A 70220-nucleotide genomic window follows, 5' to 3' on the forward strand; every position below is an offset into this window, starting at 1 on the left:
CCCGCTCACTTTATCTGTGGAAAAATATATTTCGGGTAGATAAAAATGTCAGTGCAGTACTCATCAGTTAAGTTCATATATGGCTAATTCCTTGCAAATGTCAACCTCAAAATAAAATACAATATAAAGAATATTGTCAATATTTTGTGCATTAAATACCCATGTGAAGTCTCTCAAAGTTTTAAAGCATCTCTTTTTAAAGGCATAGTTTTCAGGTAAGTGAATTGTCAGATCCATAACAGAATTGTCACATCCATATCTCTCATAAGCGCATTCAATTCAAATTAAAGTAAAATAACTATTCCATAGTCTATGAAGAGCCACCCTTCTCCATTTGTTGGGTATTATTGCTTCCGTTTTTCACATTTTAACTCACAGAAATCCTACAAAGTATGTTGTCTCTCAAAAACATGCGTCCTTTTTTGTCACATCCATAACGCATGCATGTTTCTCTTTTTAAAAATAGAAAAGTCATGCTTCTTCCTTTTGCCTCAACTATATCATCGGGGGTTTGATAAAATAGAAATGATCCAGTATATCGGTAGTAAATACATTTATATTTCAAGTTTTGACTGAAAATGTCACATGCATAACACTGGAATTGACCAAATGTCTTCTGAAGCAAAACGATACATTTGTGAGTGAAAATGATGAATATTTTGCGCTTATTTGGTAAAACCGAAATGTAAACAAACAGATCTGAGCATTAAATAAGGCAGCGGGTTGAAAACATGCACGTGTCAACTACAGTTGTCAGTGGTAGAAAAATGTGAAACCCAAAGACATTTTAAGTTATGAATAAAGTTATTTTGCATTAACTTTATTAAAAACAATTTATTTTGTGTGTGAAATAATGCAAACGCATTCAAATATTTTACACTCGTAGTTTATGTATTTAGGGTTTATATTTATCCGTGATATATTGAAGATAAATCCTGATTTCTAGAGACGTTTTGATGTGTACACCTGCAGGTTCACAGTCAATTGCTCGCATTAAAGTTTAAGAGGAGTAATTGGCAAGCTGGGACACAGTTTTGTACCACTTCATTTCAACCTCTTTATTTACATCCGCCGTGCCGCTGACATAGTCAAAACACTTAAGCCTCTCTCGTCTGGCGATCGCTAATTATTCGACTTTCAGTTGCCATCAGGAGACAAGATCTCATTCATACGGGTTAATATGTGTCACCCAGATGTTTCCTTTCGTCAAGATCTCCTCCAAGATGGATTTATGAGATACAAAGACTCTAATTTCATGTTGCCGCCCACCGCTAACAGCAATGTCAAGCTTATGATGTGGAACATCAAGCAGCACAAATCCTCTTTGACATTTCGATGTGTATCTGACTCCGGGTCTCCGGCGGGTATTAGATGAGATTCTACGTCAATTGCTTATCCCTCTATAGAGAGACGCAGTGTTTTACCGGCCAGGCGACAGGCATCTTTCCTTTGATGAAGGGATCATAAAAATCACCTGTTAATAGTAATGTTTTGAATGGTAATGGTAAAGTTTACAGAGAGCTGGGAGTATGTGAGAGATACACAAGGGCTACAGATTTTCTCTATGGCTCACGTTAGGCCTCAAATCAAAAAGGCGAGGAAAAAGGAAAGCACCTGATGCACTTTCCTTGTGCAGTAATAATTCTCTTGAGAGGGCCGTTTTAAAGAGGATAGATTCCCTGGAGGGAGCTATTTATTCTCCCTTCAGTGCCGGCTAAAAGACAATTTCTTTGACCTTGAGAATGCGCCGTATTTCTTCCGAAGACATTCTACTGATGGTTTCGACATTAACCATCAATTTTCAGGTACTTTCTATTAACTTACATTTAACCAACGCAAATGCTTGCAATACACTTGGCTTAAGAGGGGGTTGGTTGATACCAAGATTCTATATTCGGTTTTATAATACAGATTTTGTATATTTGATAATACACCAACCATAATCTTTTTACAGAGTTATGAAATGCGTGAAAATACTCATATTCTACTTGAAATATAGGATCTATTGTTAACATAAAAATGGTGTAAAAGCTATTTGGTGTAAAAACAAAGCGACTTGATCATGATTTCAACATGTTCGATCTTGAGGTCTTCAGCAGAACCAAGAATATATGACTTTCTCTATTTTACATGTGTAAACACACATTAAATAATATTTGGGTCACGCTTCCGTATAGAGGGAAATTCTCGCTATTTACAAACCATTAATTACGACATTTTCCTCAATAAACTTTTCATCTGTTGCTTATTGATAGTTAGTAAGGTAGTTGTTAGGTTTACGTATTGGGTAGGACTAGGGATGTAGAGTGTGAGCCACTATGCCAATAATAGGCATGCTAATAACAACTAGTTAATAGTGGGAACTGCCCCCTATACTGAAGTTTTACCAATTTTTTGTTGTTGGTTCAACTCAAAATATTGTTGCCTAAAAATTGAGTTGAGTTGAGTTGACTTGAGTTGAATAGTATTTTTAAGTCGGAATAACTCAAAATTTTAAGGCAACCAGGTAACCTTTTTTTGTTGAACCAACAATCTTTTTAAAAGTGCACACATTAAAAACACACATTTGCTTAGTTTGCTTAGTGTTAAGTAACAAAAAATGGTATATTCCAAATTAAATAACAACATTAAATAAATATGAAATAATGTATATTTTTATTGCACAGCCTCAACCCCTTTTTGCTTTAACAAAATGTTTACCACATAATGTAAAAATGAAGCATTAAAATGTTAATGCATGATAAGTGTTTATTTTTGTTATCTCACCTAATATATTGTTGACGAACTGTACCGTATTCTTAAGTGTCCCTTGTAAAGCGTGTATGTATGCAAAAAAGTGTAAGGTTATTTAGGCCTACTTAATTATTTGTTGTCCAAATTGCCAAAAAATAGTACAGTTGTCCCTTTCACAACCTATCTTTTGCCTAGACATTGTTGAAATATTGTCCTGGCATTTTAACAGCCATTTTCTTGAGGTCTCACCCTGGGATGCTTTTTATTTAAAAGGAGTTTGCTGTATATTAGCCGCTTTGAGCATTATTAGTCCAACTCATTAACTTCAAAAACATTTGTAATCCTATTTAAAGTTTTGTTTTTGTAGAAACTGTTATGTTACATTCAGAATACAAAACTAACACAGTATGGAGATAATACTTGGGAAAAAGTGTTAGGACACCCCTTATAGGTTTGATAATAAATCTTAATGCTGTAGCATATAATAATAATCTAGAGAATTGTGTCCTATTGGTTTTATATTAACAGTTTGGACAGGATCCTTTTCTATTCCAACATGACAATGTCCCTGTGTACAAACAAGATCGAAAAATAAATTATTGAATCAGTCTATCGTGTGGATGTCATGATCCTGCCTCTCCTTGTCTTGGTTTTCGAGTCTTGTGGCAGGATCATGTCAGTCCCATGTGTTTTGTGTGGAGAAAGAGGATTGTTTTGGTTTGAGAAGCCATGCTCTCTCTCCGGTGTCACGTCCTTTAGTCCCACCCCCTTGTTTCCCCGGTTAGCGGTCCATTAGTGTTAGTCTTGTCTCCAGCCCTGGTCCATCTTTCCCTTAGTGTTTCAGTCCCCTCACCTGCCTCGTGCAATCCTCCTGTTAGCTTTCCCTTAGTGTTTCATCCATGTCACCTGTGGCCACTCTCCCTGTGTCATCAGTCCTTGTTAGTGTTTCCCTTTATCAAGCCCCAGTTTCCCTCTGTCCCTTGTCGGTTCATTTTGCACATTTACCCTTCGTCTGTCTGGATTACCCGTGTTCCTGTTCCCTGGACTCAAGTTTGTGGACTTAGTTTGTTATTCTTAAGACCTTGTTTGTTTTGTCCCCCTTGTGGGAAGTTTTAGTTTTCAGTCTTGTTTGTGTTCATGTTTTCCCCATCGAGGGTCTTTGTTTTGAAATAAAGTCTTGTTGTTCGACACATGTCTGCCTGCGCTTGGGTTCTGTCCACAACCATAACAGTGGAAGAACTTCAAGAACGTCATGTCAGAACAGAAAAAGACACTTCCAAAAATGTTTTAACAAAAATGGAGACAAAATACTTTAATATTGTACTTGAATGACTGGAATAGATAATCATGTTTTTAGAAGGGGACGTCACAAAATCCTTATTTAATGTTAAACACTTTCAAATAGATTGGTCTTCAGGATCTTGGAAGTACATTTTTGTCTCACCAGTGATTTAACACTGCCTGTTCAGGTCAACACATGCAGAAATAGACTGATGTGCGTCCATTCATACATGCTAAAATAAAAAGTCCTTCTATGGTTATCCCGTTGTTCTTTAAAGATATCTAAGATATCTAGCGGCAAGGTTGCAACCAACCGCTCACTCCACCCCTCTCTTTCGGAACACTACGATGGCTGACACAACATGCGAATTACATGCAAGGGGACCCGCAGTGTATGTAGATAGAAATAGCTCATTCTAAGATAATAAAACATAACGCTTCATTGTGTAAGCTCTTTATACACCTCTGAAGACATAGCTATGTATATTATATTGCATTTCTATCAATAGATCATCCCAAAAATTACACACTGGACCTTTAAACCACACTGTCATAAATGAGCTAAAATGCAAGTCGACTGTCATACATGAGCTATGATGCACACTCAATGCGTGAATAAAAATGGATAGGTTTCCTCAAGAGGGCCATTTGAGCTTTACCTCAATACCTGGCAAGCGATGGTCTTTTTGACCTTGAGAAGGTCTTGTTAAGCACTTCTGTTGATTATATTTTCAACATCGTTTCGATCCTGGATGGATTTCAAGAGCATGGTGCCAGGAATTGTCTGCATCCTGTCAGCTTAAGGTTCCACATACAGCGGTAAATGGATCAGACAGGTGTATGTGATTATTTATTTCCATTCACACACACTGAAAGAAGTCACAGAAAGTCATTCCATGCTCGGTCTCCCTTTGCTGTCGGAAAATGAAACTTAAATTAGCTAATTTAGCAGCAGCGCATGTCTTTTTAAAGAGAAGCGGGATACTCAGTATGAACACCTGGCAATTGGCGTTTCTTCATTTTACATTTTAATTGTTATGGTTCCATGATTTATGTTCTAAGACTCGAAGCATGAAATAACCCTACGTGACTGGTCTTGTAATGAATGAAACCTCAAATTGTGTTTTTTTGGGGGGTGGATGTGGGGCGTTTAAACCACGAATGATGAAATGAAATGGGAAAATACAAATCCTTTCATCTTTTACTCTTCCCCTCATGTCATTCCACGTACCTGTATGAGTTACTTTCTTCTGCAGAAGAACTATCCATTTAAATAGGTCATAAAGAAGTGAGTCAACCACCAGTTCCATTTTCTTTACTAATGTACTAATCTAGTATCCTTTACGTTCCTATTGTGTTAGGTCCGATAAAATGAAATGACTTGAGGTCACATTCATTCCATACCATTGTCCAATAAACTCTTCACCACGAGGCTAACAAATGTGCACCCTGCACAAATGACTGAACATATGAGCACGATTTAACACCAAGAAGATTAGACATGGTATTTGCATTGAAGAATAACTTTAAATGGCTTGCCACGTCTCATCCGACATCCCTCTTTTTCTAATCACACCCGGAGCCACGAGGGGGTCAGAGCATTTGTTTTATTAATGGTTGTCCCCAATGACAATAAGTTAATTCAATTCGTCCTTCGGTCGGTAATAACTCCGTTATGACCTCTATATTGCAATTAAACCGCTGTCTGCTGATACTCTACACACTGCTATGTAGTTGTCAGTAGAGATTATCAGCAATGAAAGACACGCAACAAGTTTTCTGGCAACCCGCGGTGAGAAGTTGCGTTCCAAGGTGGATAATTTTCCACGTATTAGAATAGCAAAGTAACGATGACGGGTCCATTAGAAAGCTATAGGTGCAGGGGTGGGGAAAACAAATTAATCAAACTCCTCTCCACCATTTCCATGTTTGTTAAATTGGAAAGAGGAAAGGACCTGCATTTCAAACAGCAACGAGAGCCGTGTTTCGCTTAAGGCTGTTGAAGAGCGAGTGACCTTGGTGCGTTTCATCAAACACTTCACCTTTGATGTTTTGACTGACATTTACTCCTGTCCCATTTTCAGCAGCTCATATTTTTAACTATTGGACCGACGCTGGACGTTGAAAACTTGGATGTATATTGATTTTGCCAAATGATATTGCTCTGGCACCAGCTGAATCAATCTTGTGCAAAAAATGAGCATGACGCCTAATATCACGCTTCGCAGAGCGTTTCCATATGATAATTGCAACTTTTTTCTCAGGATGTTGTAAAATGTTGACTTTAAGAAGGCAATGAGAAACACAGTGGCACGGATAGGCCTAATGGAAACTTAATCAGCTCGCATCCTTTAAACAAATGCATCGCATGTAATTCTATTGCTAAAGGGCTACCACAGTTGCAGTCTTTGTGACATGCAGTAGAGGTTGTTCTGGGAGCTGTATGGTCTCTATGCATTAAAACATGGTTAAAAATAGGCAGAATCATGTGACAGGAAATATCATCTGACAGCAAAGAGCATTTGGCTGGATGTCAAGAGTAGAGTGTGCATTATATATGGGGTCATAAAGCTTGTATAACTCTGGCATCTTTACTTTCACTATCCACTCTGAAGAGCACAATTCATCCTGTTTTGCAGTCTCTCTAGCTGTAGGATATACTTCAGTCAAACAAATACAACAAATTGATCATTCTGATAACAAAGGATGGCTTCACCTTGCTAGCTGCAGTTCTTATGAGGAAAATTCTACTTGAAAAGGGGAAGACCGATATCTTGTTACCCATCATTAAAGTGATCCTAATGCTTCTAGTTGGTTAATAAATATCTTTTAAAGTGAAAGGATATGTTTGTGAGGGGAAATGTTTGGGTGGAAGGGAACCGATCAGAAAGTTAAATTCCAATATGGCAGCGGGTCAATAACAAAACTCAGATTTGATTATTTTCATTCCAAAGCTCAAAATAATGATTATGTTCTCTCACAAACCCAACATTTTATTTCAGATCACATTTATAACCCCAATGCATTTACGTATATACAGTACATTTTGCAGGCAATTTTATCCAAGCGACCTACATTGCGTTATACTATATATTTGTTTCCAAGTATGTGCAATCCCTGGGGGTCGAACCCATGAACTTGGCGTTGATGCTCTGTTCACTGAGCTCAATAATATATGATTTTATTAATATATATTTATCCTACAATACAAAATAGCATGTGGCCGTTTATGTTTTTTCAATCATTCGTTCGTATCTAAACCATTACTGTCGCAAAAGCATGAATGAGACGGTATGAATTCATACCAATAAGTGAAATACCTTTAGGAATGCATGAGCGTGAGTATTAATGAAAGAGTTTTCATTTGGCTAAACTAAATGTTCTCAAAGGTTAAAATATATATTTTTTGCATATTAGATGACTGTACCAAAGATTAGACGATTAATACCTTTTTGTAGGGGAGGTTTCCCGGGAAAGGGATATTCTTAAAACAGGACCAGGACAAAATTTGGATATTCAAGTAGTTTTTACTGTTGGCCATCTTGAGACAAAACAATCACACTGAAATATTTTCAGATATGTCAGTGCAAGTTGTTTTCAATGAAGATGCATCTAACATTTAAGTTACCCTATAAATAACAAAACAATATTGCGCCGTTGACTTTAGACCAGGGTTCAGTCGGTCAATGGCGCAGTCTACTTCAGTTGCCTCAAAATAGCAATGAGCCAACAATGTGCCTGAACACACCTTATTTACAGACCAACACGACCATGGGAGCTCGAATGACCGCAAGTGCATTTGCTATTCAAACAACGTGGCGCAGGACGTGATTGGACAACAAGAACTCCCAAACTTCTCACTATTGCAGCTACAATGAGTATTTAGTTGGAACACATCATTTTTATAGGCTGTCAATGAATAAGATGTATTAGGAAGCAAATGATGTAGTTATGCCATCTACAAGCATAAACTAACACAAATCGCATTGGATTAAAGTGTCTTCCAAATGCTTTAAATAGCATATATAGAGTATCATGGAGTTTTCCCTTCCAAGTACCATAAACAAAAAGGCATCTGTAGATTCTGGAAGGATAAAAAGTACCGACTTTAAAGCTGTGTTGTTTTTGAAACAAGGGCAGAAGTGTCACCCGGGTCAACGCTGCCTCTCTGCCCGCTGGAGTTTTGAACTGTGGAATGATAAAGCCTTTGATCCTTAGCTAGTATGTAACACCTCATGCAGAACGCTTAAGCCATTGGGCTGAAACATGAACATCAAATTTTGCCTTATCCAAAACCAAGGGTGTGTTCAGAATAAAATAATCCGCACACGGTTTATTGCATACCAGTATGCACAGTGTAGACGCATACTGCCTACAATGTTCATCTGCACGGAATAAATCTTTAAATTGACATTTATTTTGACAAATTCTGCATCATTTAAACCCACGGTTTGTTAAAATATGGACAAACACAGGGTTAATTTAAACGCTTGGGTTCACCCAACCCAGCATTTTGAGAGAGGAGAATTTCAATATCCATGTATTATTTTTGATTTCTTACATGGACACTGAAAGATTACATAAGGGAATAAGGGGACCAGGGAAAGTCACAAAAAATGACCACCCACACGTGCACATCAGCCCAACACGAGACAGGACTGTTAGCCATAGCTCTGGCTGAGATTAAATAGGTTTTGTTAAAGTATTTGCCTTATTAAGTCAGAGTTGATACCAGAATATATAATGCCTCCAAACCCGCAGTGAGGGCAGGAAAGCAGCCGTCTCAGCTGAGGCTTGTTAAAACACCGCAAGTGAGCTGCCACCCTTCTCGGCGTGTTGCGTCTGCTAGAAAACCATAACACAAGATCTGCTTCTCAATCCACCTCAAAATAACTCCCTGCCCACGCACTTCACCTGCCTGCGCTTTTGTTTCGGAACCCTTGAAATGGAACTTTGTGTGTGCGGGTTGCAGGTTTCTTACGGTCTGTGTACTGTGGACTATTTTAATTATCTGTACATACGTATAGCAGTGTCTTCTGCTTTTAATTATTTTTAACACAAACCGGACATAGCAGGGAATACTGAATTTTATGCATTTATATATTTTAAGGCAGTTTATACTAAATGTAAGTATAGTAAATGGAGGTTTCGGTTTCGGAAAGTGTGTTTTTCAAAATTCAAGAAAAATTTGACAGTGCCAATGATGACAGTTCCAGGCTGTGGGTTATTTTTCAAAACCAATACATGTCCCATACTTTCATAATGCAACCCAAGTCAATTTATTTAAGACGACACTGCCCTCTACTGTCATATTTATCACAGGGTAAAGAAAAAAATCAGTCATCATCTGCTCACCCTTATGCCGGTCAAACCTGTATATGTGAAACACAAAAGATGATATTTTGAGAAACGTCTCTGTGGTTTTGTGTTCACACAATGGAATCAATGGGAGCATTGAAGTATAACAACACAATAAGCAACGAGAATCCTTCCCGAGACGTGATCACACGTCATTGTTTATTTCAGCACAATGGGGAAAATGAAATCAGCTGTTTACTCTGCGGCGTAGATGGCTGCGATCACTTACAGATATTGTCTCGCAACACAGGGCACAAAGTGAATGTTTGAAAAGCAACAACCGTACAATCTTTTTTACCGTGACAGCTGAACGAGAATTGAAATTGAGCATCTGGCAAAATGGAAAAAGAAAAAATATGATATCCACATACAAGTTATAATAAAGATATAGTTATAATGAATCAAAAGTCACCGCTGCTTATGCATTTGTACATCCAGTTCTGAAAAAATGTGACACACAGACGAATGAACATCAACTGTTGATCAATGCTCATATTTTTCATGGGCAGCATGACTTTGTCTTGGAGACACTGATCTCTGAGCTTCCAAAATAACACAAGGGAAAGAGAAATCACCACATCATGTGACAGATCAGGCCAAATTTACATCATTTACATTTACGCATTTGGCAGATGCTGTCCAAAGCTACTTACAATGCATTTCATCAATGTAATAAAATGTGTTCCCTGCTAATCAAACCTATAACCTTATTAATGCGATACACGAGACAATCTGCTCACCGAATACTGAAGGAGAAATCTGATGTTGTGTTGCAGAAGTCTAAGAGCAGACGCAGCATCTTGATCCGTGGTTTCAACTGACAGTAGCGTCTTCAAAAGCTCCTGAGCAATGAACTCTTTACATCTGCACATCTGAAAGCAAAAAGGTGCTATTTACATGTGTGGCACCTTAAACAACGTCAAACTCAAAACTCACCTCTTCTCTTTGAATACGACTATTCGGTATGTATACCATGTTAAGGTCCTATAAATGAATCATAAAACTGATGTTACATTCTCAGACTTTAATTGACTCACTGATTCAGAAGCTTCGCTGCAAATAATAATAAAATGCAGCAGTATGCATGATGCAGAAAACATCTAACTTACGAATGTGAGGAGATGGGCGTAACTTGCGAGGTCTCGGAGGTGATAAAGTGCCTCCTGTATGGTGTCATCCCCTCTAACCGTGTGCTGCAACGCTAAGCAGAAAAACAAGACAGCTTTGTGTGGCTTAAACATTTTCTTGTACATTCAAATAAACTACAGGATTCATGTTAAACGAAACAAAAAAATGGGAAGATCTTAATGAATAACGATAGCATTTTAACTCAGCTGGCAGACTCTGGGGAAATGCGCCACTTAGTGGTCAGACTTGATATATCAACTAAACTAAATGGACAACTTGTGGGCTGGTCAAATAATAAACAAACGCATATGATAACTGTTTGCATTTTTTCTTAAATAACATATTTGCAGAAAGGTGCATTAACAGAATTGTGTGGTTTTAAATTATTAACGCCCTTAAATATTTTGTGCTTGAAACGTGATTCGTATACTTACAGACCAGAAACAGCATGAGGTCAAGTCGTGCAGTTATAAGCGATCGTGGGTGAATATTTATCAGCTTTCTTCCACCCGGATCTCTAAACCTGCTGATGAGTGAATATATTTGATCTCTCGCGGGACCAAAGTTTCGATGTTGTTACTGGAGAATGCATTGACACTGATCGCAGCATCGGTCCGTCACGTTAGGTCTTGGAGTCGAGTTAGTCATGATACGATACGCTGCTCTCGTAAGATGCCGAACATGTCAACTCATGAGACACAATTCATTAACGCCTCGGTCGCTTCAGTGGCACCGGCAACTGTAGGCTACTTACCGAGCATAGATATAAATGACCACATGCCGCATTCAAGCGTAGGTGCGTCCGCCATCTTGGAACGGTCCACTGACGTCACTAGTCGGTTGCTAGAATGGCTCAACACTGCGCTCGCAGCCACGGCTGTGAAAACAACGGGGATTTAAATTCCTGAAAATGGAATAACCTTTCGTTGTTGTCACGTGATGGTGTCGCAGCAATGAACATGTTTTCAAAATCATACACAGTCAGTTTGTTCTTCAGCGATAACGGACCGGCTCGCACCGTTCCAATATGGTGGACGACCCGCGGCCCGCAGCAACAGTGGCATCTAGCTTTTAAATCTAAGTGATCGGGAACCCGGAAGTATTTTGGTAAATATATCATTTGGGATGCATTTTATTACGTTAAATGAAAGCAAAGAATTACAATTTTACAACAAATAACAGAAACTACTATTGATTGATTGACATTGTGCTTAACGTTTCTCGAAAATAATACCTTTAGTAATGCAAGGTGTACTGCAGACGTGCGATTTATTTCAGACGTATTGCGGGACATAAATACAATATTTAATCAGTTTATTTTAAACAGTTTAATAAAAACATGCTATCTCAAACGCCATTATTACCACACTGGCTATTATGAGGTTACTACAAATTTGGCGTTCTGTTATATCGAAGTGCATTGCGGGACATGTAGTTGCTAGTTACGTTCTTTGAATACGGAAGTCCGTCGTCACTGCGCCGACGCGGGAAACAGACACGAGTGCAAGGGCCGTCAAAACAAACTTCCCACACGGACATTACTGCACTGTGTATCCTGTGTGAGTTTATCTTAGCTACTTTATATTTGTGACAGAAACCGTGCTGCTTGCTGGCCGGTTGTCTTCTGAATCATGTTAGCCTTTGACCTGCTGTACACTTTCTGTCGTCCATACATAATATCAGCGTGTTTAAAATGATGACACTACTGTGCCACATTCATATACTTTTATGTCATTTCATATCTTAAGGTCATGCGTCAAAGCACTGATCCACAATGTCTAAGATTGAAAAGATGAGTATTCTTGGTGTGAGGAGTTTTGGAGTGGAAGATAAAGACAAACAAGTGATATCGTTCTTCAGTCCTCTGACAGTCCTGGTGGGACCTAATGGAGCTGGAAAGACGGTTTGTAATGTATAATCACTCTATACAGTGCTAACAACTAGTGCATATCTACTAGAAATCATCACAACCGACCTGTAGTATTAATGTATTTTGCAGCAAACCATTAAAAAGGTTCTTCTGTTGATTTTGCAGACCATCATCGAGTGTCTCAAGTACATCACTACAGGAGACTTTCCTCCAGGAAGCAAAGGAAACACTTTTGTCCATGATCCCAAAGTACGACTTTTCTAAATATGACAAGATATTTTGTACGGCTGCAGGATATTTACCTGTGATAATGCTTTGTAGCAGTATTGCAATGCGTATTGCATTATTTAGCAAGTTGTTGCATGTCACATGTCGTATTATATGTGTCATGAAAGGTTTGCATTCAAATTTAGCAATTGTTGTCCATGCAGTTTATGTTTTATATAGTGTGGCGATGACTAAAATAAACTTAAAATTCTGATATTGTTGCACCGGATCCAAATCCATCCGATGTGGGCCAAAAGCAGATTCAAAGATACATTCCAATATGTGGGCATTCAACCTTTGTGTAAGCAGTAAGCACATATATCTGATTTCCTTTGGCAATGACATCTCTCTTCATGAAATAAAGAGCTTTGGGCAAATTAAAGGCAATATTATTAAATATAATACGTGCAGCTATATGAGTGACTTGTAAAGCAATCAAGCCATAAGCCATTCATCCCTTAGATTCATCCATAAAATTGTTGGTGTGTTTAGGATGCACATGAGACGGACGTGCGAGCGCAAATCAGACTCCAGTTTCGAGATGTAAATGGTGAGGCCGTAGCTGTCCAGAGATCCATGCAAAGTACACAGAAGGGCAAGAAAACTGAGTTCAAAACTCTCGAGGGTGTCATTACTAGAATCAAGTATGTCTACATGTGTCTTTTAACAAGTAACAGAAATAAACACTAACGTTGATGTACATTTAATATGTTGATCTGTTGATGTCAGGCATGGGGAGAAAGTAAGTCTGAGCTCTAAATGTGCTGAAATGGACCGTGAGATGATTTCAGCGCTGGGCGTCTCTAAAGCCGTTCTCAACCACGTCGTCTTCTGTCACCAAGAGGAGTCCAATTGGCCTTTGAGCGAAGGCAAAGCCCTTAAGCAGAAGTTTGATGAGATCTTCTCAGCCACAAGGTATTCTGGACAAGAGGTTTAAATTCTTACAGTGACTAGTTACAAAACCTAAAAACCTTACAGTTTGCCTACTTTGAATGTAAATCTGATGCTTTAATGGACATTTTATCTGTCAGCTACCTATAACCACATCCATTTGCTTTAAGGTACATCAAAGTATTGGAAACCCTGCGGCAGCTGAGGTTGAAACAGTCAAACACCGTTAAATCCTGTCAGATTGAACTCAAATATCTCAAACAGAACAAAGATAAGGCTCTGGAGATCAGAGAGCTGCTGTCCACTAAAGAAGGTCAGCTCGGTTCCTCCAAAGAGACTGTCCTGCGCATCGAGAGTCAGATTGAACCGCTGGAGGTGAGAACACAAAGACAATTATGAATGTCGCGGTTCTGACATTGATTTATAATTTGGTTATTTATACCATACTGTATATTTCTAGAATCGACTTAATGACATAGATGACAGCCTAAGCAAAGTGATAAAGTTGGATAATGACATCAAAGCTCTCGACAGCAGGAAGAAACAGATGGAAGATGATAACCGTGAACTAGAGGAAAAGATGGAGCAGGTAATCTCTAAAACCGTTAAGAACCTACCAAGTATGTAACTTCGTCATTTATTAGTCAGCAGAACCAGATAACGATCTTCTAAATGCTGGGAGCTGTATGCATATACAGGATGTTCAGCAAGAGATGCTTTGTGGTCTTTTGTAACCAATGACAGGGTGATGGATTGTGTTTGAAAGTAACAGGCATGTACCTCCTCGTCATCATTAAAACTCTTTTAATTTACTTTGTACTTCACTAGACATCAGTAAAAGTTTGTGCATTTGTGTTGGTTTATACTGATGAAATATTTATGAAATGAATGTAATCATGTACAGTGAGGGTGGAGTAATAGAGCACATACAAGGAAAACAATGGGGCCTAAGACAGAGCCTTGCACCACACCACATTGTGTCGTGTTTCAGGTGTTTCAAGGTTCCGATGAGCAACTTCAAGAAATGTATCAGAACCATCAGCATACTGTGAAGGAGAAGGAGCGGAAGCTGGTGGAGTGCCAGCGTGAGCTAGAGCGAGCTGTACGAGAGTGTCAAAGAATGAACCGTATCAAATCCGACCTACTCGTTGAGCAAGGTAGACAAAATTATCTGGTTGTCCAGTTATATTTCAGTTCTAATAAATGTGCCATATACTGTATAGCCTCAAACAGGAAGTCCATTGCAGACACATTTCTTAAGTGAATTGTCAATTAATATTGAATTTCTGTAGAATTTTCATGTTAATATCAGGAATAGATGATTTAGTTTTGTTTGTTTCAGTAGTTTTTAGTATGCAGTTTTTTTAAATGTGCTAGATTCACACCTAAAATAATATTATTTGGATTTAATAAGTCACATGCAGTTTACTTTCTTTAAATTTTTTTGCTCAGAGAAAATAATAGGTTTATTTTTTCCTACTTTTTTTTTAAGGTCGCCTGCAGCTGGAGGCAGATAGACACACACAGAACATAAAAAAGAGGGACACCCAGGTGAAGAATTTGGCATCTTTCCTGGAGCTGGAGGGCTATGATCGGACCCCTCCTAGCGAGAGACAGCTCCAGAGCTTCCACAGACAGGTCAAAGAAAGACTGGATCAGGACACAGAAGCTCTCAACCTAAGCTTGGTAGATACATCATCATTATGAAACCGTGCACACCTCCCTGACTTTGGCAACACTTGGATCATTACAGTATTTAGTTTAACAGTTAATCTTAATATTACATTATCACATTTTGGGAACAATTCAATGTACCACCTAGGAGTATGTTTTGACCAAAACTTAAAATTGTTGAAAATCGAAATAGGGCATTGAACTAGTTATTCAACCGTTGTTCTTAGACCAAATGTCATGAATGACTATGAAATGTTACAATTCCTATGAAGTTTTCTCCTATTTGTGTTCACTGATTAAATCAGCGTGATATACAAGAGAAGGAGGCACAGAAGCAGCGAAACATAGATGATCTTCGTGACAAAAAGACAGGCCTGGAGAGAACCATTGAGCTGAAGAGAGACATGCAGGCCAAGAAACAGCAGGAACTGAAGAACATCAAGTCTGATCTGCAGAGACTGGAGGGCTCATCTAGCAGACTGCAGGAGCTGGACGCTGAGCTTCAGAAAGCGGTCAGACCTCTTTACGTATTATTATAATTATATTATTATAACTAAGTTAACCGTAAACAAACACATTTTAATCACTTTATCAAACTATGAGGCTCAGTCTCAGGTAACCTGTCGGTGCAAAATACACAAAAACGTAAAATAGATTTTACGGCAATATGCGATGCTGTGTGTCTTCACAGGAGCGTGAGCTTGATAACGCCACGCAGGCGTGTACAGTAGACAGTCTAAAGACAGAAGTGATTGAACTACAAAGGGAGAAGACTGAACTGGATCAGGCCCAGCGCAAACTGGATCAGGAGATGGAAGCGCTCAACACGCACACCACAGCTCGTACACAGATGGACATGTTGAAGAAGGATAAGGTGAGATTATGAACCCGGGACTCTGACAGAAAGCATCCAGGATTCACACCAGAAACTGGAGATCAGCTATTAGCTCACAAGTAGATGAATAGATGTCTGTTACTTTGACAGCTTGCCATATATAACTTTAGCACCTAGATGTCAGCATGTCTTTAATACTGTACGATATCCTGAGATACCTCACATTATATTAACACACTTTATTCTGTAGTGCAGTGACACTACAAAATATATTTGATGTGATCAATTTCACTCTTTCGATTAGGAATGCATTTAGACAAAAATGCCGCTTTTAGTATTTGACAAAAATGTAATTTTGTGTAATAGTCTTCTGCAACATTGCATGCATAGGATCCCGTTATGTACATTGTAAATATGCAGCACAATCAGGTGCTGTATCCCGCAACGCAGTGCAGGTAACACAGGTACAGTATATCAGTGTTCAATTCTTTATGTTGGATTGTAGATGGATAAAGAAGAGCAAATAAGGAAGATCAAGTCAAGACACAATGAAGATCTAGTGTCTCTGCTTGGACACTTTCCAAACAAGAGAGAGCTGGAAGACTGGATCCACACAAAATCCAGAGATATAAAGGCCACGAGAGATCGTCTCAGCAAACTCAAGTGAGTGCCACACTTTGTTGTTTATGAGCGAGCAAATAACATGAATATGGGTGTTATGTTGTACATTTCCTACAGAAGACGAAGAGGGTACGTGACAAGTGATATGCACTCATACTGTACCTGAACCCGATATAACAGGAAACGTTGTACAAACATCTTTGTACAACCACCCACATACCGGAATACTGTTGTCTTGAGACGTACAAATAGTTTCAATTCAGGGTTAATAATAAGGAAATAAAGAATTTACTTATATAAATATAAGTTAAGTTATGTTAAAGTGATAGTTCAGCCAAAAACAGAATTTACTCAGCATCTTTTCATTTCAAACCTGTATGAGTTTCTTTCTTCCGCAAGCAAACAAGAACATATTTTGAAGGAAGTTGGTAACCGAACAGCACTTGCCCCCTTTCACTTCTTTTGTACGGACACAAAACCAATGTAAGTCAATGGGGGCCTGTTAACAACATTCTTCATAATATTGTCTATTGTGCTCTGCAGAAGAAAGAAAGTCACAAAGGGTTTCAAATGACAAGAGGGATGGTGAGTAAATGATGACAGGATTTTTATTTTTGGGTGAACTATCACTTTGCATCTCATAGATCTTTGAGGCTGTTTTAATAGTATAGCCAGTCATTTCTTGCTTTAAGGCAATTGCACTACAGATCTTAAATTGTGTAGCATTTTAGATAGGGGTGCACCGATGTATCGGCCACCTATATTGGATTAAATTAAAACAATAAGCATATCGACAATAGCATGATAAGGCAGATACCGATTGTTTATTCAGTAAATGCATGGAGGCAATGAGTTGCATATCTGAATAATCCAACGTTTTTCTCTGAGCAAAATAATTCAATAGCAACAGCACAGACTTTAAGTTTATTAAAGAAATGATCAATGTTAAGTCAAATATGAGTTCATTTTGTTATAAATATTGGATAGCAAAACTTTTGATCTTATTGTATTTTTATCTAAACTCTTCGAATGTTAAATGGAGAAATGCAGAAAACAACTATCTAGTATTGTAAAGTACTGTGCAATTGACAAATATCGGAATCAATAGTTGTTTGTTAAAATCTGTAACGTCTCGTCCGTAGCAAAGAATTGGCATCTGGAGAACAGAAGAGGAGTCACTACACGGCAGAGATCAAGCGTAGGGAGGAACAGCTGAGCAGCTATGAGGAGAAGCTGTTTAATGTGTGTGGAAGTCAAGACTTTGAGTCAGACCTCGGCAGACTGAAGGATGATCTCGAGAAATGCTCCAAACAGAGAGGTACTCGCACTCATAGACAATCATATAGAAGTCAAGCCGTGGGTTGACTTGACCCACATAAAACGTACATAGATCTGGTTGACAAATCTGTGTCACTCAGCAGGATGTTTTTGTGTGGGGTGGGTATTGTAAAACTAATGAATAAATGCAGACGGTATTATGTCAGCTATGTTATGATGGCACATATAACAACATGAAATTCAATGTCAAGACTGCATGAAAAATTAGGGCCTGAAATAAATTGCGTTCTAAACCCAGATGAGATGAAAACTAGTCATTTGATAAACATAGCAAGCTGAGGTTGCTTTTGGTAACATGTTACAAATGAATTAACGGTTTATAGAAATTCAAGAGGGAAAATCCATGCAAAGCAGTCTTCCGGTTCGGCTTACAAATTGACGTCATGACTGAACAAACCTTTTGATTGTTTTCTAGAATGATAACAACATGACATTATGCAATGCATAAATATAAAGATACAAGTCCTAGATACAAAATAAATGAGTAAATGGATAATAATAAGGAAACAAGATAATCATAATGAGTTTAAACAAAGTTTAACTTTCATCATTCACAGCCATGCTGGCGGGTGCCACTGCCGTTTACAGTCAGTTCATCAGTCAACTGACGGAGGAGGGCGAGCCATGCTGTCCCGTGTGTCAGCGCATCTTCCCGTCAGAGGCCGAGCTCCAGGACGTCATCAACGACATGCAGTCCAAACTGCGGCTCGTCCCGGACAAGCTGAAAAACACAGAACAGGACCTGAATAGGAAAGAGCGCAGACGCGATGAAATGATGGCGCTAAAGCCCATCAGGCAAGAGACTCTGACAAATGTTAAAAATCATTCAATCATAATTGTCATTTGTGCACTTGGCATGTGTATGTCAGTCAAAATTACGCATAGATTCACCTGTCCATTGATCATCAGTCCTGCTTCATATATTGAAGTTAACTTTCTGTCTGTATGTTGTGTACCCCCTGGTTAGGCCTGGTTTCCCTCCGAGGTTTTTTTTCTCCTCCAATGGAGTTTTGGGTTCCTCGCTACCGTTTGCATACTGTTTTGCACTGTTTTGCCTGGCCGGGGGGGCTGCTAGAATTTGGTAGTCTTATTTAATTAACACTGCATATAGGAATTTATTGTGTGTCTGATATTTGACCTGTGTTTTGAATTCCATAACCTTTTATGTTTTACTTATAGTCATTTTTTCTTGTACAGCTGCTTTGTAACAATGAAAATTGTAAAAAGCGCTATATAAATAAAGCTGACTTGACTTGACTTGACGTGTACTGGCAGACAGTCTATCTCAGAGCTTCAGGAGAAAGAGCTGCCGGAGCTCAGGAATAAACTTCAGAGTTGTAATCGAGACATCGAGAGGCTGAAGGGAGACATTGAGGAGCAGGAGACACTGCTGTCGACCTTCACGTCTGAGGAAGACACAGCAAAAGCCTGCCTGCAAGACATCTCCCTCATGGACCGCTACCAGGTCATTCCTAACACACACAGTCAAACAGAGTCAATCAGTAGAACGTGACATATACAGGATAATGAATCGATTCATATTCATTTTGATATAGCAAGTTCATTCTATGTCGTATTGAGTATACCATCTAAAGTGCATCCCACACTTGAATACAAAAAAACTCAAGCCGAAACATGGATGCGTTGCTTGGATTTGTGATCCCACATACTTCATTTTCATTGGCTGGTCAGAAAATAACTTAAGATTTGAGTTGTGGAGCATCATACCATGCAAGCAGATTCAAATGTCAAACATGTTAGATGTCGTAGTTATACACTGGTGTCTTTATCTGTCATAATAATGCCAGTATATAAAATCGTTACAATAATGTAAAATGGTAGTCCAAGCTATTATGTATTATTTACAGTACATCCATAGCTGTCAATAGAAAAATGGTAAAATGGCTATTATAGTTCAAGCGGACGTAACACTTAGTTTCTCCCAATCTCATATTAATCTTGAGTACCTATAGAGTAGTATTGCATACTTCATATCTTCGAAAATCTTTAGTTTGATAAAATTTATAAAAGACACTTATTTCCGAAAACAGAAGACCTCCTGTACTCAGAACTGAAGCTTGTGCGCACCCATTGCCAACATAACACAGACTTATTACTTAGTTTGACTTACCGCGTGCGGTTCATGTCCAGCATCTTTTAGTGCTGGGACCGCTCCATCTATCAGTTTTAAACGATCTGCAAATTCACCGTTATATCCACCGTTTATAAAAAATCCATCACTGAAATGCAGTGCCGAAATTGCGTTGTTGCACAGTGGACAATGGGCATGCACTGCTAACGCTCTCCCTACGCGCTGCTCCCGCCAAGCTCTGCTTTCGCGTGCTGCGTCAAACAGGTGTAAAATATCTTCCATGTTTTGCGCGTTTTAGCTTGACCTGAAGGACGTGGAGAGGAAGATCGCTCAGCATGCAGCCAGACTGCAGGGAGTTGACCTCAGTCGCAGCATGCAGCAGGTCAGCCAGGAGAAACAAGAGACCCAACACCGCCTGGACACAAGTAAGTTTAACTGCGTATCACTGCAGTAGTCAAACACACTGCTACATTCTTCAGAGAACCGAGGGGCCATATTCTGTGTTGTGTTCCTGATGTTCAGCCTGCAGTAAGATCGAGCTAAAGAGGAAACTGATCCAGGACCAGCAGGAGCAGATCCAGATCTTGAAGAGCAGAGTCAACGAGATCCGCGGCGAGAAGCTTCAGATCTCCAGCGACATGCAAAAACGTCAGCAGCTGGAGGAGCAGTGCGTGGAGTTCTCCACCGAGATCCAGACGCTCCTTCGAGACATCCGGGTGAGGAGACTCGTTTACTTCTGAAGAATCGCTCTCTTGAAAGTCATGTTGAGTGTCATGGTGGTTTGTGTATTTATCAGGAGGCGAAGGATCAGTTGTCTCCTCTAGCCGCTTCTCTGGAGAAACTCCAGCAGGACAAACTGGACCTCGCTGAACGCAGGAGGCACAAACAAGAGGAAGGCCAGGAGAAGGTGTTACATACACATCCTCGTATTCATGACGTTTAGTATTGGTATGAAAGGCATGTTTATTTATTATCAGAGATGAAGGATGATTTATACTTCATTTTAGATAAACGCGATTAAGGAGAAGATTAAAAACCTGACTCTAATCGAAAGAGAGATCACAAGGTACGTTGAAGAGGGCAAAGACAGCTATAAAGAGGTAGAGTATGATCTTTTAATTTCTCTTAACATTTTTCTGTATGACATTTCTTCATTTTTAAAAGTTTAACTTCTGTTTATTATTTAGCAAAAAGAAACCGAGCTACAAGAGGTGGATAAACAGCTACATGATGCCGAAAAACAACGAGAGAAGATTAATATAGACATGGGCAACTTTCGCCAAGACATTGACACTCAGAAGGTGCCAATCACCAAAGCTTTCTTGTCTTCTGAATTGGACAGAATTCGACTTATGGCCTATAGTCGCCCTGCACTTTTTTCCCATTGAATTTAAACCACATACTGTATTAAAATCCATCATAACCCTTTTAAAGAGACCTTCCAGATTGTGATTTTTGGCCAAAGATCAGTTAAAAACAGTTTGCGTATTGTAATAGTACAAACAAGGTTTTGTTTAGACACTACTGCAGTTCATTTAACAGTAGTTGATTATTTTGATGTATTTATAGCATAAATGAGTCGTGATTTGTATATTTGAAGATCTGTATTTGTGGTTACACGATCGCAGTTTTTTTTTACAGGTTCAAGAGCGCTGGCTCCAGGATAACCTGACCTTACGGAAGCGCGTGGAAGAGCTGAAGGAGGTGTCCAGGAAACATGACGTTCTGCTCAAGGAGATGGGCAACATGCAGGTCCTGCATCTGCGCAAGTACGAGATCACGTATCACATCCGCTTGAATACATCTACCAGTCCTAGATAGATAGACTGACACGGTTTTAGAAGTTCAGAAGATTTGATAAGCACAGCATGCTGCTAGGTCACGGTTACCTTCAGTTACTGTCTTTTTACTTAAACAATAGCTACTTCACACAGATCTATATAAAATATTAATGGTGGCGTTAAAGTGTATGTTCTTCTGGCAGCGAGCGGCGAGAAGTGGACCGAAAGTTAGAGGAGCTGAAAAAGAACCGCAGCGTGGCTCTCGGCCGACAGAAGGGCTACGAGGACGAGATCCTGCGTTTCCGTAAGGAGCTCAACGAGAACCAGTACTGCCGAGCGGAGGATCTCTACAGAGACAAAATGATCGAGATGAGAACGACGGAGCTGGCCAATAAGGACTTGGATATTTACTACAAAGCACTAGACCAGTAAGTAGTTCATTGGGGGGTTTTCTGCCGTGTACTTTTATGTGTCAGAGTGTGTGGGTTTGCTTTTGATGTGGTTCCGAATACCGTCAGAAGCAACTAATATCCTTTGACTCGAGGAAATCTAACTCAGCCATCAAACACTATAGGAGCAGCTGAGTCAGTATGAGCAGAGCTTAAGACCCTCTTGACATCATAGGACAAAACATCCCGGAAAACACACTAAAACAATAACCAACTGCTGGGTGTTATAGATATGAAGCAGAGTTGAATCACATACTTAAGTCTTTTCATTTAAAGTTGACAGTTGAATTCTGTACATCACGTCAATATTTGCAGTTTGTTATAAATAATGCTGGCAGCCAAATTGATGTTGCCTAGTTACTGTGAGGGATACATTGAGGAAGTCCCGGGTCATGGTGGTTTGTGTAGATCAGTATCATGCTTTGCCTTCACAGAACTAACAGCAGCAGGCCTGTGGTGTCTGCCGTCATGACTGCGCACATCTGAGATATGAATGTTGGGAACCAAACAACGGCGGTACTCATTGACTTCTGTTGTGTGAACACAAAACCGATGCAAGTCTATGGGTAACGCCGGTGTTTGGTTCCCAACATTCTTCAAAATATCTTCTTTTGTGTTCTGCTTGAGAAAGAAAAGTCAGTAAATGAGCACAGAATTTAAATTTTTGGGTGAACTATCCCTTGAAAGAATCCGTTTCGTAGATGTGGCCATCATGATTGAATATCAGGGTAATATTATTATTACAGGTTCCTACATTCCAAGGGATAACAAAGATATGTGAATTGTGATCGCATCACTTACGGGTCTCTTGTTCAGTTTGTTTATAATACAGTCTGTCATCATTCGCAGACTGGGAAAGTACTGCCGTTGTCAATTAATGAAATATGACTGTGTCACCCATCAGAGCAGAGTGACTCTTCTCACCGTGATACCATCACTGTCGTATGCGCAGACAGGAGGAAGTGTGGTCATCTGATAGGGCTCGACATGCTTAGATGCGAGATTTTGTCTAAAATCATTTCTAATAAGAAGGGAAAAAACAGCTTGGTCATGGTCATGATCAAAATAAAGCAACTGCTCTGCAAATTTTTTTTTAAACTTCATCAAAAAAACACGGAGAAATAAAAACATATACAGGTCCTTCTCAAAAAATTAGCTTATTGTGATAAAGTTCATTATTTTCCATAATGTAATGATAAAAATTTAACTTTCACATATTTTCGATTCATTGCACACCAACTGAAATATTTCAGGTCTTTTATTGTTTTAATACTGATGATCTCAAAAAATTAGCATATTTCATCCGACCAATAAAAGAAAAGCGTTTTTAATACAAAAAAAGTCAACCTTCAAATAATTATGTTCAGTTATGCACTCAATACTTGGTCGGGAATCCTTTTGCAGAAATGACTGCTTCAATGCGGCGTGGCATGGAGGCAATCAGCCTGTGGCACTGCTGAGGTGTTATGGAGGCCCAGGATGCTTCGATAGCTCATCCAGAGTGTTGGGTCTTGCGTCTCTCAACTTTCTCTTCACAATATCCCACAGATTCTCTATGGGGTTCAGGTCAGGAGAGTTGGCAGGCCAATTGAGCACACTAATACCATGGTCAGTAAACCATTTACCAGTGGTTTTGGCACTGTGAGCAGATCTTCATCTCCATAAAGCTTTTCAGCAGATGGAAGCATGAAGTGCTCCAAAATCTCCTGATAGCTAGCTGCATTGACCCTGCCCTTGATAAAACACAGTGGACCAACACCAGCAGCTGACATGGCACCCCAGACCATCACTGACCGTGGGTACTTGACACTGGACTTCAGGCATTTTGGCATTTCCTTCTCCCCTGTCTTCCTCCAGACTCTGGCACCTTGATTTCCGAATGACATGCTAAATTTGAGCAACAGTCCAGTGCTGCTTCTCTGTAGCCCAGGTCAGGCGCTTCTGCCGCTGTTTCTGGTTCAAAAGTGGCTTGACCTGGGGAATGCGGCACCTGTAGCCCATTTCCTGCACACGCCTGTGCACGGTGGCTCTGGATGTTTCTACTCCAGACTCAGTCCATTGCTTCCGCAGGTCCCCCAAGGTCTGTAATCGGTCCTTCTCCACAATCTTCCTCAGGGTCCGGTCACCTCTTCTCGTTGTGCAGCGTTTTTTGCCACACTTTTTCCTTCCCACAGACTTCCCACTGAGGTGCCTTGATACAGCTCTCTGGGAACAGCCTATTCGTTCCGAAATGTCTTTCTGTGTCTTACCCTCTTGCTTGAGGGTGTCAATGATGGCCTTCTGGACAGCAGTCAGGTCGGCAGTCTTACCCATGAATCTTACCCATAAAAGCCTCAGGAATCTTTTGCAGGTGTTTAGAGTTAATTAGTTGATTCAGATGATTAGGTTAATAGCTCGTTTGGAGAACCTTTCCATGATATGCAAATTTTTTGAGATTTTTGGGTTTTCATGAGCTGTATGCCAAAATCATCAGTATTAAAACAATAAAAGACCTGAAATATTTCAGTTGGTGTGCAATGAATCTAAAATATAGGAAAGTTTAATTTCTATCATTACATTATGAAAATAATGAACTTTATCACAATATGCTAAATTTTTTAGAAGGACCTGTATTTCATTAAATTAGGATTTTTTATTACTTCACAATAACAGTTCATTAGTTAACATTAAAGGGATCATTCGGACAAAAACTACAAATATTTTATTCTACCAGACTTACTCTTGTCTTCTGTGGAATGTCTTGGGAAGTCAGTGTAGTTTGCTTGTTGGTTGTTTCCAATTAATAAAATTAATATAATAAGATATAACGCATCAAAGTTTGATTTTAACCATTTAATTTAACTGTGATTTCATTCATTGAAATGGCATTACTCCGTCACTATTAACATATAAAGAATATTCTGTGAGAACACTGGTGAGACGTAAAATGATTTTATGGGTATACATCTATATCATTCAAACCGTATAGGTTTACAGTGACATTACAGTGAGTCCATTATGAAATCATTTCTTTATTATAGTTGATACTTTTATATCACAGAACAATCATGAAGTTTCACGGCATGAAGATGGAGGAGATTAATAAAATCATCAGAGATTTGTGGAGGAGCACATACAGAGGACAAGGTGAAATCACGAAGCCTCATAAATCTATACATTTTTTCATTCGTCTGCACATATATTGTATTTGTGGTTATTGCTTTATTCTCATCTGACATGATAATGTGTAAATGCTTGGTAGTTCTGATACATGAATGGAGCTCTTACTGTGCTGCTAATGTCATTCCTCAGACATAGAGTATGTGGAAATCCGCTCTGATGTGGATGAGAACGCATCTGCTGGCGTCAAAAGACGGACATATAACTATAGAGTGGTCATGGTGAAAGGAGACGCAGCTTTGGACATGCGAGGACGCTGCAGTGCAGGACAAAAGGTGTTTGTCTGCATCAGGATGCATAATCTTTCTTTTTTTTTATTCCACATAAAGTTGTGTTCAATATAATAGCAGTCCAACATCACTAACTAGATCAGTCACTGTTTTTGGTAGAAATTATATTTCTATAAGGCAAATATTTTACTTGTAGGTGTAGTAGAGTAATAGAAAAGCAACAGACTCAACAGTCATGATATGCATGCTGCTGATTCTCTATAATTGGATCATTCATTGAAAAGTGCGTCTTCAAACTAATAGGCTGCTCGGCTTAAATTATATAAAATGTTTTAAAATGGCAGCCAAACCAGAAAGATGTGGAAGGAAACAGAAAACTGCCATTGGCTTTTCTCCGATCCTTTCGAATGTTAAAGACTATGCTCAGCTCCAGGGTGATCAAAGAAATTTGCAGTGTTCCCAATGCATTTCTGTATTGAAATAAAAACAATTATAAAGATTTTGAGCTTTACTCACTTTTTAAAAGAAAACACTGCTATTATTTTGAACACAACTGTACACACAGTAGTTACAGTATAATATATGCTTAAAGATCTACTTAGTGTATGTTTGTCTTTAGGTTCTTGCGTCCCTCATAATACGACTGGCGCTGGCTGAGACGTTCTGTCTGAACTGCGGGATTCTGGCACTGGATGAGCCCACCACCAATTTAGACAGAGAGAATATAGAGTCTTTGGCACACGCCCTTGTGGAGTAAGTTGTGCTTTTGGAGTTTGGTTATTTGTGAGCTTTTCTATGAAATCCAGGCTGAAGTCTCAGAATCAAATTATGAGATCAGCAAAAATGTATATTGTGTGTTAATTGCTGTTAATATCATAGAATTTCAGATATAGTGCTCAGCTTTTTATTTAGAACGTTGAAATCAATGCTTTTATTGTAACATTTTATTATAATTCATTGAATAATACTATTAAACTTCCTACACATCATTTAGGATGTTTTTATGTAGGAAACACTACATCACAAAGAAAAATGACTGAAGCTTTGGACATTCTCTTAAAGGAGTGTTTGGTGTGTTATAAGTTGCCCATGCATGTATTAGACTGGATCAATTATTAAATTTAAAGTGTCAAAACAAATCTTTCTATCTAAAGCGAATGCTCACCCAGATCTACCTGAAACGCCTCTTGTAACCACACCCCCACAAATCTATGTCAGTTCGGGGAATGATTTGACTAAGACCGCCCAAATGTAAACGCTAGTAAGGTGGGCGTACCTATAAGTACAATTGCTTTAGAATCTGTTGTTCCTAATATGGTAAGCGGCGTTACATTTCCGTCACATGCTTGCAGTATTCGACCAATCACCACACACTGGTCAACTGGCCAATCATAGCACACCTCGCTTTTCAGAGAGGCGGTGCAAAGAGGAGATGCAAACATGCACGGTGTGTGGAAAATACAGTGTTTTTGAACCTTAAACCGTGTATATACATTGCATTACATATAAACAAACGATAATATTTGTTTTAGCCATGCCATATGACCATGAATCGTTCATTAGCCATGAATCCCCCCAAGTTGTTCCAAACTTGTATACATTTCTTTGTTCTGTTGGACTCAAAGAAAGATATTTGGGAGAATGTTAGCGACTGAGATTTCCGAGGAACAAAATGTGTTAAAGGTGACCTAGAACTGTTTGATTTAGTAAATTCTTCAATAAAAAACAATTCTTCAACGGGACAAAAAATGAAACGGTTATATTTCCTTGTTGCCTCAGTTTCAGTTGCTTACAATTTTTCAAACAGCTTTCATTTTGTTCATCAGAACAAATACATTTATACAGGTTTGGAACCAACTGGCAGACATTTATTTTTGGGTGGAGTATCCCTTTAATTGAATCATTCATTTATTGTCAGTTTATGCATTTTCTGTTGTGTATGATGGCTTCTAAAAAGATTATTCATGGCTGTGGATTTTCTTCATTGTGAAGAAACATGAAAACGCACTCTTATTAATGTGTATATTTATTTAAGTAAGAAATCCAGGGATGTTTGAGGCATATGTTAATCCAGCTGTTTTCAGAAAAACCCTTTTTACCTTCAAATCACATTGGGGAAAATTCCCTAATTTAGGCCTTTCTAAACATTTCTATGAACATGTGGTGTAACCTTCACAGACCACCTGAGCTCATTGTTTTAAAAAAATCTGCTTTTTTGTAGGATCATCAAGAGTCGATCTCGCCAGCGTAACTTCCAGCTGCTGGTTATCACTCATGATGAAGATTTCGTAGAGCTCCTGGGACGATCCAACTATGTGGAGCATTTCTACAGGATCAAGAAGAACCAGGACCAGTGCTCTGAGATCACAAAATGCAGCATCAACACTCTCAACTCATACCTGCACTGAAACCTCATCTCATGCAGAAGACATCTTTGGCCGACATGGTCGTGACAATGTTATGGACAGTTTTTCTTGCGTTAAAAGCTCCAGCAATATTAAGGAGTGTGCAGCATACAGATCGACTAATGTTAGCTGCTGTTTGCATACTTGTTGTACAGTTTGTACACTTGCCGAATAAAAACTGCTTTTCTGAAACCTTGTTTTATGTTGATAAATATTGGTGACCTTTATTCATGATCTGTTATATTTGTAATTGCTCTTTGTGTTTTTGTCAACAATATATAATCCGTTTCTAAACTTGTTCATGCAACATCTTAAAATAGATTTCAAAATGTTCTGGTATTAATCATCAGTAGACACTGTAGACACTTTCTATTCGAAAATACCCGAAATGTCTGATAATGTTTTGCAGCAAAAGCTATCAGCATTCATCATTAGGAGTTAGCAATAATGAAACTTGTCTGCACAACCGAACGCGGACAAAACACAGCTCAGCTATTCAAAATCATTACAAAGTAATCTCTTTATTCCGCTCTTCGTCGAAATCAGGACAGTGACACACAAGTTATCAACCACATCTCAATCAAGATAGCCTCAAAGTGTCCCTACCAACCAATGAGTTTGCATTGAGAAACCGTTAGTGCTTACAGTGCACAACGGAAGTTTCACAGGCAAGTCTTGCTTTTTTAAGAGTATATATACACGAATACAACAGAAGTGGAGTCATTGGCAATTGGTATTCCACAACTGAACATCCTGAGAAGGTCCTGGCAATCTGTTGAAGCAGACAAACATGATGATGAAGACACTGATTCTGCTGGTCATTGCAGCTGCGTGCGTCTCGGCTGCTCCTGCAGACGTCACCGACAGACATTGGTTGATGAGTGCTTTTGATGCATTGAATAAGACCTTCCAAAATCTCCCAGAGGTAAGAATGAACTTTTTCCACATGAAAACCGCAGTAATCGTCTTGACCTGTTTAGACATATCTTACAATATGATTTTTTTTAAAGGAGAATCTTTTTCTGAAAGATCTGAAAGTGGAAACCCATCGGACCTGCACGGTGAGTTGCTACGTATTCTCTATGTGACTCATTTTCGAAGCATTTCAATTGTTATTGTTTTATTTGTACAACTGCAAGTGCATTACTCCTGCAATCTTAAAAAAGTGCTTCAAAAGGTTCCTCGATGCCATAGAAGAACTTTTGACTGAAAAGTTCTGAACCTTTGACTGAATGGTTCTTCTATGGCATCACTGTGATGAACTTTTCCAAGCACCTTTATTTTTAAAAGTGTGGAGTTTTGCATATGATCAAAAATAATCAATAATGTATTTTTCATTATTATTTTTATTTCTTTTGTGTGCTTTCTGTATAAACTCTCGGTTGCAACGTCAACAAAACGTTTTTTTTGCTATTGATATTGTTTAAGACAAAATGCTTTGTGTACACAGTAACAGTTTGGGACAATTGTGTGACAGCGTGTCACTACCATGTTATAGCTGTTTTAGATTGTTTCCTAACTTAAAATGTAAAATTATTGTGATGCACAAACCGATTCATAAAACAAACGTTGTTCTGAAAATTACATTTCAGTTAAAGTTTGTGTGTGCACATAACACTTGCTTAAATGTAACACAGCGTGTTATAATCATAATTTAATCCTGGTCTTCTGGTTTTATTATCTTTACAGAATGAGTTCTTCTGTCAGACTGAGATAGAACTGAGAATGTTCGTCTCTGGGCGCTCTGGGGCCAAGTTTGAACCTTTCCGTACAGACAATGAGCTAATAAGGAATTTACACGCTTTCAATAGTCGCCATCATAAGGTAAGTTGAACCCTGAGATGTACCTTTCTGTCCGTAACTCTGTCCGACCTCCTATCAGAGAAAAATAATGATGTCATGGTACTGTCTTTCAGAAAACCTGTCCAAGTGCTGGCAGTAATACAATCCCACTGCGTGACTTCCTGGACGATCTGAAAAGATGTCTCCAGATAAAAATCAGAAATACAAAATGAGCTGGCCTGTGATAATTTATGAACCAGTTTTAATTTATGAAGGATATTTATATTTTGTCTTTATCAAAGAAAATGTTTGGTTGAATTGACTGTTTCTGTGTAGCATTACCTTATGTTACTAAAGGGAATGTGCGGAAACATTTCTTTCCATTTTTGTTCGTTTCATAATTCCTTTCCTGACTTTGTGTTACTTGCATTAAAACTATTTAATCGCAAAGAATGCTTCCGTTGTAGTTTATGAAGGGGGTAGATTATGTTTTTTTCTTTGTTGTATGAGAGTTGGGTGCATTTTTGTCTTTTGAAGCTTGACCTCCACAAACTGTATCTTCCAAAATTGATCAATTTAGTGTAGGAATCAATGGGTATACAGTAACGCATTGGTATTTAATGAAGATGCCTGCACACATGTCCCACTTAACTCCATCAAAACCGGTTGACATTGCAGATTTATTTGAAACTATACAGAGTTCTTTGAAAGTATAAACATGCATTACACTCCACGTGTGATGCAAAGATACGAATCGCATGAGCAATGAGGTACCCTGGTCAAGAGTCCAAATTCGAAGGCTACAAGTGTTTCATACTGGCATCATCAGACATTACATGCAGTCGTACGTGTGACTTACTTGAGTCTATCAATACAGCTGCAGGCACTCTTGCATTTTAGAGTTAAAAATATCAAAAATAGTTTGATAACAGTTGTCAGTATACATCAACCACACCATCACGATATTCACTCACTGATTGGTTGCATCGTATCAACCATTGAGTTTACAATGAGCAGTGCACAGTGTACACCATGTGTTATAGCAAGTCTTCCCATTTGTCTTGCAAATTGTTTCAAGCACATAGAAATATAGGACATCTTGCTGATTGAATGCCATAAGAGCTGCACAGTGAGCTGCTGCACATGAAACTTACAACCTACAGCTGGGATTCATACTGGATGAAATGATGCATCCCATATCATATCAATGCAGGACGCAACTTTTTTGATCAATTTTTTTTAATCTTTTTTGATCAAAACGTATCTGATCAATTGAATCGAATTAAAAAGCAAACAAAAAAAGTAAAAGGCTAAACCAGTTATCACAGCAGAAGAGCTCAAAACCAGCGGACAGAAAAAGATACACAAGTGTTTCTCTGGTGGGATTCATACTGGAAGGAATGATGCATTCCATATCGCATCGATACAGGACGCAAATCGTATTTTAAAGAGTAAATATTTTGTGATTTTACTTTTGTTTATGGAGGGTCCAACTACAAGTTGATGTACACATAGGGTGTAAAAACACGTTCATTTGACGCAGTTATTATTACCTTACATCTTGACTCTCAAATGATTTGTTCGGCGATCTGTCTAATCCCCTCCTGTCTGTCAGCCTATTCTGATCCGATTGGTCAGATGGTCTAGTCTGCTGGGATTGGTCTACCGCGTGCAGTATCACAAATGGAACGTATAGGCGGGCATTACACAGAGTGACGCAAATCTGACCCGGAACTGAAATATGAACGACGGACGACTCGTTCGCCTGATTCACAGTCAAGCCTATAACTGTTAATCGTTCACTTTCGGCTTTTTAACTTGGCTTACATTCACAGACAGCAACATTATACACTGTCTGAAATGTCATTTAAAGACATTGTAATAGATGCTCTTTAAAGATGAAAACAGTAGATGCAAAAAACTAATAAAAGCCACAAGAAACCACAGAACAGCTCAAATCCAGCGGAAATAAAATGATACACAAGATGCTCAGTCAGTGTTTCATTGCTTTCACGCACATTTTGATGCCCCGTAGTCTCCAGGGGCTGGATTTACATGCATAAAAGCAACATGGCATGAGGACAAATGACGACAGAAGATTACGAACACATTTGATCGAGCTTGCTGATACCATTGAGGAACTGGACCTTTCACAAACAGCAGAGGGTCTTCTGTTATCCCAACATCAGAATAACTGAGTATCAGTGCTGATATGTACTGAACAGTACATGTATGGATTTGGCAGACGCTTTTTATTTTGCAGACTTTATGCTTTTATTTACTTTGATTTGAAGTATATTCATTGCAACCTTGACAAATGGTATTAATAAAACCTATGGTTATAAAACTACAAGTCTTTTGATTGACATCTTTGAAGTAGACGAACAGTCCACGGAGGAGTCTTCTGTTAGTTGGTGTAAGTATATATAAATAGATGCATAATATAGCTCAGGACAGATTGGTGGTGGTCCTGAATAGGTTGATATTGATGCCGCGAGAATCGATTGTTCACACTAACCTTCACTGCGTATAGGGGAAATATTGAGAAAACGATGTTCATTATAAAGAAGCGCTTTAGAAATAGTAGAAATGGCATTTATCAGGGCTCACTGAAACAGCATAAAGAAATATGTGTGTATGTATAGGGAATCCCTTGGCAGGGAAAAAGACCGCAAGAAGAGAGCCCCCAGCTTTACTTCTGCCGAAATGGCCATACTGCTGGAAGAGGTGGGACACCTCAAAGGTCTACTTTTTTTTAGTTTCCAGAAAACATTGTTAAATATACACAAAAAAGAATTCTGGGAAAGTATAGCCATGAAAATAGCAGCGTCTAGTTTTAATTTAAACTAAGTTAAAATAAAAAATATAAAGGCAATAATAAATCAAATTGATATAAAATTATTATATTACATTTTATATATGAGATTAAACTGCGATGTAGAATGAACCGTCAGCAGTGATAAGGTATAGCTAAGAGCGGTCCAGACCAAGCTTACGAAAGTATGGTTTATAGAAGGTATACTTAACTGAGAAGGTTTCGGGAAACACGTATTCACGATAAATTACAGCTTAAGGTATAACTTAAGAACGACGAAGCGTTAATAAGGTTTCTGGAAACACAACACAGGTTTTATTGAGCTTCCTTCAATAAATCAGCAGTGTTCTTGGTGGTTACGTATGGCGGTTTCCAGTCCTATAAGTAAGACTGTTTTGTTCGGGTTCAACAATAAAAAGTTGAAACAAACTGCTGTGTTTCATCAGGCCTCGAGGAAATGTAGAGTTGAGTATCATCAGCCAAGCAGTGAAAACATACTCTGTGTCTCTTATTTATACATCCTATTGGTATCATGTACTGTGCAAATAGCAGAGGCCCTAAGACTAAGTCCTGTTGCACGCCGTACTGGACTAGTGATTTGTGTGACGCCTCAAAAGTGAATAGTGTTCTCATTCATTCCTGTGACGCCTCAAAAGTGAATAGTGTTCTCATTCATTCCTGTATTCACAGGTTGAGCTACTGACAACTAGTGGATGGAAGACGTTTCATGATCCAACCAATAAACTTTATATATTGAGCAGTTCTGCAACTGTAACCTGCCTTAATGTCTGGCTTTTTATTCATATATCTAAGTTCTATATGTGAGCTGGGATAGTGTAATAGTATACTTATAATTATATGGTATAGTTCTTCCAAATTAGCTTTATTTTCTTTTAAATTGTTTTGTTAATTTGCTTTTGTCATTTTATCATGTATTTGCTTATTTTTATGCTGCTATGGACTCTATTTTCCTTGTTAGTATTATTATAATTCTTCCGTTTAACCAATGGTAGTCTATGGTAGCCCTATGAAACGTACATAGGAAAATGGTGAACATTAGCACACTCGTAGAGGTGGTACTCATAAGTCATGTGACAAAGTACGGGGTCTCTAGCACTATCTCTATAGCGCCACCAACAGTTAAAAATGCACTTTTCAAACGGCTATAACTTTTGAACCCATTGATGTACAAAATTTCTACTCCACACACATCATGCGTGACGCTCATCGCATTCCATGCGTTAAAGTAAGACTCCGCTCATTACAGTACCGGCCATATCAAAAAGTACAGTATTGCGTTTTTTCACTACCTGTCCTAGAATTTGTACATTCTTCACTTTCACATATGTGCAATTTATGCTTTTTTCGCTTTTGTTACATTGCACTGGTGAGGCTCTGCACTGCTACTGCGGCGCCTTGTGGCCTTGGCCCCGTATCGCTGCTAGCAGCTATATATTTTAGTGCCTTAAACTTATTTCAGTGACAACATTTAAATTTTTCGTTTATTTATACAACCGTATGACTACAAATGAAGATATTTTGTATTGTGTCCATGCAATGGCCAATAGAGTCAAGTATTGTTTGGTTTCCAACATTCTTCAAAATATCTTCTTTTGTGTTTTTCAGAAGAAAGAAAGCCATACTTTCTTTAAACAAGCATAAGATGTTCAAAAACTGAGATATGAGATGCCTACAGAGGGTTAAAAAAGCACAGCAGCTTTGTGAAAATGCAAATCCACATATCACACACATGAAAGCAAGACCCACAGGGAGCCTTTAAGTTGAAACAAAGAATCTGACCTAGCGGAAAGACCCGTGAATCTGTCTTAAAACAAAAATCCTCCCCTAAAACAGAGTGTCCAGTTCTTTGTCTTGAGCACTTTTTTGGAAGCACTAACCTAAACCTGCTCAAGTGGAAACACCGATAAGATTGAATGTCTTGTTCCCTCCAGTGTTCTTCTGTTTGGTTTGACTTTGTGTTGAGACTTTCAACTAAATCATGATGAACAGATTTAAAGAAAATGAAGATAATACTTTTATAATGTTGATCAAGGCTAGTTTTTCAGTCGGACTGATCTAAAGTTCTTCGTAGGTGAATGTTTTTTCTTAGAGATGGTGGCGCCATCCACTGGCCACAGATCACTGTTACGGTTACAGCTAATGAAGAATCCCGACAAAAATGGCATAACTACTGAGGGAATACACGAATAAATACATGCATCTGTAGTAAGTTAGAACAGCAAAACAATGAAAACTTAATGTTAGCCATTTTAGACAAAGCAAACCCCTGCTTATTCTAGGAACATATACCATCACATCCGTACATACCATTTTTATTATAAATATTCAGTGTTCAAACATGTGTCTGCAATGCTAACTCTGTCACAGAGTCCATGTTTTATTAGCATAAGCATGCACGATAATGAAAAAACACTTACTGTAACCTGGTGGTACTAAATAGAGCATTAAATAAAGATTAGCGTTCTGTTTGGCTTACGTTCAAGTACACCATTAAAATGACAGAAATATATATAAAAAAAGAATAAACAATTACAAGAAAAATGTGTTTTACACAGTTAATTACAGTTTTATGGCAAATTGATTGTAATTTATTAAAAACGACATGTAAACCTGTGAAATATATTGCATTGTGAGAGGTCAGTCTCAAAGGAGTGAAAGCAAATCGAGTTACTCGTTTTCATAACATGTGTTTCCACATCAGTCTCTTTAAAAACACGTGTTATTATTAAAGTTTCTTGTAAACCATTCCATGGTTCATCAGAAACACAAAATGTAACTACAGTATATGTTAATAAAATATATATTTAAAATAAGAGAGATAATTAAAAATTACCAAAGCAAATTTGCATGAGGACCCTAAATACGCAAACAGTACAGTACAGTACAGTACATCGTTTTAAAATGAAGAGGATCTGACACAGAAGTAATTTTGCGCTCTTAAATAGTTCAACAGACACATACAACTGAAAAGACTAGATTCAAACAAATCCCAAGAATGATCGGCATCTGAAGAAGTGATAGATAGACAGATCTGCAAGAAAGACCAGCACCCACATGACACAGAATTAAAAACGAAACATTTACGCTTGAGGAAAATACAGTAGCTTACCGAATCAGCAACATTAAGGCAAAATATGACATTTGTATCCGATTCAACTGTAACCTCCAATTCTACGTTTGTGAAGTACATAAATAACATCTGTAGTTTCAAAGAAATCAAAACCTCCATGGTTCATATTAAACGTCTTTATTGGCTGGCCACCGCATAGGTCTCTTAAACACACTATTATGGAGAGTCATCAAGGCACCTTATCTTTGGTTGAACCGTGGCCACATGCATGAGTTCAAAGTAGTGTTTTAAAAACAGATAATGACACATCTGCAGAGCGATCTTTTTGATCAGATGCAATACAAATGTGTCGTAGGATCACAGGAAGGGCAAAAGGAGTGACACGGGGAGGGCAAAAAGGAGTGACAGGGTGATGTGGTCCCGCCTAAACGCTAACAGCTTTGCGGAGGCTCGGAAAGGAGTGAACTTGAGAGTTTCATGAGACACGAAACCGCATCCGACTCCACTTTCATATCATCAGTAGCTATATGTTGCGAAAAGAGGTCACTGTTGGGTTGTGGTTCTATTTCTGAAGATCCTTCAGGATCATTTTTAATGGTCACCGTAATTGTGCCGCTTTTGTTGTCCGCTTGGTAAACGCAACGTCGAGCGTCTGGGGAAGCAACAATATTGGCGGGCTTGACAGCGGAGACGTCCGATTTGGAAATTAAGGGGAAAGAGGCGGCTTCGGAGCGGGTCGGAGTCACACTTGTCCTATCGTGAAGTAGAGCTCGGGCTCGGCATGGAGAGCTGAGGTCTGCCGGCTCTTCTTGAGTCAACGGAACCAATAAAGACGTGCCGTTCCATTTCAGCGACACATCGAGGTCTTCCGTCTTCATCCTCTTGGTTGGAGACTGTACATCACTTGTTTTGGAATCGGTGAGGTCATCTCCAGCAGACCTTTTTGTAATTGATCTCTTGCTGAGGTTGAGCGGGAGCGATTGCTCCTGTGGGACACTAGAATTGGGTTGGGTAGTCTGGCTAAGGTCTTGAGCCAGAACCTCTGAAAGACGCTTGGTGAAGGTGTTCATGTGCGCCGAACCGAGACGGGTACGCATCAGCTGTCGCAACTGGAGACTGCACCCGATGTCCAGCGGGAGGATCCTCAGAGGGGGCAGGGGCGCTTTAGTCATCGCGAGTCCTGCATTTTGGGATGGGGTATCCAGACTACACCCTGAACACTGTTGGAGACCCTCGGGGGTCTCGGGCATACTGACTTTAGGTTGATGAACTGTTATGGTCTGGTGGGGCGTGGAAGAATCTCGAGGAGTTCCCTCAACACCACCAAGTCCATTAAGGCCCAGACGGGCTCGGAAAAGGTCCAGCGGACAAAGGCCTTTAGTGGGACTGAATCCTTCCAAGGAACCGCCTGCCAACAACTTGACAGGACCTGAAAGGAACGTGGGAACGGTCTCTACAATCTTCACATCTCGTCCCGGCATGGGTTGGTGTGATACGGGTGTAGAAGTTACGAGGGACAATCCTGAGGCAAGAGGAAGGCTGGTGAGCTTCAGTTCTTGGAAAATGGCCTGTGGCTTGATCTCCTGCTGGGGTCTTTCCGGTTTCTCAGGAGGAGGTTTGGGATGCAAGGGTGGTCTTCCAACTCTGCCCTTTGCCAGAAATTTAGCGTTGCGTTTGCCGGGTGGTCTTCCTCTTTTACGTACCACAATGCCATCTGGTGGAGATGCCTGGAAGAGAAAACTCATTTCAATCAGTTTGAACTTGACTAACACTTACATTTCACAATTCCTTGGTTACAAAACCACATCTCCCACCTGGACATTCTTCGGACTGTTCGACACCCCTTTGCCCACCTCTGTCTTTTTGGTGGTGATGGGTGAGATAGATGTAGCTCTGGGCTTGCTTAGTTCTGAATTGTCTCCCCTTACGTGCAGTTCATAAGAGAGCATCAGCCTAGGATACAAAAGACAGAGAATAAGCTCAAGCAATAATTAGCCGAGCACATGGAATTAATTGACGCCGTAATCCAAGCTCCGCACTCACTTTTCATAATGCCTCCTGGTGCAGGTGGCAGCGCTGGTGCTTCCCGGGCTTCCACCCAGTTCATTGTACACAACCTTCCACAAACGCTGTGATGTCACCTGCAGGCCACAGTAAGACAATGGATTTTCACTGTACTGAGATCACCGCTATTAGTTTCACTTTCTGGATTACAGTTTACGCCCAAGAAGCAAAAAAACCCTCAAAGACTTACCCTCTCATAGCCTCCCATCTTTTTCACAACTGAATACATGAGGAAGAGATCAACTGCGGATATACAAGTAGAGCGTTTTTTTAAAAGGTTACTGACGGTCAAAGATCATTACAATTTGAGTAAGGTAGAAAACAAAATCAAGCAGTGATGTGCACATACTTTTTTTGAAGCCAAGGTTGGGAACTTTGCTGATGGGGGAGCCCCGGCGCTCCATAAAAAGATACAGCTGATCAAGAAAGAGCTGCTCCTCGGGGTGTGGAAGCCAATTTCCATCCCATTGCATCTCTACACTGCCCATCACATTCTCCTATAGAAATGTAACAAGCTTTAGCTGCTAAAGAGCTTCATGGGTTCTCAGGCTACCAAGAAAATGGGTGTTGTCTACAAGTTTCTTGGATGCCATAGAAAAAACTTCTGTTTCACAGATTATAAAAAAGTAAGAAGGAGAAGGATCTTTAAAGATCCTTTGGCTGAATGGTTCTCTCTGGAACCAAAAATGGTTGTTCTATGGCATCGCTCTGAAGGACATTTTTTAAGAGTGTTTTGGGAACAAAGTAAATCACACGTTTATTGGGCTACTTAGAGCGATAATTCACCCAAAAGAATATTTTTATTCAAACCTTTATGACTTTCTTCTGCAGAACATACAAGATATTTTGAGGACCAAACACTGGAGCCGATTGACTGTCATTGTATGAACAAAAACCCCCAAAACATTTCTCAAACTAACTTCTTGTGTTCTAGAAAACAAATGAATAAATGATGCTAATTTTTTTTTTGGGTGAACTACCCCTTTAAAGCTGCAAACTGTGACATCTTCCTCTCTATCGCCAACTGTTCGTAATATAAAACACCGTCGATTAAAAAAATAAAGAGATTCTGATCTGACAGTAGAGAAAGACAGAGAGACAAAAGAAGACAAATACACACAAACTGTAAGACAGGAAGTCAAGTAAGTAAAGTTAAAACAAAACAGGAAGCACCGTGATGTCACAGTGTGTTATATATAATTTTAAACATCCTGTTAAATCCATCACATTCACATTTATAAGCATTTCTACCAAACAAACTGAATTTACTCCAAAGTGTACCTTCATCCTTTCTATCCATGACTCTGATAAATGTTTCTGGTTTTGTTGGTCGAGCATGTTGCCATCTCTGCCCCTTCTTTTACGAGGTCGCCCCTTCAAGCTAAGAGAGGAGCATCCTGAGATAGAAACGTAGCAACATTAGCCAACTAGTACACAACATTCATGAGCTTCAGGCAAAGTGTGCAAATTCATGCCGAGAAAGAAACCAAATATTCACTTTTAACTGAAATTGTTCTGTTCTTTCATACAGATCACAGGAAAGACATTTTAGGAAGAAAGCATTTCAGTTTCAATAGACCATATAAATCATTTTCATTCACATAAAGAAAATACAAGTGTGAGCATGTGTTAAAATCATCATTTTGATGAAAGACAGATCTTGACCAGCCCATGATCAACATCTGAGAAAGTGTCTGCATTAAACTACATAGACAGAAAGAAGAGACATCTCTTACATGCTTCCTATACGGTGTACATAGTGGAGACTTTCCATAGACCCAATGACTTTTATACTGTATTACTCCACCCCCTAGCCATCACGAAACACCAATTTTTTTTTTAAACTAAGCATAATTTAGTATGTTTCATAATCCATTTCCATCACAGGGATCGCAAAAGATAAACCAGTACACACACACACAGACACTCTAAAGGGATATTCTGGGTACAGTTCAAACTAGTTATGTGTGACATGCGGTCAATTCCTAAAGATTATTTCTCACACCTCAGTTTGCCAAAACAAACAAACTGTTTAGTCAGTTATGCATTGATGATGTGTACAGGTTGCTCAACTGTAGTTGCATTTCTGTCAACGTGTGTATTTACACATTGGGTGTTAAAATGAACACTTGCTGGGGTCCAACTGCAACATTCAATGATTTAATAAAAGTAGAATAACAAAAGTAGAACCCTCACTGTTTGTTTTCCTACATTCCTCAAAAATCCTCTTTTGTGTGTCGTAACGATTCACTGTGAGCCGGTTGAAAATCGATTATAATATGTGATGAATCCAGTCGGTTGAGACGTTAAAAGAATCGCAGTTCATGTTTTGAGTAGCAGGGGACGCTGTTTTTCTGCGAACTTGGTAAATGTGGATACGCTGAAATTTCTTAAAAAGTAAAACTTAGGAAAAGCACAAAGAAAGTCTTAGTTTGTTTATACTAAAGAGACATTTGTATAATCCCTTTTTTTGTTTTAAAATGGGAATTTAGTTAGTTGACAAAATACGACGATGTGCAACATCAGAGAAATAACAAAAAGGGCAGTTGTTCATTTTTTATTTATCATTCTGTATTAAAAAATTGTGACTAAAATCGCATTGTGAGATTTCAGAATCGTGAATCGCATCGTGAGCTGAGTGATTCGTTACATCCCAACACAACCAAAAAGTTACTAAAAAGGTTGTGGCAGTCTGTGGTGCTTCAGAAGTGTTGGTTGCTAACATTATTTCAAAATGTTCAACCAAACAAAGAAATGTATACAACAATTAAAATTATTTCTTTATTTATTCAACCGTATGTCATTTCATGCCTGTATGGCTTTCTTCTGCAGAACAAAAAAGAAGATATTTTGAAGAATGTTGATAACCAAACAACTTTGACCCCCTTCGACTTTCATTGTATGAACACAAAACATGATCTTTTGAGTTCCATACAGATTTTGAACAACATAAATGATTGACATATCATTTTGGACCATAACACAATTGACTTAAAAGTCATTTCAGACTATATGTACACTACACTGTATATTATTGCCAACTTACCTATTTCTATTTACTGTTATAAACTGGTTTAGGTCAGCCATATCTCAACAAAGCACATTGGTAACATCACGATGCAATAAGAATGTAATACTTACCGAATTGTGTCAGTATGCAGGCATTGCTGTCAAGAGAAGGGTGGTTGAAAGTATCCCGACAGTAAAGGACCCGTGTGTTGTGGAGGGTCACCTTTATCCCCCCCAGAGCCAGCAGGTGAGGGTTCTGTTGACCGGGGCAACACGCCTGATCTGGGACTCGTCTCTGCAATGATCGAAAACGGCAATACTGGGGATAGCTGAGAACTTTAACCTTCTGCTGTACGTCTGTAGACTCTTCTGCAATATGACAAAAACGCCTGTCAGTGTATGGACTTTAAAGGACAATATATACAGAAACAAACCTCAGACATGTAATTGTGGTATATATTGTATAATACATTTTAATATATAGTTTTTGCAAAAGCAGATTCTCAAAAATCATGTTTTATTGTGTTTTCGCTGTATTTCTTAGCAGTTATTACATAATCAAAACAACCCAACTGCAGTTTGCTTGATATTGCTTGGAGTGCACAATAAAATACATGTTTTTTAAAAACGGAGTTATCCATTTTTGCCAATGAACTCCTAAAATACTGTATATGACATGCAGCTACAACCCCTGACATTTTCAGTTCACTGAAACTTTAAGTGGTGTCAAAATTATTGATTTTTATTACGTTTTGCAAATGGCCATCTGTATCTTTTGCCTCTTTATCGCCATCTATGTTTGAGACATAAAATTGCAGGTTACTTTATTCACTTATCTAAACAAATGTTAAAAGCAAATGATGTCAAACCTGTAGACTTTCAGCCGACATCTTAAATGACATAAACCCTAATCTTCTGCTGTTCCTAGTATTTGGAAATACTTACGATGTGATGTGTAATTTATTTACGTTTTTTATTCCTTGTTGCCTACATGTTTGTGCGCTCATTTTAAAATAAAACAGCTAGTAAATAAACAGTGAAAAAACAAAAAGATTAACTAACAGAAACCTTGCTCCATTAAAATACGGTAAAAACGATTTTAGAAAGATTTTTTCAATAAATTGCAATTTATCATAATGCATAAGCACAACCAAATAAGTCGTAGCTCAGTATTTTTCAGCAGTTACGCACCGGTGCTCTCCGAATCTTGTGACCTATCAGATTTGTGAAGCCCGTGAATTTTTTGACCGCTGCGCTTCCACTGCGGAGGTTCCGGACAGGTCCACTTCACCAGGTCCTCTACTCTCACCACAACCTTTTTCGACACAGCCAGGACTTCATCCTGTCCATAAAAATCCACAGAAACTCAAGTTAAAAACAACGATTAATTCATTTACATATGATTGCAAGGTGTTCAAACATTTTTACACCTAGCGAATGCCTCTCCCTTTATTCATTTTGTTACCTATAGTACACCCATCATCTCAGGCAAAACAACCTTTCTAAACCGCTTTAAAAAATGAGGTTAAAAGCCCATCTGACATTAAGATCCTTATCTTTTTAACTTCGCAAATTTAACTTAACTGATTCCAATGGAAACTGTGACAGATTTATTATATCTTTTTAGTTTTAGATTCTTGTTCGAAACACATTATAAAAGAGACATCGAGATAAATGCTGGGTCTAAATGTATAGTACTATACTTACCGAGTAGTGTTTTCAAATAACAATATTTGAAAGAAAGGATTTATAAATTCTTGTTTGGCTGGATTATTAATGCACAAGGAGAACTAGTTTTGCTGATAACCAATTGACAGTTTCAGCTTTGCTTTAAATGTAAAGCAAAGTATGTTTACACTATTACAAGCTATTTTTATTTGTACATCAAACTGTTCTGATGCAAAAAATTTGGTTAACAAATTCATTTAACAGGAATGCACCAACTCTTACTCTTTTGTTTACTCAAATTAAAACATTTAAGCATTTCTGTTTGTTGAAATAAAATATTGGCCTTACAAACGAAAACTGAAACGTTGCCTCAGAAATAAGCGGAGATAAGTTTGAGGTACTAAAATGATAATAGTAAACAAAAAATAACACGCAAATTAATCTTATGAAGCAACATAAAAAAATTGTATTAAATTATAAAACCATATAACAACATTGCTCGAAAAGGAAAAATAACAAAGCCTAAAAATTTGAAATATAAATAAAACTAAAAACAAAACTATAAAAACTCTGGTATAGAACAGAAAGATGAAGTATGTTTTTGAATATTCTCTGTGAAATAAATATCGTCCTTACAGAAGGAACAAAGATCTTTTAGATTTTTATGCGGACAGGATAAAATGAAGAATAACAGGCTTAGGCCCTCTGATATTATTTTTTTTTAAATCAAAATGATACATAACAAGAATGTCATTAAAAATACAATGTCAGATTTATATCAAAAGGACTTCAATTTGGAAAGGGTGCCAGACCTTGACAATATTTTATTTTTATGTAAACATTCTGGTTTTTATTATTTAGGTTGATGCAAAATCATGCGAAGATATATTCCTTGATAAGTTTGATATGCAAAGAACGCTTAGACATCTATATTGATTATTTACTGAGACGCTAAAGCAAAATATTAAAAAACATCATAAAACGCTTAGTGCCTAAAGAGTGTGCCATTTAATTAAAAAAATACCATTGTTTTTTAAATGTTTTAAATAATATAATGCATATCCCAATAAATTGAACTATAAAATGTCGTGCATATTCACACTCAAGCTTTCAAATGACATCCAGTATAGAAGACAAGACCTAGACAGGACTTCAACATAAAGCGGCATTAACACTACAGATTACACGAGATTAAACAGTCTATCTTCTATTATGCTCGTATTTTTGGACCAGGGAGTTTGAAAACATAAAAACCAACGAATCACTGTCAATGTTCACACAGTTGTTTATTTTAGTTTCTATTCTCACGCCTTACCTCTCCATGTCCCAGCGCTCTACCCTTCGGTGTGTCCTCAGGTAAGAAGTAGAGTCTCGAGCTGGCCAGCAGGTGCCGCTGTGTCTGATCCTCCCACAGCAGTGTGACCTCTGCTATACACACAGGCTCCTGAGGGCCACAGCGCAGAAAATAAAACTCTCCGAGTTTCCAGACCTGAGGCGGACCCCCGGACTCCTGTTTGCGACACACCGATTTATAAAAGGCAAAGGAGCCTCGGAGGCAGCTGGGGGAGCCTAACCACTGTTTAAGGCAAAAGTGCAAAAAAAAGAAATGAGGTTTGTTATTATAGACACAAGACAACATTTTGAGAAAATTATACATTTGTCTAAAAAAAGAAGTAATGAGTCAGAGAGGAGAATTATAAGCCACAACGTTTTGCAAATGTTAAGAATGCATTGTGTCTAAGGTGGTTTGCAAAATATATTAATTCATAAACTGTAACCCATTGGAAATGTTCTCCTGTTCATATATGTTAGACAAACAGAACAGTTGTCATTACACAAACACTTCTGTAGTCAGACAACTGGAAAGCTCATGTACACACATGCAAACAGCCTTCACATGATTCAAATTATGTGTCTGAACAGTAAGCATTGCAGTGCTCGATGTCCGTGTTCGGGGAAAAAAGCTATTTTCTGCGATCGGTTAGCATTCTTTCCTCAAATCTGGAAAAGACACCATCTTAAATCCCCAACAAAGCGTATCCCATCAGATGCAAACGTGATAAAACATTTTAGATTTTGTTGAAATAAAATACTTTATTCATTCACATCAACTCCTTCCTGGTCATGTTGCTCTGGTTAAAAACACATTCCAGCGTATTAATCTACTTAAGAATGGCCTGATATGAATGGAAAAATGCAAACAATTTTTTTGCGAGCGGTAGAACAAACATAAAGAAATTCCACAGACATGAAGCCAAAATGTGGTTTGCGGATATCAAATATAAAATTGTGCTTGCGCTTCATTCTGTGACTACAAATGTAAATGTATAGACGTTTCTCAAGACTAACCGTAGTATGGCATCAACAAACCCAGATAACATACACAAAGGTTACGTATTATTGTTATAGCTTGAATGATGTTAACCAACGGAATGATTCGCATAATCTAAGATCTGAATTTGAACCGAATGAGAACAAAGTCATTGAATCTTTTTAAAGTCACCATTGAGTATTTTAATACCATGTTTAAGCACTTGAGTTGGTTTAATACTTTAACTTAATTCTTTAACTATGAATATAATATATACTATAAGTAACCATCATTATTGCAAAAACATTGTTTGTTATAGACAAACAATGAGAATTTTGCAAACTTTATTTATTTGCAACATACTAAATGCATTTGATCTTTTTTCATTGTTTTGATTTGACTTTAAGTTGTTTTAAAACAATAAAAACAATTCTTTCATGCATATTTTTAAACATGACACACACACGCATCTCTTAGCTCTTGAATGAAGTCTGATCGTGAAGACATACTCGCATATTTCGCTTTTATATGTCAATCACAGCAGGGCCCGTTCACGATGTTATACACATTCAAGGGTCAGCCACCCCGCCCCACCCCCACCGGTTGCCTACATAGCCACCAAAAATCCGGCCAATCAGAAGCCACAACACTCGGCGTCCACATGTCGAGCGCCTGCTGGTGAAAGAGCGACTTTGCAGTTAAGCCAAAGCCACAATACACGTCTGTTGACTCAACTTTTTTTATTTGATGTACTTCAACAAACAGCAAATCGAGCCTGTATATTAAGCGATGACAAGTTCTTGAAATACAGGCGTAGATGTGGAAATTTTTTTAAATATATATTAAAAAAAATGGTCAAAATCACGTTGGAGGTCCCTATTGTGAACAATTTACAATTATTTCTCTGAAAACAGATGAAATTGTTATTAGGGGTTAGCGAGCTTGGAAATGGTTTACCTTTTATACATAACCTATTCAATAACAGCAGCGAGACGGGTCGAAATCTGCTCTCGGGCTCGAAATAATATCGGTATTCATTCAATTTGTGCAAGAAAAATAAAACCTTTGATGCAACTTCCGTCTGCTACATTTATGAGCCTCCTATTATACACCACGACAAGAATGTATCGCTACGGCCTAGCGTTCATAGCCAACACCTATTATGCATAATAAACGTGAATTAAAAGTTCATAAAAATGATATTACGTCATTTCGGCCAAACGCTAAAATGTATAAATGACACCGAAGGCTACAGCGCGATTTAAAAATATACAGTCTGAAACCAAATCAACAGCTCCACCAAGTTTACGTCTTCCTAGAAGTTTCAATACCACGTCATTTTAAAATCAAGGTTAATATTCGCGACATTTCCCCGACGAGATCGCGAATTAAACACGAACGCAACCGCCCATTTAAAGCTCGAAATCGTGTCGGTTTCATTTGAAAATAAAACAAAATCTCTTAGGCAAATGTGAAAATGTGGGGGTGGGGGCGAGAGGGAGAATCTAGGTAGTCAACACGACACACAAAGAAATTAATCATTAACAAAAAATCCGAAATATTATATACACGCGTTCTTGACGCGCGGATAAATGTTGACGTGAAACCGATTCGGAAGCTAAAAATTGAATAAAGTTTCTCGCGCGAATACGTTTCGATATTTTCAAGCCTTCGTTCGTTTGATTGGGTCAATTCGGCATTTTCAACTTCCAAATATTACGACGTGTCATAAAAGCGTCGCTTCAAAAATGACGAGATTAATTTTTAAATGCACGCGAGGAAATATCTCGCTCGCGCGGCCGTCCCGAGGCGCAACAAAAGTAGCATTAAAAAGTTGTAATTCGGTTTACCTGTATCGTACTCTGCTCCATTGCAACTCAACATTCCCTTATCCCTCTCGATGCCCCCTATCAAGTTACACAGCCGGGTACTAACAGCACCGGCACACACATAAACGCAGCTGAAGAAAAGCTTGTGCTTTTTTGTGAAAATAGGACAGGATCTAGGTGTGGCTTAACTCCATTTGCCAAAAGAACTTTAATATATTTTCTATGTCGCGCATACGAATGCCTGTTGAAACATGTTCGTCGTTTAATTCAATCGTGATCGTTAATACGAAGCTATTTCGATATGGAGATGTGAAATGGGCAATTCAAGGGGAAAATGTATATGTACAGTACAGAGCATGCGTGAGAAGAACAACGTGTTCGTCAGTCAAATTGTTGCTTGGAAAAAACACGCAATGCTTTTATTATTTGTTTGACGAAAAACAAAAACATTTATTATTTATATTTGAATCAAAAATGATATTTTTGGTCTGTTTCCCCGTTTTAGTGCTTAACTGTATCTTTGTACGAAATTGAATCGAGCAACACGTTATTATACTTGGGATTATGATTAGCCATTATATGATTTATGTTACGCATAGTTGTCATTTTGTTTGATATTGTTTTTCTCTCCAGCAGGGGGGTTCGCACGTGATCATTTCCACGAGACAATGGCCGTGACATTTTCATTTTTCCTGCTCTTATATTCACGGAGTGCCACGACACCCGAAACCTGGACTGCATTAAACATGCTCGACTCAATGCTCCTATTGTTTTTCACAAGGCCACTTAACTGCCTACATCTATCAGCCAGCGCATTTTTGCATTTTAAATGTTATACTCTTAACCTTTCTTCACAGTGTTATTCAATGTACAGTATTTTTCGTTCACAGTGGGTTGCTTTCCAAGGTTCTGAGCAATGTGTCCTTCCTCCCTGCACATCCTTGCTTGTGGCTGAATAAATGCTGTCCCCCCAAGCTCTTGGGAGGATATGGCACACTGGGATTTTCTCTTGCTTTTTATTCTTTCGGCTATTGTAAAATGTCTGGTGAATTTCAATAAGAAACAATATGGTTTTTCAAGAATCCACATCATGCATCGTGTTTTACAAATGACTTTAAAAGTAGCCTATTTGAAATAGGCTACAAAGACCTGAAGCCGAGTACTTCTGAATTTAAAAGCTTAAGTGTTAAATGAAAATCAAAATATTATTATTATTATTATAACACTATCTGTATTATACAAGCGTTCTCATCTCATGTAAATGTATGTGATGTGTTGTGCAGTGAAGTAAAATAATATTTTACCTCTTTTTAAGAAACTTTCAAGGTCAATTGTTCTTTCATTTCTACTGTACCCTTCAATTTCCATTTAAGTATAATGAGATTGTTATTTATATCACCATTTTAAGTAATCCACCAATCTTAATAAAGCCCGTTTATATTTATATCTTTATATTTTATCTGTTAAAATTTGTGATATATTGAAATCAACATTTTTAGTCATCTTCATTAAGTCTGTAAATTTACCCAAAATGGTCTCTTAGACTTGTGTGATGTCAGACGACCTGGCGAGGGCGCTGTTCGGTCCAAATCGCAAAGGTTTTGCAGCAAAGTGTTTCAAACTTCAACCTCCATGTATGTTTCTCTTTTTAAGTCTATTTCAGTTATCATGGGTCAGACTGGGAAGTGGTAACATTCTGCACAAAACCTCATTAATACTGATTTGTATACTTTATAGCATGTGCATCAAGTATGAATCATATCAGTGAATATTGGGCATGTTTGTTTCATGGTCTTTATATAAGTGCATTCAATTTCTATTATAATGTGATATAAGCAGTTAAAGAGTATAGTAAATGTAATGTTGTTGCGTTAATTCATTATGTATCATTCAGTAGCTTGTTAAGACCCCTGTAAGCTGATTTCCTGTTCTGTTGATAATGGTCCCTATCTCACTTTTCACCCTGCAGTCACAGCTCATCGTGGCACCCACTGAGTCATTCACAGTATCCACAGAGCCATTGTGAACATCAACAGCTACTTTAATACAGTCAACAAAATTTGATTAAAGAACACAATGTGGCACTTTTTGCTGTAAAAGGCTTATTCTGATACATTCTAACCATTTCTTACACGTATGACAAAAATGCAGTGGACAAAAGTTATAACAAAAAGCATGCAAAATATTGTTTTGGTTAATACTTCAGATTAGGTGATATTAACAATTGTATCAAATTAACTTGAATTGAGTATTTGATGTCGCCTTTGCTTACATACTCCGTAAATGTGTTTTGTCAGGTAACCTAAAAAGGATCATTCTCCAAATGTTACATAATGTAACCAAACCAACCTGACTACTTTTAAGGGGCGGATAGAAACAGATCCTTATTGTAACAACTGCATGTTTTCCTTTTTTTATGTATTTTGTAAGGTTGTTTAACAATCACCTAAAAAGTACCTAAAACACAGTTATAATATCAAGACTTGTGCAGTTTATATTTATAAAGTTTTATTCATTTCTTCTTAACATACTTAAAGTGATACTTCACCCAAAAATGAAAATTATGTTATCATTTACTCGCCTTCGAGTTGTTCCATATCCGTATAAATCAGAGAAAGATATTTACAAGAATTCTTATAACCCATTGACTAGGACTAGTAGGAAAAACTACAATGGTAGTCAAAAGTGCCCCAGAAATGTTTGCTGTTCTACATTCTTCAAAATGTCTTCTTTTGTGCTCAACAGAACAAAAAAGGGATAAAGTAAAATTTCCTACTAGGGGTCAATATGTTTGGTTACAAGCATTCTTCCAATTATCTTTCTCCGTTTACATGAGAACAAAGAAATTTATATGCATTTGGAACAACTCGAAGGTGTGTAAATGATGACTCATTTTTGGTTGAAGTATCCCTTCAAGATATCACAATGGCTTTAAAATGTAGCAAACACATTAGGAAGTGTAGAAATCTTTCGGCTTTCTGAATTATTACTAGAGATGTAAACAATGGAATAACAAAGCATTTTTTTATATTTATGGATTAACCCTCCTGTTTAATGTTCTCTGAGTGACTGAGTCACATTTGCAGTTTATTTTGAGCAGACTTCCTCTTCACATGTGAGTCAAATAATTAAGCTCCTCCCACTTTTCAAACTAGGAAATTTTTTGTTTCTATAGCAAAGCTGATAAATGAAAATCTCTAAAGGAATTACATTTATTATCAGCCTCTTAGATATGCACTCCAGGAGAGATACGAGCAATTCCACGGGGCTTAGACACAAATTCATGTTATTTTTTATGTAAATCAGAATTGAATATTATTTTCCCCAGATTCTCAGATTAACACGAACATCCTGATGGAAACCACATGTGTGGACAGCCACACAGAGAAACAATACATGTAATATCCGAGTTATTCAGGAAACCATATGAGACTACTTTTGTTGTGCTTATATCTTTTCAAACAGATGGACATTATTTTATAACATGCTAATTATCAGTGAAAGTCTTTTTCTATACTCTTCAGTTTATCAGAATGGGTGAAAGGCCAGAATAAAGTGTTTAGAAAAGATTGCAACAATGCATTCCATAAGAAGCTGATTTCTCATGCTGAAGCTTTCAAAAGACCAAACATCTGAAATCCGCATGATGTTGAAAAGCCTTCTCTAAACCAACAAGCTGCACAGACTATTTATTAAAGTAAGTGTTTTAGTGAGTATACATCACACAAAGATACACGTCGGTTTATTAGTTTTTCAGAACTGAATTGCTGGAACTATGCACTCAGAAATTCCTCAAGGAAACAAGCCTTAAATCAAAAATGGAAATGAAAAGCGTTTTTATAAAGCAACATTACAGACAAATTCCACGAACATTTCCTGATTATTAAATTATTTCAATTGAATTCAGTTTAGTTTTAGCAGGAATAAAAGTGTACTGATAGCGCTGTTAGAAAACATCTTTAATATTTAAAGTATTCTGCATAAAAAAATCCCCGAGATGTTTATGCTGATGTTGTGGTTTATTAAACCACACCTAAAACAGACACACACTATTTATGTGGTATTTCTTATAAAACCAGCAGCTCAGATAACCTCAATAACAATGTGGGTGGGATCTTTCATTTTAAGAGTTATTATAACAATTACCTTAAAAGTATTTTATGTAGAGAAATTTATACCATAACAAAAAATAAACACATGTCTATTGTCAGTAGTGCCAGCGAAATAAAACACAGAAGTGGAATTATGCTTTAATTTCCCTGTTTTGTCACTGACCAATAGTAAACCAAATTGAGATTCAAGACGTTTCTCAAATGTCAACATACTTATTGCAACATCTATTCTTTTAGTGTTCTCTTCTGGCAAGCAATGCTACTTAAAAAAAACATCACGTTTTTCTCAAGCCAACTGTTAATTCATTAAAACTTTGTTTACTCAAACATTAACATAAATATTAAACATTAACATAAAAACCCAAGAATCCTTCCATACAAGGCCACATGGATTTAGGGTTTGTGCCAGTGGAACACAGAAGTGTTTGTGGGTGTAATTTAGTCATTCTTAATATGTCACCACTGGTCCAAGTTAACGTCTTATTGATACATGTAACAATAAGAACAGAAACTTAACTTTAATACAGAATACATATGTGGATCTGTAACATAACATTTCCAGAAGGTGGCGATGTCACTCAAACAATGACCTACAACTGATCAAGCTTGTTTGTGAGGGACAGTCACGGTAATATATCTTGAAAATATTCCTTTTGTTTATATATTTGCTTTCTGTAACGTTCAAGTTTATATGCAGTAGTATTATATGAAAGAAAGTGATTACAAGGAAAAACCGAACTTAAGATATGTAGAAAAAGAAAATCCCGAATATTCGAAACACTAGTGATGATAGGGTTAGTAAATAGTGTATGTTTTTACAAGAAAGAATTCAAAAATACATATTAGAGAATCTGATGCATACATTGATCAAAAAAGTATTTGAGTCACACAAAACGAACATTCAAAGAGTCCAAAGAGTTCATCACCAGCTCAACAAAGATGGCATCATTTAATAACATTACCAAGACATGAAATACATTCATTAATGCATTGCACATATTCATTTAAAAATTCATACAAATATAGAAGCACTACAAAATAACGTGTGTTGGTTAAACAAAATCGATACTATCTTTTGTATTTTCTTTTTCTTGCGAGTCTTTGGCTGTTCTTGGACGACTCTTGTTGTTGGAAATCAGAAAGTTGGTCTGTGTCTTCTGACTCAGGACCACCTTCTCCAAACAAGTTTGCAGGGCCACTGGGAAGGCATAAGGAGATAACATCATAATCCTGATATTGTCCTTTGATGTGTGTATTATGAGAATGTTTAAGCTAGTGGAGATAAATGTGAATTTGTATTTAAATGCGCAGTAGTGTATATGTATATATATATATATATATATATATAATACAAAAGCAGACCCCACAAAGATGAGTTAGTGTTTGCATCAAATGCCGTCCTGTTTTGTGATACAAAACAACTTTAGCTGAAGCTAAAGTAAAACGTTTCAATATAATGCTGCAGGTTGTATACAGGACCCAATATAACAAAGGTTGACAGTCGTAATACATTTCTATATGCAAGACACAGTTGCTCAAGATCAATATAATATCTTTTAGAGAAAGATATTAAAACTGTACCGGTTGCTCCTTGAAGAAACATCTGATGGTCCAGCTTCACTGACTGAAAAGTCCATTTATATGAAATCAATTGAAAACTCACTAGACAAAGATTATTAAAAAGACATTAAATACACCGTGTGTGAGGAGTATCACATACCGGCAGGTCTCTGTTCGGTTCGCTCGAGAGCAGAAAGAAGACCACCAGCCTGCAAGACAGAGACCAATGTCAAGTTGATATTACAGAGGAAAATAGAACAGCCTAAAAAAAACACAAATATAATTCAATACAATAGTGTCAGTCCACAAGCCTCAAACAGTATCAAATGCCAGTGAAAAGTTATATGTTTTAAAAGCAGTTAATGATGGAACCATTCTAATGTGGGCCGGCAAACGGTTCCACAATTTTGACCCCGCAACGGCAAAGGCTCTGTCCCCTCTGGTTTTTAACCGGAATCAAGGGACCAGAAGAAGATTCTGGATGAGTGATTGAAAGTAAATAAGGTGTTGCACAGGAAGCCAATGCAGAGATAATAAGATGGGGGTGACATGGTCAAATTTACTCTGTCCTTTAAGGAATTTTGCTGCGGCGTTCTAAAGCAATTGAAGACATGTAACAGATTTCTTGGAAATACCACAATATGGATGGCAGCCTCCAGAATTTTCTCAGACAGAAAAGGTTTAATATTGGCCAGCAAGTGTAACTGAAAATAGCTAGAACCTACCACAGCATTTATCGGTTTCTCAAATCTGAGTATGCTTTCGAGTAACACGCCCACATCTTTAACACAGGAGGTAGAGAAATCAGAAAGACCACACATACCAGTACTACAATTACCATTGGGACTAAAGATGATTAGCTCAGTTTTTCTTTTCCTTTAAGAGAACATTTAGGGAAAGCCAAGTTTTAACCTCCTCTAAACAGACAAAAAGAGACTTCAGAGCAGTATGGTAGGTCGTCTGCATAACAGTGGAATGAACCCAAATGCAGCATATACACTGAGAATAGAGCAGGTGCAAGAATGGATCCCTGAGGCACACCACAGTATAAGTGTGCTACAGATGAGGAGATGTCACCGAATCGGACACAAAAACGTTGATAGGTCAAGTATGACTGAAACCATTTAAGTACATTCCCTTGCAATCAGTATTGTAATCTGGACAAGAGAATATTATGATCAACTGTATAAAATGCAGAGGAAAGATCACCGAGTTACCAGAGTCTGTTGCTAAAAATATGTCATTAAGAACACGTTGCGGTGCAGATTCTGCACTGTGCATAGATTTAAAACCAGATTTAAATGTTCATAGATACCACTTTAACTGAGCTTTCTCTAGTACTAGCTTTCTCTAGTTCTTTAGAAATAAAAGGTGGAAATGGGACTGAAATTATTCAAACTGGACGCATCGAGTGAAGGTTTCTTGAGGAGAGGTGTAACTGTAGCCAATTTTAATTCTTCAGGCACAGTATCTGAGATAAGGCATTTATTTAGAAAGGATAACAGAGCAGGTCCAATTGAATTAAAGATTAGTTTAAAACAGTGAGGGGGAATAACATCACGTGGGCAACGAGAAGGTTTTATACAGTCAATTATGTTTTTAAGATCCAGAAGAGAGATAGAATCAAAATTGCACCAGGAGGCTGAAAAACAGAGGTTCGGGCAGCGCAGTGATAGATGGCTGGATCGGAGATTGCAATGTTGTCATCTTATCACCAAAAAACTTAAAGTCTACACATCCTGACACAGAGGGTTCAGTTATAATATTAACAGCGGTATTTAAGACAGAATTTAAAACAGAAAACATGTTGATACCTGATGAATATTGGAATCTGTCTTTTTCAAACACGACTCGACATGTGCCTGGTACTGCTGGGATGTAAACATCCCTTTACACACGAAACACTTCTCCATCTGTGGTGATCTGCTTTGAAAAGGGAAAGAATTTCACATTTTCATTTATGACATTAAAGCTGCATTCTGTACAATTTGCCTCTCTGTTGCCACCTTTGTTTGAAAACATAACAATGCAGGCCACTTTAAATATTTATCTTTAACCGTGCTGAAAAACAACTGACATTTTCTGCAAAATTCAACTACATCACCACTCGGGAATCATGATAAGGTAAGGAGGTTTTGACCACCGTCTATGTGCTGTACCTACTTCTCAGGTCTGTACTGAGTCTCCTCAGTTGGATCTCGTCTGGATCTTGTTCTTCTGACAACTAGAAGGAAGAACTAAAATTACACCAATGTTCTAGAACAAGGCAATGTGAGAAAGTAAAAAAAATTTTTTTCCAGAATAAAAACTATACACACAGAGTAGATGCAAATACTCAGAAGTCTCAGAATTCCAAAACAAAGGCGTAAAATGTGTAAATATGCAAATGGAAAAATTTCTACCCTGTAAGCATTCTGATACTCTGTCTACACTAGTATTTGAAACCCGAGTTCTTGTTTTCATAACATAAGCGTGACCATCGGGTTCTTGGTCACCTGACTAAGGCCCTTCTCCCTTGATCGCTCAGTTTGGCTGGGCAGCCAGCTCTAGGAAGAGTCCTGATGGTTCTAAACTTCTTCCATTTACAGATGATGGAGGCCACTGTGCTCATTGGGACCTTTAATGCTGCAGAAATCTTTCTGTAACCTTCCCCAGATCTGTGCCTCGATACAATCCTGTCTCGGAGGTGTATAGACAATTCCTTGGACTTCATGGCTTGGTTTGTGCTCCGACTTGAACTGTTAACTGTGGGACCTTCTATAGACAGGTGTGTGCCTTTCCAAATCATGTCCAATCAACTGTAATTTACCACAGGTGGACTCCAATCAAGTTGTAGAAACATCTCATGGAAGATCAGTGGAAGCAGCTCAATTTTGAGTGTCATGGCAAAGGCTGTGAATACCTATGTACATGTGTTTTTTTATTTTATTTGTAATAAATCTTCAAAGATTAACTTCTTTCACGTTGTCATTATGGGGTATTGTTTGTAACATTTTGAGGAAAATAATGAATTGAATCCATCTTGGAATAAGCCTGTAACATGACAAAATGTGGAAATAGAGAAGCGCTGTGAATACTTTCCATATGCACTGTATTGACAGCTGATAATGTTACCGGTACCTTGTGAGTTCAAGGCCGAATATGATCCAGAAAATGCATATGACCAAGCGGATTAAAAAACCTTACCGTAACAGATCGGTAAGGTTTAGGTAACTATTAGGCTTAACAATCAGCTAACTAGGACTGACAAAAAGCTTACGTTTGAATAGTCAGCTGCAAATTCTTTAATAATGAAAACGTACTTACAGGCTGTGAGTGAGAAGCGGGAGACTGTCCTTACAAAGCTGGATTGGTCCCACTTTGCACCACAGCCTTTGTGCACAACCAGGTGTTCAAAAATTTGGAGTTGTGCTGTTTTGGAACAGTGTAACCACCGATTTCTAATTGTGTCCTCAATCGGAAGACCCAACTAAGTAGTTTTTCATTTGCAATGAAACAATAGCATCTCTGCGACATGGCGGCAACAACAACACAACAGTGGGATTAGACACGCCTTCTTTCTTTGTGTATACATTTTGGGTATACAAACTAACATAGAAATGTGGGGAAATAAAACATCTCTTTTAGTTTGAGACTTTTTCATTTTTGCAATTTAACATGTCTAATATATGCATGAACAATTTGTAACACACCAAAGATACAGGAAAACACAAAATCAAGTCATATGATTCCATATGACACCAAGTGGAGAGGTGGATCAAGAGCCACTATGCAGCACAGACCTTGTGATTGTTCCTCCTGGTTCTGGTCTTCTGTCTCCCCATCACAGAAAGCAGCGTGCATCTCGATTCTGCTGAGGCAAAAGAGTTTGGAGCACATGGGACACTCCATCTGCTGAGTTTGAGAAGGTGCTGTGTCTGCTGACACACTCTCCTGCTCCATCACATCATCCTCTGCAGCAGGAGTACCTTCCTCCTCATCCACCTCCATCAACTCGCTCACAGCACGAGTCTTATCCTATAAATGAGTGAAGAAGGTCCATGTTTGAATTGACGTAAAAAATATTTTTTTGAAGCTTAAATTCAATCACTACTGAATTAATTTCTATTAATGCTGAATTGAAGGTCCGCTGTGTAATTTATTTTGGGATCTAGTGACAGAATGCAATATAATATACATCGTCTTTCACATCATCCATCAGCAAACAATTCTCAGCACCGCAGACCTCGGTACACACTATCCTGACTTCAAACATCGAAATTTCCTCTTTTAACCCACTGACTGACACCGAAGTCACCAGACTTTCAACTGCCACCCCACCACCTGTCCCATTTACCCATTCCCCTCCCATCTCTCTTCAGGCCATATCCAGCACACTCAAACCTGCACTCACACACATCATCAACATTTCCCTGCTTACCGGCACTTTTCCATCCACATTCAAACAGGCCCAGGTCACGCCCCTACTTAAGAAACCCACATTGGACCCGCTACTACTGACAGTTACAGACCTGTCTCTCTCCTCCCTTTTATTGTTAAAACTCTAGAAAGGGCAGTTTTCAACCAGGTTTCTTCATACCCGTCCCAGAACAAACTACTGGATGACAAGCAGTCTGGCTTCAAAACAAACCACTCCACTGAGACTGCACTGCTATCGGTCACAAAAGCACTGCGGCTCCAAAATCCAAATCCTCCGTCATGATTCTGCTAGACCTATCGGCAGCGTTTGACACAGTCAGTCACCAGATACTGCAAGCAACCCTGTCATCTTTAGGAACCTCAGGCTCCCCTCTGCAATCCTACCTTTCCTTCAAGGTATCATGGAAGGGCTCGCTATCCACTGCTTACCACATGATCACTGGGGTCCCTCGGGGATCGGTGCTTGGACCGCTGCTTTTTCCCCATCTAGATGACATCCTTAGGACCCATTATATGGGCACACGGCTTCTCGTGTCACCCAGACGATACCACAGTAGCAGCTCGCATAACAGCCTGCCTAGATGACATCTTAGCTTGGATGAAAGAGCATCGGACAAGACAGAACTACTCGTGTTTCAGGCACACCCCACGGTGCAACACGTTCTCACCATCCAACTTGGCAATTCCATAATCACTCCACGACTCTTCTTCCAACGCCAAAAAGGGCTCATGTGATACCCCTTGTCATCTCTCTCCACTGGCTACCAGTTGAAGCCTGTATAAGATTTAAGTCACTGATGCTTGCCTACAGGACTATCACTGGATCTGCACCGGCATACTTTCACACCCTCCTACACCCCATCAAGAACCCTGCGTTCAGCAAACGAGCGGCGCCTTGTAGTGCCTTCTCATTAGGGCATTAAATCGCTTTCTCGCTCATTCTCTTTCACAACTCCTTCCTGGTGGAACATTCTTCCTGACGCGGTCCGGTCAACCACATCTCTCAAAACCTTCAAAAAACTACTTAAAACCCCACTCTACAGAGTGGGTTTCGTAAATACGTTATCTCATTCAGCAAAGAAGCGAAAACATCTTAGTTCTGTGTCAGTCACCGTTGTGATCATGTCTAGAGCAGATAGTGAGGACGCTTACCTGTTCTGGACTGGCAGGACTGGTCATCATGAGCTCTGGTGTGTTGTTGTCAGTCAACTGCGTCTCTGTAACAACAAGTTTAACTGATTTCAATTCACAGCAATCTTATACTGTCAACTACTGAACTTCTTGTGTTTAATGATCATCTGCTAAATTAATATATGTTAACGTAATTTAATGCATGTTAATGCCACAATTCAAATTACTTCAGGATATCTCCATGTTTTATGCCTGTCAAGTGAAAACACAGATGATAACTCGTGTACCTGGACAAACGGTCTGTTCATCATCAAACTGGTCATGATTCTGTGTCTCCTCATCCTCAACCGCACGCTCTATTTGAGTGTTATCTGGTGCATGCCATTGATCATTTCTGTCAAAGGAGATTTACATCAGTTGAATGTCAATGTTTTTTGGCAAAGATTCAGATTTTTAATCTATATAATAATGAATTCTGCCAGGATGAAGTTAGATAAGATACATTTTTATTACCTCAAATGTGTCATTGCAGCTGTAGTCTTGTCCTGGTTTGGAAAAGGGCTTTTTTGCTGTTTATCAACAAAAATAATTCTTAACAATATTGTCTTTCCTATAACTTGTCTATAACATGGAGTTAAACAGTGCCACCTTGTGGTGGATGATGACATAACCACCCCTAAACCTAGTAAACAAAAAAATCTAAATTTTATGACAAAGTGCAAAAAGTAACAAAATGTAACAGGACGTCCAATAAAAAATATTCACTGAATGAATCTGAATTTGATGATTTGCACAAAGAACTGGACACATACCACGTCTTCCTCTTTAGCCTCTGGAGAAGACAGAACTACATAAGTTTCACTCTGTCCACCCTCAGCAGCTCCCTGGGAGCCTGTCTTGTCTTCCTCTCTCTCCTCCTGCACCTCAGATCTCTTATTCTCCTTTTCACTCTCCTCTTCGTTCTGCTCCTCATCCTCTGACAGCTGAGGAGGTCTGTAGCGCTTCAGTCTCCTCGGGCCAAAAGGCCTCTCAGATGCGGGAAGAACCTGAAAAAACATTGTGTACGATCTATAATAAAATGTATCATTGCAGATTTAAACATTTGATATAGAAAAAATTTAAATGCTGAAAAATAGTTGATAATAGTCGACTCATGTCTCACTATAAAATCAGTCTGATTGACAGCTGTCACTCACTGGCTGACTCCACTCGGCCTTATGCAGCAGGTCTCGCCGGGCCTCCTTCAGACTCTTCTCATACACCTCCAACTGACACATGATCACGCGCGTGTAGTCGTCCGGGTTTTGGCCCATGGGGCAGAAAGGCACTCCCCAGTAGTATGACACAGAGCAATGATCTCCTCTCTCCACTCCAGTATGAAGTGATTTTGAGTTTGAAGATTTGGATTTGAGGTCATTGGATGTTTCTGAGTCTTCCTGCAAGGCATGCTGGGATATCTGCGTGTGTTGCTGGGAAGGATCAAGAGTCGACGAAGAGACGCAGGGTTGGGTTTGAGCAACTATTTTTAAAGCTGTCTTGCCGTGTAAGACTGGGCTCGGAGGGAGAACCTGGAAATGATGACATGGATAATGTACTAACTTTGCTTACTGGGACAGACTACCATCTAGGCACCAATTGAGAGCACTATAATAAGTACACAAATCCTAACTCGCCCTGTAATTAATCCTACATACTTTGATCGGCATGTATGAAAGAGAGCAAAGCCTACCTCTTCACTGCCATCTTCTTCTTCATCATCATCGGTTAAGAGCACAACCATGAAACTAGAAAATCCTTCCCAAGAACGAGTGTTTTGAGTACTTTCTGAAGTTTAAAACATAATGAAAATGGTTCAATTTCAGAGTCCTCTTCAAATTTACAGGTATTATACAAGAGAACACTCAGACACCAGGGCTTTCACATTTTCATTCAACTTTGCTTTTAGTCCCAACTAAATATCTTAATGGCTTTACCTACAAAAAAATATGCATGTCTAACCCATCTAATGGGTGAAAACATTGACATTTGTATGGAACCATCGCACAGAGAACCCATTTACTCGACAGGCCCTGTCGGCAGGAACCAAACTCGCTCTGTGTGGTGCCAAATACTGCGGAACACTGCTCAGTCCTGCAGCAACAGAGGAACCACACCTGAATGATGAAGAAGCTGCTGTTCTCTAATGCTAGAGATCTGCTTTTCATGTCCAAGGGTCACATTACAGCAGTATCTTTAAATCAATAAACAACATACCAGCATCAGCGGCTGAGTTCTCATCCTGAGTGATCTGATCTTCCACCTGCTTTAGATCGGTAGTTTTCTATTGAAATAATCACAGAAGAGAGAAAGTCAAGCTCTTTAATGCTTAAAGCTTAAACACACCTGAATTAGACATCCAAGGTCTTGGGATTTGATTAAAAAGTGCAGATAGGGAAGTAAGTTAGGTTGGAACTATGAAATGAAACATTCAAGGACAGGACCGAGAAAACTTTTAGTTTAAAAGCAACATGAAGTTGACATTATATTTTCTTAAAGAGTAAATATTACAACGTCCTTAAAATTACATTTCATGCAGTGTGTAATGTTGCTGTGTGTGAAGCCGAAAGTGAATGAATAACAAAGTTATCGGCTTTCGATTGTCTTCCAGCTTTCGATTCTGCTGTACACTGAACCGAGAGCCGTTTCCTTCGGACACGTTCGATTGAGACCTGATGAGCTGGATAGTGACTGAGCATATGCGTGATTCACCGTGAGGCTACCGAACAGTGTGGACAACTGATGCTGTCCTAACGTAAATTTATATAATGACAAATAAATCCTATAGGATTATGCATGGATCATATAGTTTCTGTAAAACGCTGATGAAGATTAATTATGTATTTTATGTCTTTAAGACTTTAAAGTCTCTCTTTTCTTCAGTTCATCCCCTCATTTTCTATACTGTTCAGATCAGGGAAGACATATTGAACTGTGGACATGGGGCACTTTTTTTTATCCCCGTGTGCACCAAACCTATTTTATCTTATTTAATTTCATATGGCCAGTATGAAGTTCCAGTATGGCAGATTCATATGGTGGAGTTTGTTTTGGCATGAGAGCAGAAGATTTGTTTCTTGATCAGTGTCCCCAACAACTTGTGGTGATGGAGGTGCAGTTTTCCTTTATTTTAATTTTTTTCTGACAATAAAATTCAACTAATTTCTGCAATTTTCCATCTGTGCTCTTTGAAGAGTCTTTGGCAATTCAAAATATTATCTTTGCTGTGCATTAAGACAATATAGACACATATTTTTCAGGCTGACTTGCAACATCTCCAGTCCATTAAAACGTTTACATTATTGCCCTAATGTTGGAAAAGGGAATTTTTATTGTTTCAACCATTTCCTTTTAAAGCCACTTTCTATTTTGTGTAGCTCAACAATATTTTGTTGCAGATCAGAAATATATTCATTCCTTAGTTTTTCCCATTGTGATGAATGATTAAGGAGGTTTGGTCTTTGTGTTACTTTTCCTGTGAAACAAGAAGTCATGACTGGACAACATCATGTTTCCAGTCACCTGGGTGTGCTTTAAATATTACTGGGAATATACCTGGGAGATATTTCACTCATAAGAATGTCTGGGGTGCCAGTAATTGTGGCCAGGGTGTATTAGAGAAAAAAAGTATTTCACATTGTGATAATCCCCCAACTTCTAATAGTTTTACTTGAAACTATGAATGTTGGAATTTTGTAGATGTTTTTAAATAAAAGATCAAAACGAGAAACAATTCAGATTTATTTTTTCAGCCTTCTTTGCTCATATTTACCAAGGGTGCAAATAATAGTGGAGGTATGATGACTGAGATTCTAAGTGAAGATTTAAAAAACGACACCCATTCAAAGCGAAAATGTCCTACTTACACTTTTCACAGTGACATCCTCATCGGCATTTTCAGCTTCACATCTCTCTGCCGACCGTTGGGTTTTTCTGGAAGGTGAGGAGCATTCTTCCAGATCTGTGTTTTTCGGAGACAAACCTTTATCACCTTGATATGTTGGTAAATCCTCATCAGGAATCTGAGTCAAGGATTCATTCTCATCTGAAGCGTCATGTTTGTCCTCTAGGATATCAGTCCTTTCTCTTAAATCATTCTGAGTGAAGACGAGGCTCTTGGTAAGGGACAAGTCCTCCTGCGACGGAGATGCTTCAGCACCGACAATGCTGTCCTGTGTGCAAGGTTGCTCTCTCGAGCCTGTGCTGGCGTCGATGAGATCCTGACTTAGTTTCTCCACACACACCAATGCCTGGTGAATGAAGCTCCTGTCCTTCGGAAACCCGGGTGAGGGCTGGGCCGATGAGACAGGCTGGGGGAACTCATCCTTTTTGGAGTCTCTGATATTTGGCTCTATATCTGGCGTCGTATCATTGGAGAGTGCAAGAGGTCCACACACCGGAGCTGAACTCGATGAAGGAGAAGGGGTTGTCTGTGACAGATCAGGCATTTCGGGCAGCGGACTAGTGCTTTCCCTCTCCGGCCCATCAGCCGGAGCGACAGTACTCTCTTTTCCACTGTGTACCTGTGTTTGGTGGGGGTAGGACAGCTTTCGTCTCAAACGTGATATTACACTTGAAATGCTCTCCTGTGGTTGAGCTGATGAGCTGGATGCTTTAACACTGCCGTCCTGCAAAAATATGTACATGTATGACTCTGAAGTCTGCACTTAATGTACCGATTCATTTACATAAGGTCAATGTGACTGGTTGACATATTGGTAGACTACTATAACAAAACGAGAATAAATACAAACCCTATCAGAAGCATTAAGACTTTCCGCTATGGCTTTCTGGATGTCGTTGTCTTCCAGCTGTCGTCTCTGGGCAGCACTGCTTGCTTCTTGAGCGCTCAGTTTCATAGCCAGATCCAGCATCTCGTCTTCGGTCATCTCTGAAATCATCAACAGATGAAGGAAATTCGTACATGTAAATTAAGAATGAACACTTGTTAGGAAATTCAGAGGTGTGATACCTTGTAGTTGAGACTTGCATTCCCTCTGTCTCAACCGGACTGCCCTAGACGACCGACCCACGGAACATTCTTCCTCCTAAAAGATTGAAAACAAAAATCAGATCAATCGCCAAAATGCCCACGTGTCTTCAAAACCCTTGGACCATAATGCGAGTTTAATACGTTTAATAGAGCTTTTGTAAATATTGGAACTTGACACTGCCTGTCCCCAAACACTTACAAATAAGAACATCTCATTTGGTGTTTATTGTGCACTTAACACCGTTTAAAGGGGTCATATGGTGCGAATACGTAATTTTCTGTGTCTTAGTTGTATCATAAGTAGCCCATGCATGTATTAGACACGTGAAATTGCCCAAATTAAAGTATCAGATGAGACACAAACATGCACTGTATGTGGAAAACACACATTGCATTACAAATAAAGGACAATATTCGTTTTAGCCGCGTCATATGACCCCTTTAAATGAGGTCCCTCTATATTATGCTACGTTGTAAAGTACTTGCTATGAACTTTGTATGATTATGGCCATCCTGGATGTTTTTAGAAGAAGGGACAAGTTGCACCCCATTCATTCAGCTCCCACAAGACCGTGTCTCCCCGTATTTACACAATAGGAGGTTGTCAAATGCACACACGTGACCCTCACCGTACCTCTTCGTTGTCAGAGTCAGATATGACCAGTGTTTCCTCACTGTGCTCCACTCGACAGACTTTAGGTCTTCTTCCGCCGTCACCCGACGCGCGCTTCCGGCGGGGCATCCTGCGACCTCAACCACATTAATAACCCCACTTTAACGCACGCGAACACCCCCCCCGAGAATCCAGCTCTTCTGCTTGCTCAGAAAACGTGTTGCCGACCATGTTTACATCCGCGTACGGTGAGCGTTCGACCGAAACGAGCCGAGAGATTTCAGCAAGCCATTCGTCGTTGGGTTGTGATGTCACGTGACACGGCGTGACGTCAGCAGACCCAGAAAACGAGCGCGCGTAAGAAAGTTTATAATAAGGCGTTCGTTTGCGTCAAGTCTGGGGTAAAAGTGATTCGATTAGCTCTTTTGTATTATAACTACACATTTATTATAAGTATGCGAGTAGGCTTTCTTCATTGCATGCAAACATTACTTCAGAAAAAAAATCAAAGCGTGATGATGAGCCAAAACACCAGCTAATATAGTTTAGACGGCTTGGTGTCATTAAAACAACAGCCTACATAACGTTAAGTTCTACGTTCATCCAGTTGCTTAGTCGATGCGTTGACGTGCATATAAATATAAGTGTGTGAAGCGCGCAGGTTAACTTAGAATAAAACATCAAACATGAAAAAGCTCGTGCGGCGCATGTCTTCTCTGCGCATGCGCGACCCGTCTATCGCAAACATGGCGCAGCAAGAGGCGAATGGAGATATTTCATATTTACCTACAGGAGCGGCCGAGGGTAAGACACAGAGGTCTCCTGCGCAGAATCAATCGCTGCATGTCCATTGCGGCACATATCAGTTAAAATAGGGTGCTTGAATTGGGAACACGTGCTTCCTGAGATTTTTAAAGCGAGTGGAAGCATGGTAGCATAGCTGAAGCTTCTGCTGATCTCAGGACTGCAGCTCTGGTTTTCGAGAGAGATCAGACAGCGTATTCAAGGTCGATGTAAGACCGATGATGACCGATACCGGCATCCGGATGCAAAGTCGGGTTTTTAGTCGTAAATGCTGTTTTAGGGTTGTGTTGAGTGTTGCACACGTTAGATTTTAAGTTAAAAGCATTTTCGACTCCGTGCGTGAGAGACGTTTAGTAGAAACATGTGTCGCGTTGTTTGGTCAGTAAATGTACGTTTTTGTTGTTTACTTGTCTTTCAGTGAACCAAATGATACAAGAAAACAGCGACTTGTTTTCTGACTCTCAGTGTAAAGTATGTAGCGCTGTCTTAATCTCTGAATCCCAGAAACTTGCACACTACCAGGTAAGATTGTGATACACGTGGAGAGTGTTTATATGATTGCATCACTTCCTTTATTGTACAGTACTTTTGAGTGCTCCACAAACACGTACATGTGAATAGGGGAGGTGTCGTTTTTAAAAGCAATATTACGTTTACATTGACCGTCTGATTTCTATTCGCAATGTATTATGATACAAATAAATTTCGGTTTCGAATGTGATCATTTCAAATTCGCACCACTTACTTGTGTGTTGCCCTCCCCAATATGGCGGCGCCATTGGCGTAAGGTATAGCATTCAATGTCGCTTTTGTGTTGGTTTCTGGTTATGTTCAGAATTGTACAGTATATTCTTTTGCAGTATGCATACTGTGTGGTGTATATTAATCTGTGTGCTGCCTTCACGTGCTCTCGGATTTGTCGGAAATATGAGTTTCTGAGGTATAAATTGCACACCATTATGGGAATTATATGATACCCGAGTTCCTGAGATGGGCGGGCCTTACACAATCAACAAAGCCGATTGGAGAAGGATTTCTGTGACACACATGATTTATTCGTGTTCAACAACTTCATTGTCTTGTAGTTGTATTAGTACATATTTTCATATATGAATAACCATTTGAAGCATGTTTTATACACTGCGAAAGTAGCATGTTTCACCAATAATCCAGAATAGTCATCAAGCTGACTAGTAAAACTGTACAGTATGTTGTACGGTTGAAAACTATTACCATATAACATTCTCCCAAGACACACACAAGCTTAAAATCTGGCATCCTCCGCTCTTTCCAACAACAAATCACCTGATCACAACCAACTCCGAATCATGACATCAGAAGAGAGAATAATGCGAAGGCAACAGCTGCATTACCCGAAAGTAACTTCAGGATTTAGTAACAGTAAAGCATATCTGCCAACATTAAAAGAGCACCTTAACATAAATTATTTCCCGGTTTGAAGTGGGAATTATCGAATTTCTGAACGCACGTGAAGGCAGCATTTTGAACTAGTTATGTTACGTAGATAATAACATGCTTGACTCAATAATTTCTGCGAGCGTTTATATGAAAAAGGTCCAGACTGTTATAAGTTACATGGAATAAAACCGATATAAAACATATCTGCTAGCTTCTGACTTCTTTTATGTGATGAATTTTTTTTTAGAGCAAAAAACATGCAAGCAAAGTACGCAGATACATGAGCATACACGGCGATGAGGAGCCCTTCGCAAAACGGTTCAAGTCTTCAGATGATGCTGTAAGTCATGGCCAGATGTGATGGAGTGTAACACGTATGATGGCCCATATTAATGTCCAGTGGAATGTTTTGCAGAGTGAGGTTGATGAAGCAGACAAAAACAAAGCCTGTCATGTGTGCAACATGACGTTCTCCTCTCCAGTGGTAGCACAGTCACATTACCAGGGCAAAGTTCACTCCAAGAATCTTCGCTTAAAAATCTTTGGTCCACAGACTACAGGTATGCTTGCTCGTGTTGTGTTATTTGGTGCTTTAATAAAAATTCAACCCTGTAATGTCTTGGCAACCCTGTCTGCCAAATGAATAAATGTAATGACAAATACTAAATGCTTAATAATGCTTTGTTTAAATTTAATATTTTGCATCTGACTAGCAAAGAGAAAGCATGATCCGAACCATTTCAGGCCCTTTTTTGGGGTCTTGTTCATGTAATTCTCTGACGCTTTAATGTGAGCTGACATGCTGTGTCATCTCCCAGCGTTACCTCAGCCCAAAACACAAGTGAAGAAGGACGAAGAGTCACCTGAGCAGGGGCCAGCGGAGCAGGACCCCAACCGCTTCTGTACTATCTGTCAAGCCTCCTTTAACAATCCGCTCATGGCTCAGCAGCACTATGTCGGCAAGAAACATAAAAAACGTCTGACCAAACAGAAGCTTATGGAGACCTATGGGGCGTCCTCTACACCAGGTGAGGGCACGGAAGGGGTCACACCAATCAGAGACCCGTGTGGGATAGTTCACCCAAAAAGAAGAGTTCTGTCATCAGTTATTCACCTTGATGTGATTCAACACCTGTTTATGACTCTTCCTTCTGGGGAACACAAAAGAAGATATTTGGAGAAATGTTTTAGTGGTTTTGTGTGTGCATACAGTGGAAATCAATGGGGTCAGTGTTGTTTGGTTTACAACATTTTTCCAAACATCTTCTTATGTGTTATACAGAAGAAGGACATTTCATACATGCTTTGACAGACAAGGGTGAAAACATGATAAAAGCTCATTTTTGGGTGAACTATCCCTGTGGTAATCTTATATAGTTGCATTTTTCATCTCTGAATTGACTTGTTTTTATTAGCCTCCACACTAAAGGGCTACCCGTGCACAGTGTGCAATATTGAACTGAACTCGGTGGAGCAGTACCAGGCTCACATCAGCGGCTCTAAACACAAGAACAAGTGGGTATCTCATTCGCAGGCTATTTCACTGCGTTTTGAGTCACTTTTGAGTTAATCAAAAGTGAGTCCATTTGTGACTGATGATGAAATGTTAGCATTATAACGCATTGCTTTGTTTTGACAGTGTCAGACTTAAGAAAGGGGGGAATGCTTTTGTCAGCCCCACTGAAAGCTTCCAGTCCGATTACCAGTATACATCAAGTCATGATGCATCAGAAGCCTCGGGCGAGTGGGACAACTTCAGCCAGGGCTGTGTGTGAAGACATGCCTTCAGATATCACTGCCCTCTGCTCATTTGTCACAAGTTTCCTCCGTTTGACACTGTCTCGTGTCTGTACGATGTGCATCTACTAATGCCAGCTTTTCAGCGCATCACTTTCTGGTCACTGTATCGTGAGGGACCACAACAGACTTTCACAGCAGATTGATTTTCTCTCTGTCCAGAACTAAAATTAACACAGTTGAACTTAAAACATGCTGCTTTGTCCCATATGATGAGTGTGTTTTAGTATTACTTATTTGTTAAACTTGCAAAAAATCGATTTATAGATGCAAGCCTTGAAGTCAGTTTCGGGAAATATTTATCCCTGGTTTTTATTTCACAGTTCCTTCTTTAAAGATTCTTTATTTCTTAATCTTATGTTCTATGATATTTGTTTAAAAGCAGTTTAAAAGTCATTGCTTTGTGTTTTGAGCGGAATGTAGTTTCCTTGCATTTCACATTGCTCTGTATGAGTAAATTAATAAGTATAGCACCTATAGTGTAACTTCATACGCTTAGAGATTTAAGCTAAACTAAATGGTGCTTTGGTGCAAACATCATTTTGTTGCACAAAACTTTGAATTTGTCCTAGCGATAAAAGTCGTCAAATGATAGAAAGTTATAGCCAGGTTATAAAAGTGATATTTATATCATTTCTGTTTACGCGCAAACGCAAGGTTCAGTTCTCATGATGTTTATTCTTGCCATATATTCTAATGTGTAACTGCTATGCCAGTAACATTGAGTTATGCGCTGTATAAACCCAGTCCAAAGTAGAGTTTGAAAAGCTTATGTCTGTTATGTCTATTGGCTTATGTTCTTTTTGCAATGTACATTGCAGAATGTTCTTAGTGGTAAAAGACTGACGGTATTAAGACAAACTTTGTGATGTCAATGTCATCCATATTATTCGCCTGCACATTAGGTTTCTGTTAAAACGCGTGTTTATTAGGACCTATGAGTTGTTAAAAGGTTACTGTAATAGTTTGTTATGAATGTGAGAGATGACATTTATGTTTTTCTATATTCTTAAAGGGCCTAGTTTTTTTACTGTATTATGTCAATATTATGTTGAGCTAATTAATACAAACTTACCAGAAAAGCTACACAATAGCTTGGCATTGGAATGCACAGTGTTGCTTGGCAATCTGAGATGTTTTGCAACAGATATTCTTGCAATGTTTAAGGCTTTAAGCAGCATAAATGCAATTACATGCTGGATAAGGACTTTAAACATCACGTGTTGGTAGCATATTTGTCTTTCGGTTGTATTGGTTCATTTTTTCAACATACAGTGTGAACGTAAAGAGATGCACCTTACGTTTCATTCAGTAAAATATTTTGAAAGAAAACGAAAATGGTTTTGTTGTGTTTCAATACGTTTCTCAGGATGCCTGGGAATGTCTAATTTTAATGTGTAATGTACACAAGACAAAAAACAAAAGCAATATTTGCTCACCGAGCGTTAACACTTGGCAGTCTCTGAATGCTGGTCTGTTGAAATTTGTGTACATGTGTTTGGCTGTGGTGGACGATTTTGCAATGACCTGTTTTAGCAATTAAATGGGGTCCACACGCTTAAAGATAAATGTGCTTAAAAGAGTTATGCCATAGAAGATCACATTCATCTTAGAAGTTTCTTATGCAACCATACAACCCCTATTGGTACAGTTAGTTGTGAAATAATTGTGGATAGTTGGACCGCATTATCACATTCTGAACATCCGTGTTCAAAGTAAAGTGAAGTCATGTTCTAAACAAATCTGGAACATGCAACTCCATTAACCACTTTCTATTAAAGGGATACTTCACCCAAAAATCACAATTCTGTCATCATTTAATTTACTGGCTTCAGTTTGTTCCAAATCTGTATACGTTTCTTTATTCTGATGTTATAAACATTCTAACAAATATCTTTCTCTGTGTTCATCAGAACAAAGACATTTATACAGATTTGGAACGACTGGAAGGTGAGTAAATGCTGACAGAATTTTCATTTTTGGGGGAAGTATCCAAATGTAAAAGTCTGTTTAGATCTTGTCCTCTAGATGGAGTACTTTACACACTTCTTACTTTACAACAGACACACTAGTTCCATAGCAAAAGTGACTGGGCTAGAATAGCCAAGATATGACTATAATGCAGTGTTTATATATATGTATATTTATATATTTAATAACCATCATATCAATCCAAGCTTGTATTTTGCAGAACACAAACGACGAGATTTTTGTGCGTGCCCCAGTGACTTTCAATGTACGAACACAAAATCACATTTCTCAAAATATCATCTTTTGTGGGTTTTGATGACATAAGGGTGATTAAATGACAGAATTAAATTGTATTTCGTGTGTCATTTATTATTCATCTAAACGTATCGCTGGTTATGTTTAATACCTGGAGTGTTGACAAACGTGCAACATCTCGAATAAAACAAGTCTTTGTTTTCTGCGAACCCACCTGCATTTGCCACTAAAACACCAACTGGATTGAACAGACCAAGCAACGTTTGCTTTCCTGACAGTCAGCTCAAACAGAATTATTACTATTTCCAGTAGTATATCCTTCATGTACTGTAAAAATTCAAATTTTTTCAGGTACTGTTTCCATTCATAAAAAGAAGCAAAATGAGGGTTCACTCCTTTCATTGATAAGATCTATTTACTCAAAGGGGG

General features: G+C 38.6%; 6 protein-coding genes across 14 annotated transcripts; 3 read left to right on the forward strand and 3 right to left on the reverse strand.

Annotated features, from left to right (window-relative positions):
• Positions 1 to 9501: 9501 nt before the first annotated feature.
• LOC306910882 (uncharacterized protein) lies at positions 9502 to 11543 on the reverse strand. 2 transcript variants are annotated; one of them, XM_079485772.1, is made up of 6 exons: positions 11255 to 11543; positions 10935 to 11026; positions 10482 to 10573; positions 10309 to 10356; positions 10113 to 10244; positions 9502 to 9914 (listed from the first exon to the last, which is right to left on the reverse strand). In XM_079485772.1, the coding sequence occupies exons 1-6, from the start codon at positions 11284 to 11286 to the stop codon at positions 9774 to 9776; spliced, it is 537 nt and encodes a 178-aa protein (XP_079341898.1). In that variant the 5' UTR covers positions 11287 to 11543; the 3' UTR covers positions 9502 to 9773. The 2 variants fall into 2 exon arrangements, with proteins under 2 accessions (XP_079341898.1, XP_079341899.1); XM_079485773.1 differs by having other exon boundaries at positions 9506 to 9909; positions 11255 to 11322.
• Positions 11544 to 11917: 374 nt separating this feature from the next.
• rad50 (RAD50 homolog, double strand break repair protein) lies at positions 11918 to 28309 on the forward strand. Its single transcript, XM_079486555.1, has 26 exons — positions 11918 to 12059; positions 12249 to 12403; positions 12536 to 12619; positions 13130 to 13281; positions 13367 to 13552; positions 13699 to 13903; positions 13989 to 14117; positions 14520 to 14685; positions 15021 to 15214; positions 15508 to 15714; positions 15894 to 16076; positions 16543 to 16700; positions 17801 to 17976; positions 18554 to 18791; positions 19272 to 19461; positions 20387 to 20513; positions 20611 to 20804; positions 20885 to 20995; positions 21096 to 21188; positions 21276 to 21389; positions 21730 to 21857; positions 22073 to 22297; positions 25359 to 25444; positions 25610 to 25752; positions 26327 to 26460; positions 27929 to 28309. The coding sequence occupies exons 2-26, from the start codon at positions 12275 to 12277 to the stop codon at positions 28113 to 28115; spliced, it is 3939 nt and encodes a 1312-aa protein (XP_079342681.1). The 5' UTR covers positions 11918 to 12059; positions 12249 to 12274; the 3' UTR covers positions 28116 to 28309.
• A 430-nt stretch (positions 28310 to 28739) lies between these two features.
• il13 (interleukin 13) lies at positions 28740 to 30341 on the forward strand. Its single transcript, XM_079486041.1, has 4 exons — positions 28740 to 29037; positions 29123 to 29173; positions 29802 to 29936; positions 30029 to 30341. The coding sequence occupies exons 1-4, from the start codon at positions 28903 to 28905 to the stop codon at positions 30125 to 30127; spliced, it is 420 nt and encodes a 139-aa protein (XP_079342167.1). The 5' UTR covers positions 28740 to 28902; the 3' UTR covers positions 30128 to 30341.
• Positions 30342 to 35027: 4686 nt separating this feature from the next.
• Positions 35028 to 46824, reverse strand: LOC306911402 (uncharacterized protein). Of its 3 annotated transcripts, none has more exons than XM_079486715.1 (10): positions 46703 to 46824; positions 43857 to 44117; positions 42065 to 42215; positions 41006 to 41242; positions 39146 to 39261; positions 38214 to 38361; positions 38055 to 38107; positions 37844 to 37941; positions 37615 to 37753; positions 35028 to 37527 (listed from the first exon to the last, which is right to left on the reverse strand). In XM_079486715.1, exons 1-10 carry the CDS (start codon positions 46721 to 46723, stop codon positions 36232 to 36234), a joined length of 2520 nt encoding a protein of 839 aa, XP_079342841.1. In that variant the 5' UTR covers positions 46724 to 46824; the 3' UTR covers positions 35028 to 36231. The 3 variants fall into 3 exon arrangements, with proteins under 3 accessions (XP_079342841.1, XP_079342842.1, XP_079342840.1); XM_079486716.1 differs by lacking the exon at positions 46703 to 46824 and adding an exon at positions 45362 to 46483; XM_079486714.1 differs by lacking the exon at positions 46703 to 46824 and having other exon boundaries at positions 43857 to 44331.
• Positions 46825 to 51706: 4882 nt separating this feature from the next.
• uimc1 (ubiquitin interaction motif containing 1) lies at positions 51707 to 64894 on the reverse strand. 5 transcript variants are annotated; one of them, XM_079486978.1, is made up of 18 exons: positions 64332 to 64894; positions 63567 to 63675; positions 62912 to 62987; positions 62694 to 62830; positions 61806 to 62567; positions 60157 to 60223; positions 59633 to 59727; positions 59100 to 59471; positions 58716 to 58949; positions 58417 to 58472; positions 58191 to 58297; positions 57925 to 57989; positions 56136 to 56370; positions 54517 to 54577; positions 54168 to 54276; positions 52514 to 52562; positions 52375 to 52417; positions 51707 to 51991 (listed from the first exon to the last, which is right to left on the reverse strand). In XM_079486978.1, the coding sequence occupies exons 1-18, from the start codon at positions 64394 to 64396 to the stop codon at positions 51862 to 51864; spliced, it is 2772 nt and encodes a 923-aa protein (XP_079343104.1). In that variant the 5' UTR covers positions 64397 to 64894; the 3' UTR covers positions 51707 to 51861. The 5 variants fall into 5 exon arrangements, with proteins under 5 accessions (XP_079343104.1, XP_079343103.1, XP_079343107.1 ...); XM_079486977.1 differs by having other exon boundaries at positions 54168 to 54279; XM_079486981.1 differs by lacking the exon at positions 63567 to 63675 and having other exon boundaries at positions 64332 to 64529.
• On the forward strand, positions 63944 to 69359 carry znf346 (zinc finger protein 346). 2 transcript variants are annotated; one of them, XM_079486982.1, is made up of 7 exons: positions 63944 to 64349; positions 64768 to 64871; positions 66016 to 66108; positions 66184 to 66328; positions 66587 to 66796; positions 67184 to 67283; positions 67408 to 69359. In XM_079486982.1, exons 1-7 carry the CDS (start codon positions 64232 to 64234, stop codon positions 67541 to 67543), a joined length of 906 nt encoding a protein of 301 aa, XP_079343108.1. In that variant the 5' UTR covers positions 63944 to 64231; the 3' UTR covers positions 67544 to 69359. The 2 variants fall into 2 exon arrangements, with proteins under 2 accessions (XP_079343108.1, XP_079343109.1); XM_079486983.1 differs by having other exon boundaries at positions 64348 to 64558; positions 67408 to 68889.
• Positions 69360 to 70220: the final 861 nt, after the last annotated feature.

The sequence above is a fragment of the Barbatula barbatula genome, assembly GCF_947034865.1.
Source record: "Barbatula barbatula genome assembly, chromosome: 22".
In the NCBI taxonomy this organism is placed as follows: Eukaryota; Metazoa; Chordata; class Actinopteri; order Cypriniformes; family Nemacheilidae; genus Barbatula; species Barbatula barbatula.

What these genes read in the sequence shown, in the direction of transcription:
- LOC306910882 (XM_079485772.1), bottom strand. Translation starts at nt 11,286, where the DNA reads ATGCGGCATGTGGTCATTTATATCTATGCTCG. An exon ending in CCTCATGCTGTTTCTGGTCT is followed by an intron (nt 10,574 to 10,934) that starts GTAAGTATACGA and finishes TTTTCTGCTTAG; the next exon opens with CGTTGCAGCACACGGTTAGA. An exon ending in GATTTCTCCTTCAGTATTCG is followed by an intron (nt 9,915 to 10,112) that starts GTGAGCAGATTG and finishes TTATTTTGGAAG; the next exon opens with CTCAGAGATCAGTGTCTCCA.
- znf346 (XM_079486982.1), top strand. Translation starts at nt 64,232, where the DNA reads ATGAAAAAGCTCGTGCGGCGCATGTCTTCTCTGCGCATGCGCGACCCG. An exon ending in AGAAACTTGCACACTACCAG is followed by an intron (nt 64,872 to 66,015) that starts GTAAGATTGTGA and finishes ATTTTTTTTTAG; the next exon opens with AGCAAAAAACATGCAAGCAA. An exon ending in TGGGGCGTCCTCTACACCAG is followed by an intron (nt 66,797 to 67,183) that starts GTGAGGGCACGG and finishes TGTTTTTATTAG; the next exon opens with CCTCCACACTAAAGGGCTAC.
- il13 (XM_079486041.1), top strand. Translation starts at nt 28,903, where the DNA reads ATGATGATGAAGACACTGATTCTGCTGGTCATTGCAGCTGCGTGCGTC. An exon ending in CCTTCCAAAATCTCCCAGAG is followed by an intron (nt 29,038 to 29,122) that starts GTAAGAATGAAC and finishes TTTTTTTTAAAG; the next exon opens with GAGAATCTTTTTCTGAAAGA. An exon ending in TCAATAGTCGCCATCATAAG is followed by an intron (nt 29,937 to 30,028) that starts GTAAGTTGAACC and finishes ACTGTCTTTCAG; the next exon opens with AAAACCTGTCCAAGTGCTGG.
- rad50 (XM_079486555.1), top strand. Translation starts at nt 12,275, where the DNA reads ATGTCTAAGATTGAAAAGATGAGTATTCTTGGTGTGAGGAGTTTTGGA. An exon ending in CGCTCCTTCGAGACATCCGG is followed by an intron (nt 20,805 to 20,884) that starts GTGAGGAGACTC and finishes TGTATTTATCAG; the next exon opens with GAGGCGAAGGATCAGTTGTC. An exon ending in GCAAAGACAGCTATAAAGAG is followed by an intron (nt 21,189 to 21,275) that starts GTAGAGTATGAT and finishes TTTATTATTTAG; the next exon opens with CAAAAAGAAACCGAGCTACA.
- uimc1 (XM_079486977.1), bottom strand. Translation starts at nt 64,396, where the DNA reads ATGGACATGCAGCGATTGATTCTGCGCAGGAGACCTCTGTGTCTTACC. An exon ending in ATGCAAGTCTCAACTACAAG is followed by an intron (nt 62,831 to 62,911) that starts GTATCACACCTC and finishes TGATGATTTCAG; the next exon opens with AGATGACCGAAGACGAGATG. An exon ending in GCTGCAATGACACATTTGAG is followed by an intron (nt 58,298 to 58,416) that starts GTAATAAAAATG and finishes CTCCTTTGACAG; the next exon opens with AAATGATCAATGGCATGCAC.
- LOC306911402 (XM_079486714.1), bottom strand. Translation starts at nt 44,198, where the DNA reads ATGTATAATTTTCTCAAAATGTTGTCTTGTGTCTATAATAACAAACCT. An exon ending in CATGGATAGAAAGGATGAAG is followed by an intron (nt 38,362 to 39,145) that starts GTACACTTTGGA and finishes ACATTTCTATAG; the next exon opens with GAGAATGTGATGGGCAGTGT. An exon ending in ACAGTCCGAAGAATGTCCAG is followed by an intron (nt 37,528 to 37,614) that starts GTGGGAGATGTG and finishes TTTCTCTTCCAG; the next exon opens with GCATCTCCACCAGATGGCAT.